This window comes from Miniopterus natalensis, chromosome 12 (assembly GCF_054644295.1).
Source record: "Miniopterus natalensis isolate mMinNat1 chromosome 12, mMinNat1.hap1, whole genome shotgun sequence".
Lineage (NCBI taxonomy): Eukaryota > Metazoa > Chordata > Mammalia > Chiroptera > Miniopteridae > Miniopterus > Miniopterus natalensis.
The window spans coordinates 65892101-65964189 of record NC_142092.1 but is presented as its reverse complement, the minus strand read 5'-3'; the positions used below and the strand labels follow the sequence as shown (position 1 = coordinate 65964189).

Sequence of the window (72089 nt, the reverse complement as noted above, 5' to 3'; positions counted from 1 at the left end):
CCTGTGAGATGCTTGTTCATGCCTTTTCTTCTTCTCCTGGTTTGTTAGTCCTTTTGGATTTTAATTCTTCCTCATATATTTTTGATACTTTTGTTAGATGTATGTATTTCAAAACTCTTTTCAGTTTATAACTTGTTTTTTCACTTTCTTTAGGGTGTTTTTTGAAGACTAAAAGTTTTTGATATTAATATATTCAAATATATTTTATCTTAGTCAATACTCGTGTCTTTAAGGAATTATTTGTCTTTCTTTTTCTCATTTTATATGCCAATATCTGTTAACATTACAGCTGACATTTATTTAAAGGCCTGAGATTGCAGTGGTAGGGCGACAGAGAAGGAAGAAGATAGTTTAAGAAAATGAAAGCAGACAAGAAGTGTGTTAGAGTATACCAATGTGTATTCATTACTCTCCAAATCCCAGTAGAAAATAATCGTTTGGTTATAGCTGGGTTCACATTTGTGCTTTAAACTCAGGTACCTGAGGTAGGCTTCACTGGTCTGCTAGCATGATTTTCCCTAAACTCTCATCAGCCTGTTTCTTGAATGATTTATCCTTTTTCTGGACTTTATATTAAAAATTTTCATATAATGACTATCAGTGAGAAAATCATCATGACCTTTGTGATGCATTGAGACATATTAAAAGGATGTTATATAAATATTTTATTTATATTAGACATTTTTCTGTTCTTGAACTTTAAAGTAGTTGGAATAATGCCATATATGTAAGCTTAACCTAAAGAAATTTATATGAAGGTGTTCTGTAATAAAACATTTTCAAAAATTATTTTTTCTATACCCTGATTTGAAATTTTAAAATATTTCACTAAATGCTATTCTGCTATTTATTCAATTTATCATCAACATTAGTATGATAGTTACCCTCTCCTGTCACTTATGTATATGCACTCTGTTCTCTTGCAGATTCGAATTCTGGAATCCCCCCTACCCTCCAGAGTGCATGTGCTCACATGCACTGTGCTCTTTCACAGCCACCCTTTTACATCTTGTTTCTGCTGTAGGGAAAGTGTATACACACAGAACTCGTGCTTCACTGATAAGGGTGTGATTGTTGCCATCACAAAATAACTTGGATTTGTGTAGTGCTTTATCAAATGTTTTTATATGCATTTTCTCAACTTCAATTTCTATCTGAAGCCTGTGTGATTTGCAGGGCAGATTATAGTCCCACTTTAGGCTGTGCTTACCTCAGGCTTGAAGATAAAAATCAGGGCTTTCCCAGTACATTAAGATGCTTCGTAAGTATTAGTTGGATGGATGAATAAATGGCTAGTTGTTCTCTCCATTATGCCCTTTGGGCTTACAACATAGCTTCAGATTGAGCTATGCCCCAGAAGAGGTCTTGATATATAGTAGAAACTATAACGTTTATTGAATACTACTTTTGCTGTTGGCTAGGACGGAACAGCTGGTCTGGATTAGTCTTCCTGAGTAGAAAACCTTGATATGAGACTATTCTTTCAGGCTTTGGGGAAGAGACCTGTGATCTTGAAATTCATGAAATGAGCCCCATGATTATCCCTTATTTTGCCTGAGGACAATTTCCTGGTCTGGAATCCAAGCAGAGCATGGTGGCCTAACTGTGCTGAGCTCAGAATTTAGGACAGTTAAAATGGCTAGAATCTTCTGGGCAAGACACTGAAGAAGAGGTAGTTGTATAGGAGGGGTTTCCAAATGTTTGTGTGTGGGTCCCTTGTGAATTCATGGCAGAGGATTGGGCTGTCAATGAATGAGAAAGACTTTAGTATAGCAGCTGCCCCAGGGTTGGGTATGATGAACAGAGATATTAGAGGTTGTACAGCTGGAGGATATTAAAGTTCTGGTCTGGTCCAGCCAGAATTGAGAGACTCCTGGCGTGTGGGTGAAACACTAGAAAGACCGTGAGGTAAAGCAGGGATTGGCAAACTGTCTTTCAAGTTTTATTGAAACACATCCACACCCATTCATTTGCATAGTGTCTGGCTGTTTTCACCCTACAGTGGCAAAGTTCAGAAGTTGCCGTGGAGAGTTAGGACCTATAAGCCTACAATATTCACTATTTGGCCCTTTAAGACAAATTTTTGTGACTTCATCCTAGAGTAAATCCTACTCTAGATCTTCCTTCCCATAACAAAGCCTATAATCAAATCTTGACTAAATCTCCAGGGGAGACAATTTGGAGGTTGAGTTCTGCCAAATGAAAGATTTGAGAAATAAAATTTTCCATAGATCTGCCTTAACATAAGTATTACTTGAGTTTTTACTTAAAATTAGAATGTTTCTGGGTAGTACCTCCTGCAGTGCTTTGGGACCTTCATAACAGTGACAGTGACCCTAGCCTGCACGCTAACACTTTGAACACCTTAGATTATAACCCCTGGATAATTCTATGTAAGAATAAGCCTCATTCCACTTAAAACAGAAAAAAAAAAACCACTACAGTTTTCTGTGATGGGAGAACTTTCTTGTATCTTCTATCCAATATAAATATTATACATTGAAAAATTTGCTAATCCTTGAAGGCTAAGACCAGAGCTAAAGTATTTTGCTGTTTAAGGGGCCAAAGTTCTTTTTGTTTCTGACTTTTTACACATGTGGACTAAATTTTTTAAATATTTTGAAATATAAATTGTTTGGGACATATAGACTAAATAGGATATAATAACTATATACTCACCACACACATTTTTAACATGCTATCATTTTGCCAAATTTGCTTCAGTGTTTTTTCTAAGAATTGTAGCTCAGATATGTACTGTGTGTATATTCCTCCCTGACCCTGTTCTGTTCTTCATTCCCAGTGTTAACCACTCTTGAATTTTTTGATTGTCACTACCTTCAGTGTTTTTATACTGAAAAGTGTGTGTATCCATAAATTATATGTAGCATTATTTTGTACATATTATTCTGCAATTAGCTTTTTGTTTTGAGTTTAGACATAATGAAATGTATCACTGTAGTTCATTAACTGCACAGTTTATGTCTCTATTGTCTTGTTGATGGACTTTCAGGCTTACAGTATTTTGTTAATGAACAGTGCTCCAGTGAACATTGTTACTTGACCTATTGCATGTATGTGTTGGGAGTTTCTCTAGACAGTGTAACCAGAAATAGTATTGTTTCTTGTAGGATACCCACCTGTTTGACTACTAGTTATTACTAAATTGTTCCCCAAGATGCTTTATTTGTTTGTAATTTCACCTGCCTCAGCTTTGTGCAGTTTCGTATGGATGCTCTAATGTATGAAGATCTTATTTTACTACAGAGGACTTAGAAGTTGCTTGGTTAGATTCTTGGTAAATTTGTTGTGTTTAAAAACCTTCTTATGGAAATATTCAAATATATACAAGTAGAGAGAACTCCTGTGAAGCATCAATTTTCAGTTATTATCAACATATAGTCAATATTATTTCACTCTCTTCCCCTTAACTAGATTTTAAAATTTTATTTATTTTTTAATCCTTACCCGAGGATAATTTTTCCATTGCTTTTCAGAGAGAGTGGAAGGAGGAGAGAGAGAGAGAAACATCAATGTGAGAGAGACACATCAATTGGTTGCCTCGCTCACACACCCCAACCAAGGCGAGGGATTGAGCTTGCAACCGAGGTACGCCTGCAATCAAGGTACGTGCTCTTGGCCGCAATTGAACCTGGGACCCTTCAGTCCATGGCTGATGCTCTAACCATTGAGCCAGATTGGCTAGGGCTTAACTAGATTATTGTAAAAAAAATCCCAGATTTTTGTATAATTTCATCTGTAAATAAATTAGTATGTATCTCTAAAAGATATGAATACCCTCCCCAAAAGAAACCCAGTATTACCCTCTAGAAACAATTCCATGTTATCAATTATTAGTGTTCAAATTTTCCCAGTTATCTGGTTTTTAGTTTTATTTACAATATTTAAAATATGATTACATTGTAAAAACAAATACTTTTAAAGAATAAATTTAATCTGTCTTATATAAAATGAACCTGTAGATTCTGATTTATCTTAGAATCATGTTTAAACAGGCAGTACCTAAAAAGTAATCTAGGTATAGTCTAACCCTTTTACTTTTTGATAAGTGAAGGAATTGAGGCTCAAAGAGGTCAACATTTGTTCAGAATTGGCCAGCTCAGTCATAGCAGAGCTGGAATTAGAATGCATATCTTCTGACCCTAAATCCATTGCTCTTATACTAATTACACTGTATTGTCTATCTCATATTTCTCTTAAGTCCATTACCTCTATCACTTTTCAAAATCTAGCATTTAAGTAAATCTAGCATTTTTCCAGTGGCTTTTCATAAATATCAGTGGTACTAATCTTGTGATTTACATCAGGGCATATTTTAAAAGGAGTTTGTGAAGGGGTTGAATTATAATATCAACACTTGTGCCAAAGATATTGAGCTGTTCTGAAAAGCTACTTGTCTTTTCTGACCTAGATACACAGTTTCCAACTGTGGCAGAGGATGCCAGAAAGAGTGGAATGAGTGTTGGCATGAGTCTGGAAATTAAATTATTATATTACTGAAGGATCTACTATATTTCTTAGTTTTTAGCACTGTTATATATGAAAAACTTTCTATATTGACGTAATACTTGGTGAATTTACTGCATTTTATTTGCTGTCAGAACTTATTTTGCCAAGGTGAAAACAAAATGACTTCTATTTGTTTAAAAATTGATGATTTTTAACAATACTACTTGTTTATAACTAGATCATAGGTTCTGAGGTTGTTTTGCAAACCTAAGTAAGAGAAATAATTGTGCCCAGTCTATCTCCGGATATGGTTTCTTTGCCATGCTCTGTTCTGTGGGATGGCAACAAAAAGTCTTGAGAACCAGAGACACCGCTTGAAGCTTGTTTACTAAGGTACCAGTTTACCCTTCAGTGTTAAGTGTGCTGCACTGGGCACAGAAGGACAGAGAATACTTGAATACTTAACTGTTTCTTGGCACATTACCCCATTTTCCTTTTGATCAGAATTGTCACAAGATCTGTAAATCCTAAAGATAGTCGGATGACCTCCGTCATAGTCTTTCAGTGAGAAGAAAATAAACACTATTGAAGCATTAGTTTAGGTGCTACTTCATGTCTGATTGTGATTTAAAGGACTAGGTCTCAAATTGAGCTTTTAAAAATCACTGTGCAAAATTAATTATACAATTTGGAGGTTGAGTTCTGCCAAATGAAAGATTTGAGAAATAAAGTTTTCCATAGATCTTCTTTGATTTACTTGTGGAAACAGTGAGGTGAATTGTAAAAAATACTAGAGACCCTACCCCAATTCTAGGGATAGCTCTGCCTGTGCGTGATCATGGACAAATCACTTAACATCCTTTGTTGTATTTGTGCTTTCCTATTTAAAGAGATTATAAAAATGTATACTATTTACTCTTTGTCACTACTTTTCAGGGCTGCTGTGAGCATCGAATGTGATGTTGTATGAGAAAAGCTGTTTGCATTTCTCCTTTGTGCCAGGCATTATTCTAGGTGTAAGAGTAAGCAAAGATACCCTATGCTAGCTCCTATGGAGAGAAATAGAACAGGGTCAGAGGTGTGCAGGAGGGGGTGTTGCTATTTTATATAGGGCAATCAGGGATGGGCTCCGGATTAGGTGACATTTGAGCAGACACCTGAAGAAGTAAGAGAAGGAATTATGTGGATATCTGGGGTAAACTAGCAAGTGTAAAGTCTTTGAGGTGGGAGTATGAGTGAATTCTTTGAGATATATCAAGGTTACCCAATGTGGTTGGAGCACAGTGAGATAGCAAAGAGATTAAGTGTGAGGGTTGAGTCCTGAGGTACTCCAGCATTTATTTAGAGGTCGTGGAGATAAAAAAGAAAGATGGCAGAGTAATTTATGAAGCAAGAGGACATCTAAGAGAGTGGTGTACTGGGCAGAAGCCAAGGGAAGTAAAGTGTTCAAATAGGGCACAGTTGACTGTGTCACCTATTGCCAGGAGGTCAACTAAGATGGGGACTGAGAATTGTTCACAGCAATAAATTCCATGAAAGTCCTAAAGGACCTTGACAAGAGTTGTTTCAGTGGTGCTTTGGGATGAGAGGCTGATTGGGGTAAATTTAAGAGAGTGGGAAGAAAGGAAATGGAAAACAAAAGTGTAAACTCAAAGAATTATGTACCCCCTAAAAGGAGAGAATCAGGCTGTAAGGAGGCAAGAGTCAAGGAAAGTTATTCAAGAGAGGAGAAGAGGTGATTGCTGGAGTGATATCCTTAAGTAGGCTTTGAGTTGAGAGATTTGAATTAGATAGGAATTGGGACAATTCATTCAGAATAAATGGAAGAAATGTAGAATATATGGGAAAAGATGCAGCAAGATTGGTGTTTTGGTTGAAATAGGAAGCAGATGATGAGTGGAATGTGAGGATATGGGAAGGATATACAGATGTTTGAATTGACAAGAGGAGGTGTGAAAAAATCATTAGGAAAGTGGGAAAGTGAATGAATATATATATATATTTTTCAGTGGGGCTCCTTGGACACAACTGGATGTTTAGTATCCCAGGGTACCAGATGCCAGGATCATCAACCATGTGACAACCAGAAAACTCCACCTCACATTTTCAAATTCCCCAGGGTTGCAGTACCACCACCACTGTTTGAAAACTATTAATTATTGGGTCATGAATTTAGGAAAAAGATCAATTAGCACAATTATGTGACACCCCCTCCCCCCCCAATTCTATTGTCTAGAGTTACTGGTGTGGGTTGGTTGGGGTTTTTCCAGGAGAGGATAACAAAGGAAACTGCTGATGTGAATGACGAATGATGAGTTGTAATTTCAGTTGGATAAGGACAGAAGTTGAAGGCATGAAAAGGGTGAGGGACCATGAAAGGTGGTAGGGTTAATAATAGGTTATGGGCCCTTGTGAGGAGCGGGTGTTTAAGGTAGGAAAGAAGATGAGAGCATTGGAGGAAAGGACTACAAGAAATGGAAAGGCCAGAATTTTAGAAGGGTCATCTGTGTGGTTACTGAAATTACTAAGAATAATACCAGGAGCAGAATAATACCACTCACATGCGTCAGTGAGCTAAGTAGTAAAGTCCTGAAGGAATGAGAGAGGGTTTGAGGGATTTAATCCAAGATGGGTAAAGTAAGTAAAATAAATACTGGAATTTGTGTTTATGGAGGAAAAGTCAGAAATTCCCTGTAAGTCACTGTGATGATGACTGTCATGGAAATATATGGGGAAAGGTGGTGATCTTTCCCATGAACCTTCTTAGATTCTACAGTTACAGCACTGTCTAAGGAAAGATAAATCTAGAATTGAATTCAGATTTTTATTGAACTTCTCCTGAGTGTGGGGCATTGCACTAGGTGCTGTGGAGGGAAAGGTTAAGTCATTTCATTAAGGAGCTTGTGATAAAAATAAGTAAAGCTGAGTAATAGAAATGTCATAAAAAAACTTGAAAAAGTGCTGAACGTTTCAGAAGGATGAAATTATATTAAGCTCAAGTATTAGGTAAAACTTTCATGAAGGGGTAGATTTGAGATGTACGCTTAATGACTAGCCTGTCCCATATGGAAAAGGTTGAACTTGAAGCTTAGCAGTAGCACATTGCAAAGGGGTTCCAGGGAAGAGTCATTATTCCCATTGCATCTGGAACTGCAGTGGTCAGAGAACTGCCAGGGAAAAAATTACATTGGTTTTGTATTATGGGGAATTTTGGTGCCACACTGAATATCTGAGTGGAATGCCAGTTGCTGAGGTAATGAATAGTCACTGAAAGTTTTTACCTAATATTCTCAAGGTAAAGTTTTCTCCAAGGATAACCTTAGGTGGGGATAGAATAGAATAGCAGAGGATAGATTTCTGTAAATGGTAAAGCATGGCAAAACTATTTACCCAGGAGTATACAAAACGTGCGAACATAAATATCTTTGTATCATAAACATCCTTAGTCAAATGAGGACTAAAATTCAGGATTTCCATTCTCGTGTTGTATTTCCTTTCCTGTTTTTTATTCAAGGAGCTTGCCTCATAAGTTTTCTTTATTTGGCTTTCAAAACAGCACAGTCTTAGTTTTCCTCCTACCTCTCAGGCTACTCCTGTGACTGTGGTTGTGCCTCTTCTGGCTTTTCCCATTCATTGGTATGCCTACTTCCTTGGTGATCTTGTGGCTTTATGTGCTGCCTATAAGCTGAAAAGTGCCTAATTTATATCCTAATCCCTTCTAAACTAGGTTCATATCTAGTTACCTACTTGGATATTAATATCTCAAATTTAATGTGGTCAAGTGGAATGCCTGATTCTAGTCCCAAAACCTGCTCCCCTTGCACCTTCCCTAACTCAGTTGCTCAGGTTGAAAACTTTGAAGTCACTCCTGCTGCCTCCAGTTCACTCACAGTGTACGTCCATTCTACTAGGATGTCCTGTCATCCTACCTTCAGAATATCTACAGAATCTGATCACTAAGCTTCCTAAGTGGTCTCTTTCCTTCCACTCTTGTCCTCTCTACTATGTATTTCAACATAGAAATCACAGTGACAATTAAAAATATGAGTCAAGTATTGTTACTTCTCCGCTTAAAACTCTCTAAAGGGCTCCCCATCTCACACATAGTAAAAGCCACAGCCCTTAAAGTGTCCTCCTGTATTAGGAGTTGACAAACTATGACCCATGGACTATATTTGGCCTACTGCTTGTTTTTGTATAACTTGTACGCTTAATGATTAAAAAGATCAAAAATTGGTTTTTAAATGATTAAAAAGATCTAAAGTTGATGTTTTGTGACATGAACATTATATGAAATTGACATTTCATTGCCTATAAATAAAGTTTTATTGGAACACAACCACACCCATTTATTTACATGTAGTCTATGGCTACATTTGCACTACAAAGGCAGTTCACTATTAAGAGACCTTATGGCTTGAAAGCCTAAAGTATTTGTTATCTGTTCCTTTAAAGAAAAAGTTTGCCAACCTCTGTCCTGTATGATCTGGTCTCTCAGTGCCACCCCTCTGTCCTCGAAGCTCTTCTCTCCTCCGTTCACCCTACTCCCGCCCTCCAACCACATTGGCCTCCTTATTGTTCCTCCACCTCACCAGGCACAGTCGTCTTGCCAGGCATGCTCATTCTATAGATACCTGCATGCCTAACTTCTTCCCCTCATTAAATCTCTGTTCAGGTGTTACTTTCTCAACAAGGACTGACCATATGTTTAAAATTGCATCCTCCCCTCTATACACAGTACTGGAGTACACTTGCACTGTCCCCTCCTCTCTCTTTTCCAAAGCACTTTATATCTTCTAACATATTGTTTAATGTACATATTCTTACATTTATTGGTTTTGGTTGGCCCCCCCCCGCACTCTGGACTTGAACCACAAGAGCAGGTAATTTAGTCTCTTGTTCACTGATATATCCTAAGTGCCTACAACAGTGGCTGGCATATTGTAGGTGCTCAATAAAGACTTGTCAAGATGCATCTAATTATTGTTTCTTTGAGCAAATGAGCCACTCAGCTGACTGATACAGTTCTGTCACACAGCTGTGATGTTAGGGATTGGGAAGGACTAATGTCTCTTTATTTCGTGAGATGTGTTTTCCCGTTAACCACTTTCTGTGATTGGATGACTTGATAATATCTTTTCCATTTTGCTCACTGACAGTAAGCATTCAGAAAGTATTCTGGTTCCACTTAGCCAGTTTGTACAGTGCATTTTATGTTAGGGTTGCAGCCATTGTGCCACCCGTGTTTAAGCTGTTAATTGAGAAAGGACCTTTTGCCCCAAGCCCAGTGTTGCAAGGCTTCTGATGATGTGGTGGGATTGCGCTTTTCCATCACTATATGTTTTGGGGTAGGGATGGATAGCTGGATTTTTGGTGTAGGTATGTGTAGTTTATAGGTTTTTCAGTTTAGTCTTCTCTATTTGCCTTTTTTTATTTCGAAAATAAAAGGAAATTTCCAGAGGAAAAGACTGAAATTCAATTCTTTTCAAATAAGTTTTGAACAGAAACTGAGTGCCACCATGTAGCGAAAGTTTAATTTATTTGAAGGATTTGGGGGGAGTACCGAATTTATATGTAGTATTTGCTCTTAGTGTGTCTGAATTGATTCATCTTTGTATCCCTTATACTGCCAAGCATAGTACCAGGCACAGAATAGGCAATTAATTAGTATTTACTCTTAATCTCACGTAATTTAAAGTGAGCCTCCTGTCGTATCAGTGAGGTGTCTTTTTCTAATTTTATCTTGTCCATCTTTAATATAGTGGAGATGTGATTGTTCTTTCATAATGGAGAAGTAGAGCCTGGATATTTTATTTTTATGTAACTTCTTTTGGTGCAGTTGCATATGTTAGCATTAACAAAATTTAAAGTTTTCTCTTGTTACTATTTTGAGAGTAAATACTTTCCTGAATTGTATATCATATTTTGCAAGACATTACATGGAATCTTTCAAGAAATTAAATATATTTAAATAACTTTTTGCCTTAATTTAAAATATTTTTTCTTACGGGTCATTGGGGAGAAAAAGGGACAACTGTAATATTTTAAACAAAAATAAAATTAAAAAATAAAAAATGAATAAAATATTTTTTCTTAATTGTATTCCTGAAAAATTCCCAAATATTTGATTAAGTTTCACAGTTTGAATACAGAGAGCATAGTCATTTTTCAGTTTTGAGATTTGCTACTAGGACAAGCGTCTAATGTTTATACATACAAAAACCTAGCTTTGCAGTCTGGGTAGCCTGATATCTAAAGCTTTTCACCTTTTAAGATCAGTTAAAAAAGAGATACAACACTACCAAAAGTGTGATCCATGAAAAAAAAGTTGGTAAGTTGGAACTCATTAAAATTTAAAACTTTCGTTCTACCAAAGATGAGAGACAGTTAAGAGGATGAAAAGACAAATCAGAAATAGGGAGAACATCTTTGCAAAACACATATCTGATAAAAGACTGGCATCCAGAATATTCAAACAACTCCTAAACAGCAAGAAAACAGACAACTCAATTAAAATGTGTAGAAGATGTGAACAGAGAAGATATGCAGATAGCAAATAGGCATATGAAAAGATGCTCCACATCATATGTCATCAGGGAATTTCAGATTAAAACAACAATGAGATACCATTGTACATCTATTAGAATGGCCCAAGCCCACAACTTTGACACCACCGTATGCTGGTGAGGATGTGGAGCAACAGGAACTCTCATTCATTGCTGTGGGAATGTAAAATGGTGCAGCCACTTTGGATGAAAGACAGTTTGGAAGTTTCTTACAAAACTAAACATAGTCTTACTGTATGATCCTGTGATCATGCCCAAATGGGTCGAAAACTTACATCCACACAAAACCTGCACGCTAATGGTAATAGCAGCTTTCTTCATAATTGCCAAAACTTGGAAGGAATCAAGATGTCCTTTAGTAGGTGAATGGATATACAAACTGGTCCATCCAGACAGTGGAATATTATATTCAGTAATAAAAAAAGTGACATGGAGGAATCTTAAATGCATATTGCGAACTGTAAAAAGCCAATCTGAAAAGACTACATACCATATGATTTCAACTGTATGACATTTGGAAGAGAGAGGGTCGAATAGGTGGAACACGGGATTTTTTAGGGCAGTGAAACTGTTCTGTATGATTCAGTAATGGTGGATGCATGTCATTATATGTTTGTCAAAACTCATAGAATGTACACCACAAGGCATGAACCCTAATGTAAACTATGGACTTTAGTTAATGTTATATTCACATTGGTTCATTAGTTATAACGAATGTATTATACTAATGCAAGACATTAATAGGGAAGGTATGTGTGGTGGGGAGAAGGGGAACATGGGATTCTCTCTACTTTCCGCTCACTTTTTTCTATATACCTCAAACTGTTCTTTAAAAATGTTTATTAATTAAAAATACTTGATTAAAAAAACAAGTCATACACATGTACACACATGCCTGTATATATACATCCAACCTGTTGTATAAAGTACTCTTACTTAACAGGTAGAGCTCAGCTAATATTTTTCAGCTGTTTTATTTCCGATGTATAAACAAAATATTTTATTTGATAGTTGATTTTCTTCTCCCCTAGAGCCATTTACTGAGTGTATACTATTTGGCAGATACTTTTAGGTATTTTTATAACCAATGTCATTTAGTTTGAAGTAGATACTATTTACTTCATTGCACAAGTGAGAAAGCTCCGGCTTGAAGTTGAGTGGCAAAACTGGTAAAGGCATACCTCAGATATTGCATATTCAGTTCCAGACCACTGCAATAAAGTTAGTCTCGCAATAAAGCAAGTCACAATCTTTTTGCTGGTGGAGGGTCTTGCCTTCAGTATTTTAAAAAGGCAACATCCGTGGAGAGCAATAAAGCAAAGTGCAGTGAAATGAGGTATGCCTGTACTTGAATCTAAGCATGTCTGACTCCAAAGCCTGTGTGTGCTGTTGTACGGCCTTTGTAATTACATAGCCATATTTTTTGAAATAACTAGTTTATCCTCTAACAAGTGTGAGTGCCTTTAGAGCAAAAATATTGGGAGATTAAAGATGGCAGTGGACTGAGTGGAAGCTACACTGACACTCTCCTGGGACCAAACTGGAATTACAACTAAAATATAGAAAAACCATCCTGAATAATCAACTGCAACTGAAAACCGGCTGGAGAGTGCCCTCGTAACCAAGGAGGACAAGTGGAGGCCGCACAGAGACTGGTAGGAAGTGCAGAGGCGGGAGAGGGCTGGCTGGGCTCCCACAGGCAGCAGCTGAAGGTCGGGAGGGAGATCTCAGTAGGGGGTGGTTCCCGCTGAGGACTCTGGGGCCTAAACCCCAGGCTGGGCTTCCCAGCCAAGAGCACCAGAACTGAGAAAGGTGCCCACATAACATCTCGCTGTGAAAAGCAGCAGAGTTTCTGTCAGCCAGGGAGAGGCAGCTGGAAATGCAGGCACCCTCTTAAAGAGCTAACACCCAATGTTTCGTTTCGCCTGCAGCCACTCACCTTGGGCTTCAGCAGAGGGAGGACAGAGTGGACTGTGTGAGGAGAATCTAGGGTTGTGGGCTCTGGAGAGTGAGATCAGAAGGCACTCATCTGGATTCCTATGCAGAGTCATTCCCCCAGACTGCAGAGGGCATTTCTCTCAGGCAGACAATTTGGTGCTTTTGCCTTATGGGGGAAGCAATTGCCCCACCCTGCTGGAAAACCTCTTGCTCTACCCAGAGGAGTTTCTACAGCCTGAGGTTCATTAAGAGAATCAGATTAATCAGCTTGCAGGCAGAGACAGACCTTAGAGTGCTTGGAATCTTTACCTGATCTTCTTCTGGACCCAGGCCTTGGAAAAGCAGACTTTAGTATGCATCTTGGTCCTGTCCAACCTTACCCAGCCCCAGCAGAGGAGACCTCAAGCCACGGGTTGTTGATAGCTCCAAACGGTACTCGGGGGCAGTCAAAAACTGCATCTGACATTGGCCTGCACCAGAGACCCTCCAAAAAGACTGAGAGTCCTAGCAGATCTACCTAATACATAGAAACCCAAACAGGCAGCCAAAATGGAGAGACAAAAAAACAAGTCCCAATGAAAGAATAAGAGAAGTCTCCAGAAAAAGAGCTAAATGAAATGGAGATAAACAATCTATCAGATATAGAGTTCAGAATACTAATTGTAAGGATGCTCAACAGCATGAAAAAAGATATGGAAACTATGAAGGAAATTAAGAATGACAGCAGAAGTAAAGAATACATTGGAAGGAATAAACAGCAGATTAGAGGAAGCTGAGGATTAGATCAGCGAATTAGAGGACAGGGTGGAAAAAAAATCAGTCAGAGATCCAAAAAGAAAAAACAATTAAAAAACAGGAGGATAGTTTAAGGGAGCTGTGGGACAACATGAAACGTAACAATGTTTGCATTATAGGAGTGCCAGAAGAGGTTGAAAGTAAGCAAGGGTTAGAGAACCTGTTTGATGAAATAATGGCAGAAAACTTCTCCAACCTGGTGAAGGGAAAAGTCACACAAGTTCAGGCGGCACAGAGAGTCCCAAACAAGAAGAATCCAAAGAGGCCCACACCCAGACACGTCATAATTAAAATGCCAAGAATTCAAGACAGAGACTATTAAAGGCAACTAGAGAAAAGCAATCTGTTACCTACAAAGGAGCTCCCATAAGGTTGTCAGTTGACTTCTCATCAGAAACTCTACAAGCCAGAAGGGAATGGCATGAAGTATTCAAGGTAATTCAAAACAAGGATCTGAAACTCTGTCCAGCAAGACTGTCATGCAAGATAGATGGTGAAATAAAGAGCTCCCCAGACCAAAAAAAAAAAAAAAGGGGGGGGGGGGCTAAAGGAGTTTATCACCACCAAACCAGCATTGCAGGAAATGTTAAAGGAATTGCTGTAATTAGAAGTAGAAATATAGAGAAAAAGAAATACAGGCATAAAGAATTAAAAACGTAGTAGATAAGTATCTATCAATAGTAACCCTAAATGTAAATGAATTAAATGCTCCAGTAAAAAGATATAGGGCGGCTGAATGTATAAGAAAACATGAACCAAATATAATGCTGTCTACAAGAGACACACCTCAAAACAAAAGACACAGGATGAGAGTGAAAGGATGGAAAAAAAGTTTTCCATGCAAATGGAAATGAAAAAAAAGCTGGGTAGCAATACTCATATCAGACAATAGACTTCAAAATGAAGACCATAATGAGAGACAAGAGAGGTCACTACATAATACTAAAGGTATGGATCCAATAAGAGGCTATAACCCTGATAAACATAATATACATCAAATGTAGGAGCACCTAAATTTATAAAAAAACTTCTAGAGGACTTTAAGGGAGAGATCGACAGCAAGACAGTCATACTAGGGGACTTTAATATCCCACTGATTTCACTGGATAGACATAAAATCAGCAAGGAAACAGTGACCCTAAATGACACACTAGATCATATGGATTTAAGTGATATTTACAGAACATTCCACCCCAAAGCTGCAGAATATACATTCTTCTCAAGTGCACATCAGTAGATGAGTGGATAATAAAGCCATGATACATTTACACCATGGAATACTATGCAGCTGCAAAAAAGGATCACTTATCCTTTGAGACAGCATGGAGGGAACTGGAGAGTATTATGCTTAGCGAAATAAGCCATTCAGAGAAAGACAAGTACCACATGATCTCACTCATATGTGGAATGTAATAAACAAAATAAACTGATGAACAAAATAGATCCAGAGACATAGAAGCATGGAACAGACTGAGGGATCTCAGAGGGAAGGTGAGGGTGGGGGAGTGGTTGGGGAGAGATTAATCAAAGAACTTATGTGTCTATAAGCATAACCCGTGGACACAGACATTGTTATGGAAGAGACCTGGAGTGGGATGGATGCGGGGTGGAAGGGATCAATGAGGGGAAAAGGGGGACATCTGTAATACTTTCAACAATAAAGATAAATTTTAAAAAATTATTGAAAGAGACTGTCTAGGTTTGAATCTTTGTTCTACTGTATACTTTTGCTTTGTGATTTTAATTTGGTTATAAACCTCTTGATGCTCTAGTTTCTTCTTGATGGGTTAGAGAGAGTCATTGAGATTGTAAGGATTAAATAAGGTAATGTATGAAAAGCTCTTAGAACAGTGCCTGGTACAGCAAATGAGTCCATAAATGTTAGCTATCAGTAGTGGAATAGATAAAGGGAACTGAGACCTAAGTAAATTAAGTGATTCTCCGAGTCATATAATTTTCCAAGGTCGCAATAGCTATTAAATGGCAAAGTTGAGTTTTTATTTGAAGGAAATAATTTTATCCATTTTTAAAAAGGGGAAACTTTAAAAATGTGTTTCAGTTTCTTCCTATCTGCTTAGAGTCTACTGTATATAATTTAACTCTTTTTCTCAATCTGATATAGTAGGGAAAAAGCATTGGGCTTTGATTTAGGTTCTGGATCAGGCCTTGTCCCCGATTAGTTGTGTCATCTTAATATTTTTTATTGTAGTTCATTTGTAAACTGAGGGGTAGGTGGAATTGGGCCAGATGATTTCATAGTTCCTTTTATAGCACCAACAACATATGATTCTGAGATACACTGCTTTTATCATGAATTCTCGCGCTATGCTATAACACCCTGAGGTTCCCAGAGCTGCTTGATGGTTGTAGGGTGGTTAATCTCTGCTAAATGACTGAAGAGTGCTGTACTTTTATATTGGCCATCCATAACCTGTCTACTATATCAGTGTTTTCTTAGCACTCTTCCTGCTTTTTCTGCTTTCAACCTCCTTTCTTAATATGATTGATTGGTTTGTTGCCTTTACCTTTTTACAGAGTAGAGCATATGGACTTTGTTTTCGGTTCTCAACTGAACACATAGCAATCTTTTTTGGCTGCTGGGTTCACAGCTAAGTATTGAATCCCCTAGAATGGAGTAGGGTTGGGAATGGGAAATGCCAAAATCTCTAAATTGTGTAATATGATCTTTCTGCAGAAGGTATAACTTTATCAACAAAAGAATCTTTGAGATGTCTTTTACCATGGGATCAAGTTTTAGTTTCTTTGCTGTATAAAAGGACCCTGTGATTTGCAGTATGTGTGCCTTTCCTCTTTATCTTGAAGTGATGTATATAAATAATCAAAATAAGTTTTGCTTATTAGTTCGGTTGAATAATCTTTTTGTTTGTTTGTTTTAGTCAAGCTTCCCTAGCTTATTTCTGGTGGGTTTTGTAAACCAGAGTCAGGGAAGTTGGTTATAGGATATGAATAGTTTTGCATGTAGGTCACAGCTGATTATCCTTTGATTATAATTGTAGATCTGTTTTTTCATTTGCAGTATTTGGGAGAGTTAAATGTCACACCTGTAATTTTCCTGATCCCCCAAAATTAAAAAAGGATTTTCTTTAAGGGAGTAACTGGACTGTATTAGGAAACTGTTACAAACATAAGAATAAGGGGGATTCTTTATTTAAAGGAAATTTAAAGAAAAGATACTGAAATGAAGATGAAGCTATTTCTTTGTGAGTTTATGTATTGTGTGGTACATAAATGACTCCTGATATCCACATAGTTAAAGCTTGTGTTCTATTTTGACAGTCACTCTAAAGTTTTTTTTAAATAGCTGGCTTATAATATATAAGCATTTCATCAATGCTCAGAAGAGTTTATTTTTACCCTATCTGGAATAAAATCTCATAAATGTGAAACAAAGAGGTGTTGAGGCCTTTGGGCAGAAATATACATTGGGATCCTGGCCAGAGTCATCCATGGGTAATGAAGTCAGGATCTAGCGGATATTCAGGAGTCTCATATAACAGCGCATAATAGGTTGAGGGGGAAGTAGGATCTCTCAGGAGTAAGGGGAACAGAGCCAAAAAAGCATTCTGAATTTTTGTCCTAAAAATGATTAAAGAAAAAACATTGTGCTAACATATACTGTCTGTCTGGTGGCAGTATCAGATTAAAAAGCCTCACAGTTACACTCGATGGTTTTGGTATATTTTCAGGTGTCTTACCTACTTTTTGGATAGGTCTGACTAATGCCAGTTTCCAATAGAAAAATCTCAAGGGTTAATTGCAACATTGTTGCCAACAATAGTTGTATTACTTTTTTTAGGTGGTGGTACTGTTTGTTAATGTTTTTATCTCATTGAGAGCAAGTCAGCCAGCTGCCAGCCACATTATGGCAACCAGGAGGGGATTGCTTTCCTGGCCATATCACTTAGACTCTCTTGGATCCAGGCCTTCGAAAGATGTTTTAGCTTTTTGTTTGAAATGAGTTAGTTTTCCTCATTTGTAAAGATTGTTTCTTTTAAGTCGATAACATGTTTATAGGCCCCACACTCAGATATGAAACTAATTATAAATAAGCATTTTTGAAAAGTTATTTTTATTTTCTCTTGGCAGGTGTAATCCAGAGAGCAGTCTTCAAATATCTTTGCCATATTGACTCTGAGCCGTCAGGGGACTCAGGCTTATGAGGAGGTACTGTCCCACAAAACAGTGTCTAGTGAAGACGACAAGAAAGAGGGGAAAGGATCGGAAAAAGAAGTTAAAACAGGATAGAAAACCATGGTAGGTTATTACTTATATTTCTTAATTAAGTTACAAAAGATTCCAGTAGTTTAAGGTTGGAAGTGTTAACAGGGGGAGGGCAAGTGAAAAACAATGGTGGTAATTTTTGGCCCTTGTGCATCAGATAAAGAAGGCCCTCTACTATTTAGGCAAAGAAATGAGTTCAGATTTATTATGAGCCCTTTAAACCACAAGATGGAGCCCCATGAGCCTGCATTTAAATTATTAAATACAAAGGAGGGAATGCTCATAAATAATATTTTCTAATAAAACTGGCATTAGCAAACTGATACAAATGGCTAATGTGACCTTGAAGTTGTGTAATTTTCTTATGTTTTCTACCTGAAGTTCAGTTTTTTCCCATGGAAATTAAAAACTCTGAACGAATCTTTAGTGATAAGAATGGTGTAGGAGTTTATAAAATGTGTATTTAACTTGAAAAGCCACCTTTTCCCACATGCTTTTAAAATAATAGGGTCAAGTGTTAATTAAGTGTATTGGGGACGCTGAACTGAATATCAAGGAACTCTTGTTTTTTGTGGAAGGTTCATAGTTTTGAATTTGAGATGTTAGATGGGGTCATAACCTCTCGTGCCTAGTTTTTTAATTGGTAAAATGTGCTGAATTCCCCCCCCCCAGTATTTTGTTTCAGGAGGATGTTTTGTGATTCCCCCCCCTCCCCTTAGTGTATAACTGAGAAAAGGTTTAAAAAAGATAAGTGGGGGGGAAAAGCACAAAAATATTAAACATCAGTGTGTTTGAAATACGTTGTTTAGTAAATCTGATGGTGTTTAAGTGTTAATTTGATTTTTAAAAAGTTTGTTCTAGGAATTATAACTTAGTTGAATTGCTCTTTAGAGAAGGAATTCTAATATTTTAGTTTTGGATGGTGGGAAGAATGTTGACTTGGGATTTTCTCTGTCACTAGGTTTATGGGAAGATATAAAAAAATGACATTGACTTGTTTTTCCTACCATGTGAATTATTCGACACTTCAGCTCATTTATCTATTATGGTCTTGATATTCTTACAGTTTAAAGAAATGCTTTATATATATATATTATTGGTGATAGTTGATGAAAATTTCTAGTTTATTTATTTTAAATTTAGCTTAGATTTTCTGGTGTAAAAATTTTGTGTTTTTATATAATTTAGTTGGTTGGTAGGTGGTTTTTAATTTCTCCTATTGTTACATCTCAGATTTGAATGAGAGCTTTCTGTTTCTGCAGTTTTTCCATTTAATTTTTTAATGCTTTAAAAAATCTATTTGGAGCTTATTTGAGTATATAAGATCACCCTCCAACTTTTTTTTAAAATACTGTTTATTTAATTCTTCCTTTCATCATTGGCAGTCTGGGTTATTTGTGAGAGAGGGTTTATTTGTAACACCAAGGGCTTGTGTTACGTAGTAATCTAATTTTATTATGGTTAGGCCAGTGTGCAGGACTGAGTAATTTTAAGTAATTTAGTAACTCACCATAAAACTAAATGACAGAGAAAATCCCAAATTAACATTTTTTTCCTACCATCCAGAACTAAAATATATTAGTAGAATTTCTTTTCCAAAGAGCAACTTAACTAAGTTATAATCCCTAGAACAACCTAGCATCTCTAATTCATCCTATGGCTTTTGTTTTGTTGTTACTTATTTCGAGATATATGAGTAAATCTCATAAAGTGATTAAAAAGTTTGTGATTGGCTGGTGTGGCTCAGTGGTTGAGTGTCAACCGTGCACCAAGAGGTCTCCAGTTTGATTCCCATCAGGACACATGCCTGCGTCTCGGGCTCAATCCCCAGCAGGGGGCAGCAGAAGACAGCCAGTCCACGTTGATGTTTCTCTCTCATGGATGTTTCTCTCTCCCTTCCCCTCTCTCTAAAATCAATTTTTTAAAAAAGTATTTAAAAAAAAAAAAAAGTTTGTCTGTCTGTAGCCAAAGCCTCTAATTGTAAAACTGGTTGTGGACTTTGAGTAAGAAAGAAATCTAGATAAAGGTGATTTTTATCTAGAAAAAAAGAAAGCTTTTGTGATTGCGTTTAGTCCTTTTTATAATAAGTCAGGGTTTCAGAGGATTACTGATCTTTTTAATTATAGTTTGCTTTAGTTTATAGGGAGCAGTTATACTGTGGTATTAACATACTAGTGTTCAAATTAATACATTTGTAAAATATTGATATTCAAACAAAAAACAGAATACTGATAAAAAGTATGGATATTTTATTTTGTGGTTAAGACTTTAAAACAAATATTTACCATCTACTGGTACATAATTTCATAAGTAAAGACACTGTAGCCACCCTTTAAAAAAATAGAGTACTTTTGGCTTTATGAAAACTCAGCAAGTTATCCTTGTTCACTTTGCTTTTTACTGGTACAGGTGTCTTCATGGTATTTGTAAATTTGGAAATATTCAAAGGTTTTTGATGTGTGACTCATGAGTGTGAAGGATCTTACTCTATTATATTTTCATGAAATTCATTCTGTTCCTAGGCTTTAATCTGCATCACTGATTTCTGGGCCAGCATGTCATTTTAATTACTGCTTTTTAAATTTTTGATATTTTGTTTTAGCATAACGGTGCCACCCATCCATCTTTGTAGAATATTTCTTGCTTTGGTTTTTTTCCCCCCTCAAGTGAGCTATAAAATTATTTTTGAGTATTAAGTAAATCTATCTTGAGGATATTTTGATTGAGAATGTAATACACTTATTGCCCGGCCCGGTGTGGCTCAGCGGTTGAGCGTCGGACCTAGGATCCAGACGACCGGGGTTCGATTCCTGGTCAGGGCACATGCTCGGGTTGTGGGCTGCAGCCGATCAATGACTCTCATCATTGATGTTTCCATCTCTCTCCCTCTCCCCTCCTCTCTCTGAAATCAATAAAGATATAGTAAAAAAAAAAAAAAAAAGAGAATGTAATACACTTATAAATTAGTTTGGGAAGTTGATACTTCTGCAGTATACGGCGGGGCAAAAGTAGGTTTATAGTTGTGAGTACTCGAAACAGAATTCTTGTATTATTTATTAATTATTGGATTATTTTCCATACAAACAACTGTAAACCTACTTTAGCCCCACCCTGTATGTATTTTTCTTGTTCTGGAATTTGGAATATCCCCTACTAATCTTTTTCAGAATTAAAGCCTTGCACCAAAGTTTTAAATGCCAAACACATAACGGTGTATTTTGTATTATTACTGGATTATGAAATCTCAATTTTTCAAGGTGCAAAAATCTCCAGCAGTTTGGAAAGGAGAGACTGGTATCATGAGTCACCATCATGCATTTCCAGGTACTCTCTCGAAGCTAGGAAGTGTCTGTTTCTTACAGGTGATGTGTGATATGGGTCACTTTTTCTGAAGTGATATTCAAAACACATGGATTCAGTTAAAAGGTAGCATATACATCATACCAAGTGGGACCTGGGTGAACCCTACCAGACTTAAAGGAAAGATCTCTAGTTCTTTGGTGTATTCAGTGGAATGGGGTTTTCCTTCTTATTCCTGAGCCATTTTTTACTGTCTTAATGTTGACTATTTCACAATGGTTTGACAATGCTGTGACTTGGCTTAAATATATTTGTCATCCTTTTCAGGTCACATGTTTTTTATTGAGGTAATTGTTTTCTTTCTCCTCTGACAGAGATCTATTAGATCTTTTGCCAATGATGATCGCCATGTTATGGTGAAACATTCAACAATCTATCCATCTCCGGAGGAACTTGAAGCTGTTCAGAATATGGTGTCTACTGTTGAATGTGCTCTTAAACATGTCTCAGATTGGCTGGATGAAACAAATAAAGGCACAAAAACAGAGGGCGAGACTGAAGTGAAAAAGGATGAGACCACAGATGCCTATTCCAAGTGAGTGTGGCCTGACCTTTGTGGCTCTTTACTGTAGCTCCCAGAAATGTCCAGGGTCCCATTCCACTGGGTTATGTTTGGTGTATGGTGTCGTTTGGTTTTTCTCATTTATATTATTGTAAACAAGGAAGTAAATGTTTTGGAATTTTTCTGAGTTAAATTAGAAAGAAAAGTAAGAAAGGAGGAGTGATTAGACCAGAAAAAGAGAGACCTGTGCAGGATGCCTTTTGAGAGTGCACCAAGTCCTTTAAAAGCTGCTCTTTTTGGAGGTTATGATATGTCATCTTCTTCGTGTTTTGGTTCAGCCTCCTAAATTCAGACATGAATAGTAATGTTTTTGGTTTCTGGGGAAATCATAAAATGTCATTTTTGTCAGGTATTTTAAAATCCTAGTATAGAAGAAAAAGTGCAGGAAAATATATTTAAATGTGTTTTTAACTGTATCTACCATGTTGATTCCCAGTGTTTTCCATATAATAAATGCTCATTGGGTATTTGTAGAATATAAGGCCTACTGGGAGCTAGACCCTTCAACAGTTATAGCAGAGTGTTCTCAGTACTGTAATAATAGTAAGAGATTGCTGAGATGAAGCTGATGATAACGAGTCAGATCATGACATTTTTTATGCCATGCTAAAAGCTTAGAGTTACTGTTTTGAGCAATGTCATTATGATTGGAATAAGTGTATGATTGACTTTGAAAGATGAAGCTCATTTAACTACTGTAGTATTAGGATTAAGAATATTACCTCAGCTAAAACTTATAAATTGAGTATAGACATTATAGAATTTTTTTCCAGCTTTAATTCTGAATCAATGTGATGAGTAGATAACAGTGGGAAAGTATTGATAAATTGATTTCTTCACGGAAAGACAGTGTAACCTTTTCATTTTCAGATCAAAGGTAATCAGTGTCAGTTTTCAATTGAATATAATTCCTTGACTTTGTTAAAGGTTTACAAGTAATATATACATTGTATCTAGTCGTAGTCTTGTCAACTTCAAGGTTCTTGGCAGCAATTCAGTTTTTCTCACATATGATGACTTTAAAAAAAGACATTCAAATTTGGGGGTTCATGTTAATAAGTAATATTTATCTAATAATCTATTTCTGTATATCCCAGTCCTTGTGCAAGTTAAATCGTCATACACTCCATAGTTACATGGTACTTTGGATTGTGTTTATGCCCTTTTAAACTTTTTAAAATTGTAAAATATGTAACAAAATTGATCATTTTTACCATTTTTAAGTGGTTTCCTTTTTTAGTGGAGTTCATGCTTTCTTAATACATCTTCAGTTTGTTCTCATGGCTGGGTAGACTTTTGGAAAGTGCTCCAGTAGACTTTCGCTTAACTGGATCAGGTCACTGTGTTTTAAAAGCTTTTAAAAGATAGTATGCTCCACATATTCATTTGGATTTTTAAATGTGCATGCTCTTGATTGTAAGTAAAGTCTTTCCATTTTATGGACTAGTCACAGGTTGAGCACTTGTATGGGAGTCTTCCCACATGGTAGAACTCAAGTTGTGCAGAATGATTGTGTCCTTATTTTGTATAAACCAGAGGCAGGCACATCTCCTAAGAAGAAAGCTGTGTTGGATAATAGATGCGTATTGCTCTCCTGATATGTGCTGACTATCACTACAGAGGGCACAAGATGGGTGAGGGCTAGCTGATGGTTATTAAGAAACTTCTGTTGTTAGGCACTGTTAGGCAGCTTTTATTTTATGTTTTTAAAAACTGACTCATTAGTCAAATTGCATGAGGTCCCACTATTTGTATTATTAGGAATATTAAGATTCTGTTCCTAATTTTAAGTAATTCCCTACATTTGCGTTGCTTGCTTTACAGCACCTTCTATATGCAGGTTCATTATTCAACTTCAGGACTGAATTAGAACTTAGTTTCTCTGCTCAGTCATGCTGTCTTCTGCATGAGAAGACGAAGTATATCATAATTATGATATAGAATTTAATAAATGAGCTAATAATGGCTAGTTAATAATAGCTACCATTTATTGCATGCCAGTTACTGTACCAGATTATTTCCCACATTATTGTACAGTAAATTTACTAGTTTCTGTTATTATTATCACCCTCCTCGGCCACCATTTTACTTATGAAATTTTCATGGCTTTAGATTTGCTTACCAAAGAAAAGTGACTCGGAATTGTTGACAAACTTTAACTTGCTTAAGGTCACTGAATGAGTGTGTGGTGAGGCCAGGATTCATATTTAAGTCTGCCAGACTCCAGATCCAGTTTTCTTAGCATCTTTGCTTCAATTTCCTGTGACTCAGTGTGAAAGTACAGAGCAGGGAGAGATTACATGCTGGTTCTGGGGATCAGACAAACTTGATGAAGGAGAAAGCATTTGCAGTAAGTTTAGAGGATGGGTAGAGTTTTGGTGCAGGCAGTGAAAGTGGAAGAAAAAGTAAATCTCAACAAAGATCTAGGTATGAGAAAGTATAGCAGTTATTGAAGGATTAATAATTATTTATCACACTAGTAATATATGGCAGGCTCATTACTTACATTATGTTAAGTGATATTCTCAGTACCATTCTGAGAGGAAGGTATTATTTCTTTTTTGCAAATAAGAAAGTAGGCTCAAAAAGTCAAATAATTTGTAGTTTGCCCAATGTTACACAGTAAGTAGCAGAGCCAGGATTCGAACCAGGAAGTCATACTGTCTTTTAAATTACCTCTCAATATGCTAAATGCTGTTCGGTGGGACACCAGGACAGTAACAGGTAGATTGCCATCTGTGCAGTGCTTTTGGAAGATTATTCTGGTTGCAGGATACTGTATACAGTAGATTGGAGACAGCAGAGGTTAGTCGATCAGGCCAATGAAAGGAGGTTATTGAGGTAGTATAGTGGAGAGGTAATAAGGGCCTGAAAAGAAACTAGTTTGAAGGCAATAGTTTGAGGGTGATTATGGAGGGGAGTTCACAAAATATTATTCGATTTGGGAGAATGAATATGAGAGGACAGGCAGACAAGAAAAAAAAATCAAAGATGACTGACTCTTCTTTTTGTTTGTTTGTTTAAATGCCCACTCAAGGATATGTTATTTGTTTTTTTTAATTGATTTTAGAGAGAGAGAGAGAGAGAGAACATTGATCGGTTGCCTCCCTTATTCACCCTGACCAGGGGTTGGAACCCGCAACCTAGGTATGTGTCCTGACTGGGGATTGAACCTGCAACCTTTTGGTGTGCAGGACAACGCTCCAACCAAGCCGTCATCCAGGGCTCAACTCTGTTCTTAATGTTAAATAATTCCCTACACATGGGTTGCGTGCTTTAACATACTTTTAATTTTTTCCTATCCTTTGCCACCCTTAAAGTTTTTTATTGATTTATTATTTATGAATCTGTAAGGTGTGCCAGGTACTGATCCCAGTCACTGGATTATTTATAATTTACCATCTTGTTTCCATTTTCACAATTTGTTTCTCTCCTTTCTCCTTTCTCCTTTCTCTAGTTTATTCACCACTCTGCTGATTCTTTGCCTCCAGCTAGAATGACCTTTTTTCTGTCTAACCAAATCAAGACTGGGCTGAAGTCAGACTTTGAGGTTGCTTTGTTGACCTTTCTAATTTTGACCTCTAATTCTCTTCTGTACTTGGGATACAGTCATAATAATGAAAAGAACCCGAGTGTTGTGGTCATACCAACTTGAGTTTGAATCCAGGCTTTGCCATTTTACTCTCACTGGGAACTTGAACAATTAATTATCTTTTCTGAGATTCTCATTTTTTGTCTTTCAAGTGCAGGCATGAGTTTTAAATGAGAATTGTGGCATGCAGTTTATTCTCAGATTTTACTTTCTCTTCCCCCTTTAAGCAGGTTACTGCTTTTGTACTTACACAGTGGAAGCCTCAGGAGGAGCAGGAGTGATTGGATCTCCTTTAGTATGTTTTCCATACTCAAACATTTGCGTACTTATTGAATGACTGCTTAGCTTATATTTTCACATGTGATTAAGGAAAATGAACCACTAGGAAACTTAAAATCAAGGATAGTTGTTAACATTATTTTTTGCATCACTCATGACTCGTTCTTTGAGTATTTGTTCCTTTAGCTACTGCTGGGTTAGAAATTCGTACCCTGCAAATTATCTTTGATCTGTTCTTTCCTCAGCTCTTTACTTTTATCACATTGTTCTGCTTACCCCATAAACTTTTGTGGATTTCTAGAATCATATAACTAATGGAAGCCAAGTAATGATTAAGTTTTAGTCAAGAAATAGATTGTAAAAGTAATCATTCAGACTTTTATTTTTAGGGATCAAGGTGGTCGGACATTGTGTGGTGTAATGAGAATTGGCCTGGTTGCAAAAGGCTTGCTGATTAAAGATGATATGGATTTGGAGCTGGTTTTAATGTGCAAAGACAAACCCACAGAGACCCTGTTAAATACAGTCAAAGATAATCTTCCTATTCAGATTCAGGTGAGTACAGTTTAATTGCACCTCTAGGAGAATTTGTAAAAAGGTGACAAAGTAGGTAGTGACTTTAAATTCAGTAACAAGACATTGGTAATAGTAAAGGGTACAGACAAAAGGAATGCTGCTCCTCTGGATCAGTGACTCATCCATCACATTTAAAGCAAATTTCTGGTGATTAGTACTCTGGATACGTTTACCAATGGCTATTAAGGTACAGTCTTAAATTTTTCAGGTGTGTCTTGCTGACAGTCTCCCTGTTTTCCAAACTAGGTCTCTCCACGTTGTAAAACTCTTGGAAGGGTTGGTATAATGCAGAAAAGAATTGAAAGATCAAAAAGAGCATAGACAACTGGAGATTTGCGTAGATGATAACTTTTAATATCAGACCCTCAGTTAATTTAACAGTCACTCATTCATTCTGTTAATGCAAAGTCACTGTTAATTCCTTGTTTCCCATCCTTTTTCACATGGTGAGGCATTTAGAAAATTTTAATGTTAGAGTGATTCCTGGAAGATGCTGCTGAAGGCTGAAAGCTCAGGGCTGAAGGCAACCCTGGGACCACTCTGCTAGCCTACTCCCAGGACCAGTTGCATCACTAATTGGGAAGCTGTGATCATCTTTCTGTTTCAGATGTGTTATGCTGGTATCATTAGATTGTAGCTTTTTGATGATTTCATAGCAGTCTTTATACTCATGTCACATAAATAGGTACCAGTTCACAGGCCCACACCTTTGAATTGTTGAATGTTCTCTTTGTTGATTTTTTTCTGTTTTTCTTCTAAAAATGTTTCTCTCTCTCTTTTTTTTAAATAGGAATTTTACACTTGTTTTTAATTAGCTTTGTTAGTGGATCATTTTCTTTCATTTTTCACCAACTGGTCGTCAAAGCCATCTTTCTGGTTTTTTAATCCAGCATTCTTGACAATCAAATTGTGTTACTTGTTGACACATCCCCCTATATTAATTTTTGGAGTATCTATTTTGTTTTATCATTCTGTCTTAGATCTTAACTTACAGTTTTTTAAGTGACTGGACAAACATTTGGATTTTCCATTTTTTATTCGGATGAAATATTTCTGGTCTTTCTTAGGGTTAAATTTATTTCTTTAAACATTTTTTTAAAGCCCTTTGTGAGCATTTGGAGAGGGGAAGTGTTAAGCAGCATGGAGTACAATAAAGTTTTAAGAAGCGGAAAGCTCAGTAATGGGTTTCTGGCTATTTGTTATTAGACTGTTAATAAAATTCCTTGTTTCCATTATTTTTATTGCTTTAAAATTTAATCTGTATTTCTACTTTTAGTATAGTGAACATTGTACTCTTAAATCTATAATAAAGTAATAGACAAATGGTTGGCTATATGTATTAGAGGCTTTTTCAACCATCTCACCCCCATTTCTGTTTTCTTTAGTGAGTCCTGTTTCTTAGGAGAGTAGTCATATTACTCATGTGTTAGGGCGGAAAAAGGATTGAGAACCAGTGCTGTAATAAATCAGAGTTCTTATTCTGAAAGTCTATCACATTTCTCCGGTATTGAAGATATACCAAGCTTCAGTCTGCATTAATAGAGCTTTCTCTGTGCAGACCACAACTGTGTGAACTCGGCATTTTTTTTCCTCTCCTGAGTGAGGGTCTTTCTTTCTGGGCATCATAGTTTTAAAATGCTCTTGTTGAGCTAGCAAGTATTCAAGGGCGGGACGCAGGAGAGAGTGCAGACTATATAAACTAGTTCAAATTTAAAGGGACTGGGGCTTTTTAGGCAAGAGAAGACTAAACAAGACATAAATAGCTTTAGGTCTTTGAAGGGCTTCTTGAAGAAGATAAAAGAGGCCTGAACTCTTAAGACCAATAATGGAAGTGATGCAAAATGTTTCAGTTTAATACAGCCAATGAAATTATCCAACAGTGACAGCAGGTGCCCTGTGTGATGGTTAGATCATTGCTATAGGTACGTGGGTGAAATGAGGACGTAATTGTATATCCATCTCATTGGATTGTATACATGTACACACACACGCCCAAATATATACATATAAGCGCACACATTATTTCTAATATTCCAGAAAATTATTTTACAGGTGATTCTGCTTTTACTTCCTGCTTCCCCCTTGTTTTCTTGGTGTCTGTGTGGAAAACCAGTCTCTGATATGATCTGCTTTTCTTACAAGTTTAAAAATCTTTATTCTTTTTCTTTTTGAGCTCTTACTATAGCACAACTTTCAGTTCCTTAATTAATTGAGGTTGTACCAGACTTTTTCTGTACATATTTTTTTCTAGGGTGATTTTATTTTATTTATTTAAAAAAATATATATCCTTATTGATTTCAGAGAGAGGAAGGGAGAGGGAGAGAGAGAGAGAGAAACATCAATGATGAGAGAATCGTCATTGAAAGGCTGCCTCCTGCTCACTGCCAGCTGGGGACCGAGCCCACAACCGGGCATGTGCCCTGACCGGGAATTGAACCACAATCTCCTGGCCCCTGGGTCGATGCTCAGCTGCTGAGCCACGCCCGGCTGGGCTCTAGGGTAATTTTAGAATTTCTTGAGCAAGGAGGGAGAAGTCACTTACAACTTGTCTGGTCCAAAACGAACCCGTATGTCTCTTACTTTGGGTGTATCTTACGGAGATCTGCATGCGTGACTGAGAAATAGCATTTGACTCATTCTCTGGTGGACATCTTTAGTGCTCTTATAGTGGCAAAATGAATGTGAGCAGTTTTCTCTGTATTCTAGTTCTGGTTTTTCCAGTTACTCTGTGGCCTTTTCCTTCCTGGGTTTCCTCTATTCAAAATTGGATAATGAATTTCTATTTCCTGTCTTTTTTTGAAATGTTTAATGGTAAAATGCTATTTTTATGTAAATGGCTCTGAGTTCTTTTAATGTACATTGATGAGCAAAGACCCAGTAGTGTTTCCATTCAGCTATTTATGTCAGGTAATAGATACTAAATTTCACCTCCAAGAAAGGCCCTATGTAATTTCTTAAACTATATATAATGTATAATGATATATTAAATTCAACTTATGTGATTCTAATTGGTGATTATTTTGTGGAAGGCTCTTAAATTGCATATAGTTGTATGTTGAATGGAGCGATGTACATTTGTTTCCCTGTGGTTGTCAGATGACTTGTCCCATAATGATGGGTCTCACTGGAGTGATCTCTGAGACCTGTTGTTAGAGAAGGGAAGTTACTTGTTTATACTAATTTTTCTGCTTGTGAGTGTGCAGAGATTCTTTTTTATTCATCCTTACTTGATTCTCTTTAGAAATCTATATAATCTTATATAAAAACCTACATAATCTCAAATTTGTAAGTCCTTGGTAAGTAGGAGTTCCTTTTTAGGCTGTCCTATCAAAAAAGGTATTGGTTTAGAGAGCATTCCCAGCAATTTATTTTTCTACAGTAGTTCTCTGTAATAATTTAAAGAACAGTAATTTACTCTTTATTACATAATGATGCTGTCAGTATTTTACTTTCAAATATTATAAAGAATGAGTTTAAATACTGTTTATAATTGTATAGAGTTGACATTGTGGTTGCTTTTTGAGGGATGGAGAAAGGATTTGCTGATAAGTTGGGAGGAGAGAGAAATGTTATCCCTAAACTAAAGAACAACTTTATTTACTCTCTTGGCACAGTATTACTAGTAGTTAATAACACTTGAAAATTAAGGGGCAGTTATTCATTTTTTAAAATTTTAAATGAATTAATTGGATGTTTTTGACATCTTGGTGACTTTCAGAAACTCACAGAAGAGAAATATGAAGTGGAACAATGTGTAGATGAGGCATCTATTATAATTCGGAATACAAAAGAGCCCACACTAACTTTGAAGGTGATACTTACTTCCCCTCTAATTAGGGATGAATTGGAGAAGAAGGATGCAGGTACATACACATATATATATTTGTTTTGTTTTGTTTGTGAAGGACCTCTCTTGAATGCTGTGTTAACTATGCTTTATAGATTTGAGACGTGACTGTTTTCATTTGTTTTATGCTAATCATAGTATTTTAAATAGTTTTGTTTCTACATAAGTCACTATATTTTGCAAAAGTGTATGTATTTGAAATATAAAATATGTTAATTCAGACCTGTGCTTATCATGTTGGTCACAACTCTGATTTTTGTACTGTTGGGTGTTCTGTTTTATTTCGTCTGGTACCGCACTGTTACTCCTGTCACTCAACCTGTTCTACATAGCTTGGCTATTAGGTCTGACATGATTAAATGTGGACCAAACAGTATTTTCAAATTTATTTAGTTAGTGTTCAAATTACTCATTTGTACATTGCTCTTGACTTCTCATAACTATATATAGCCTTATAAGATTTATGTTTTACCTAATTGCCCATGTGTAAATATGTTTTATAATGTAAGAGATGTAAATTAGGAGATTGAATTTTTAAAATAAATAATCTTTAGTAAGATTGTTTTCTAGGAGGTTTGTGATCCTGTTAACATTTTGAATATGATGTCTGTGTGAATCATGCCTTAAACTAACTTTCTTCTGAAGTTAAAAAGAATGGCAATGTCATCCCTGTAAAAGTAGAGTGAGAAACCTGTTCAGTTTTGAGAAGTAATGATGGAGCTGAGCTTCTTTTTCTGATGTTCTTATCCTGTCAAGTTAGCTTGTTTCTGCCTCTCAGTTCTGTCCCTAGAAACTTGCCCTGTGATATTTCTCCTATGTCAGACCTTTGACTGAGCGGCCTCTCTCTGTTACAACAATTTAGAGGCAGTGCAGCCTGTCTGGGCCAGTGGAGACTCCTTATTGCTACTTTCCACCACTAGACATTTAACAAGTCCATTGCTTACTCCCCTACCTGAAATGCCAGTGCAGTAAGAAATATTGGTCAGTTTCTTAATTTATTTCAAGTTGACAATAAATGTAGAAAAAGACATTTACCACTGATGTTAGAACTTTGAGTTTTGGAAGACATGTGATAGACTCCTTTTAAAAAGCTTTTGGGGTAACTAAAATCAGCTATACCAAACCTAACAATATAAACTAGATACATTTATGAGTTATAGTTTAAAATTAAAGTGCATCCAATCTATAATTGGGTTTATGCATGTACTGTTTTTTGCTGTATATAGTATCTCTAACACCTCTGAAGAACCAATCTTAAATGGCTTAATTTCTTTAACAGCTTTTCAGTTCACCATTAACTGTAGAACTATAAAATGATTTCTGAAGTACCAAGATAATTCTGTTAATTCTGGTAAGCTGTGTTCTACTTGACCCCCTAGTGTAAAACTAACCATTTCTAAGTAGAGTTATAATTATAGGTATTATTAAAATTATTTGAGTATAGCGAGATGAGAAAAAGACCCAAGATGCCAAAGACTATATTAATTGTATGTTTGCTTGTAGCTGTAGGCATCCCTTTCATTACTTCTTTGAAAGTATTAAGAGGACCTCAGACTTCTTTTTTCCCATGGTTTTGTGTACTTACACGGGATTTTGTCATAGTTTTCAGTGATATCCTTAAGCTTAGCCTGTTGTTTTTATTCCTTTAATTTCTGTTAAGAGAAACTGAAAACAGATTCTTAGTGTGTTGCATCCTTACTAGAAGACTAGTTATAGGGTGGACTTGTGGTGAATAGGAGAGTCACTGTTCAAGATGTTTGGGTTACTAAAGGATCCTGAGACCTTTTAAGGGCTAGATCTCGTCAGCTGGTGTTAGCAGTATTGTGTGGGATCAGGTAAGGTGAAAGAGTCAGCTTGGCTCTAACATTCATACATGTAACTTCTTCCTCTTTTGAATGGCAGACAGATTTGCTTTGCTGTTGTCCTCAACCTCCCAGCCCTTTTCACTCACTTGTTATCTCTTCTAATTTGCTCATTTTGTCTAACCTGGGCTTTGTCAAAGACAGTGTTTTTTTTTCCCATATGTGCTAGAAGTTTTGTGTATTCCTGGGCAAATTTGAGGATTCAGCATAACTGAGTATTTGAGATCTGGGCTGCACAATTCTGTAGGACTTGATTCCTCACACTAGCCAGATCCTCCGCCCTGATGCAGCTCCTCCCAGCTGCAGGGGGTAAAAAGCACAAGATCATTAGGGTTCCAGGAATTCCTAAGACAGAGATATGCCTTTAAAAAAAATCTCCACTCGTTTTCTTTCTCAAAGTTAGAAAAATACAGCGTAATTTCTTTTCAAAGAGTATTTTTCTGTAGAATCTCAACTTCTCCCCTCCCCACAAAACAAACAGATTATTCACGATATATATACATCTCACATCTTTCTCTTCTCTTTACCTGGTACATATTTGGATAAAATCTTAAAAAGGGGGAAAAAGTGTGGATGAGAGCAGAGAGAACTGGAGGGCTGGGAGAGGTGAGGGCATCACACTTAGTCTCCTCAGGGCCATCTCTGCAGAAGTGGACCTATCTCCCCATTCCAGGTCACTGTTTCCATTTCCAATGGCCAGAGTATGTAGTGAATCTCTTTGGTGGTGTTTAGTATTTAATTGAGGGCAAGTATCTTTTTCTCTACCCCTATCCTTTTGCCCTAGCACCTGGAATGGTAGGTAATTTTTAAAAAATCTGTTAGATGAATTTTTGTAGCCAGCATATTGTTTGATTAAATAGGACTGTCTAGTATGTAAGAAGCATTAACAATGGACATGTGAGAATTCAAGCTCTCTTAGGGTACAAAATAACTTACTGTCTTATAAGCAGTGTTTCATATATGACTTATTTTATCCCTCACAACAGCCCTCTGAAATAAATAATTGCCATTTCATAAATGAGGAAAGTATCACACTGTGCCCAGCTCCTATAAGTCCAGTGTGCTGTCCACGCTCCGGTTACTGTTGAGAATGAGTGTAGGAGCGTCTTAGCTGATTTGCTTATACTGAGCATCACACATTATCAGCTTCTTTTGGTGCTTGCGATTTTAAACCAGAAGTGTGTTTGCTGTGAGGGTTATAGATAAATCAGCTATTTATTCTCTTTACAATGCAGTTTGAAACCAGGTGGACAGGGAAACTACAGAGAGTCATGTTGCTTAGGTTAAGACAAACCTCTGTCCTCTGTATTGGGGAGATCTTCAGGGGCTCACAGAGAGGCTGCCCAAGAGTCCCTATTCACATATTGGTGCGAGTACGAACTTCCAACACTCTTGACAGAAGTTCACTGGCACGAGTCCTGCTAGGTGAAGGCATTTGATTCTCACAATCCAGAAATCACAACCAGGATTATAGGGATGCTGCAGGCTTTCCTTTCCCGCCTTCCCCAGTGCAGACCTTGAGCCATTATCTTTCCAGTGGCCGACTGTACTGAGGCCTTGAAAAAAAGTCACGCCAAGTGATGTCTCTACTGGAAATTAGGAAGACATCTGACCTACCTTAGTGCTACATTTACCTGTGCACATTATGGTGGCCTGGTGTTTTGCATGGACACTGGTTTGAAGCATAATGTCTGCTCTCCGCAAAGCCTCAAGGAATTGAGAGAAGGGGCTGCTAGCATGTCTTCAGGCTAACTAGAAAATCCTGTCAGCATATACTCAGTAGCTCAGCTTTATCCATATTGTCAAGGAGGCCTTCATGATAACCCAGCTCAATTATTTTACTTTTGAAAAGCCCAGGTTCCAGACATACAACTCCTGTTTAACAAGTCATGTTCTGGCTTTTCTCTGCCCTGTGTCCAGGCTAGTGTTTTTGTTAATGGGAAGAGAGTTAGCTTGCATGTAATGAATTGAGAGAAACTGACCAACATTTCCTGTAGTACGGTGTGTTTCTGGTCACTGATCTAACCTCTAACCAAATAAAGTTAGGCATACTAGACTTCTTTTCCAGTGCTTCCATTGTTCAGAATGCTTTATGTACCTTCATGCCCTGAAGCCAGGTTACTGAGCAATGAATTTTTAAAAGCTGTTTTCCTTTGCTTTTGACATTTTTGTCACTTCCCAAGCCTGTCCCCGTACTGTTGGGTGTTTTTTTAAGCCCCATACTATTTTTTAATCTGTTTTACTGGTCACTGTAGGAAAAAACGAAGTGTCTCATCATTCCATTGTTTCTAATTTAAAGATTCCAAGATGCCTTTTATCAGAAAAGCTTTGCTTCCCCACAAAATTGAAACACTTCCATTGAAGTTTCATACAAAAATGTTAAACTTGAAGTTCTGCTATGAGAAGTAGCAGTGTTTTTCCAGTAGCATTTCTGTGATTGCCACTTAATATTAAATAATTCATTTTTCTTAATGAAAATATGTAAAACTGTATATTATTACTATATAAAGGAAGTAATAGGGAAGCAGGGTTTACAGGTAGTACTGTAGTACCGTATGAATTCACATGGTTTTAAAATAAGAAACTTTGAGGAAGATAAAATAAGACATTGTTGCATTTCCTCTACTGTGTCCCACCTCATGAATATTGAAACATTTTGGATCTTTTGACATTTTGACTATCAGAGCAGGAAGAAACATAGCCATTCTGATGGTGATGTGAACGGGAATCCTGTGCAAGTCTTCTGTTCACTGCCTGCCCCTCCATCTTGTCTTAGTGGAAGCTACTGCCTCCAAATGTTGACTGTCTGTAGCAAGCTGCTGCCTCTATTGTTTTTTTAATAAGAGTTTGTGGTTATAATCTGATTTGGGGGATGAAAGAATTCATCTTAATATTTTTGCCATTGTCCCCCTTTAAAAATACCTGTGTTGCAGTGAGCATGAGATGTTATTTACAAGTTTTTACCATTGGACAAAAGTACCAGAAAGTTCAAAAAGAGTTTTGGTTTGCCTTGTTTTTTCCTATCCACGCCTCGTCTGCCTCCCTCCTCTCTTCCATTGCTCCCCCCCCCCCAAATCTTTTCCAACACTCCTACTTGATAAGATGATAGAATAAAACTAAGCTTGCCTTATTCTTAACTTAAAGATTGAGATTTTAAAAAATAAGTACAGCCCATACCTTTTTGGGGGGGATTACATTACTTAGCAGTCAGTCAACCTTTGTCATGTCTAACTTTTAAGAGATTCTAATTCATTTATTGTAGTTTGCTTGATCTTGTATGTGAGCTTTACCCAGATGTTTGCATTGACTACAGTTAAACATTTCAACATAACATTAAAATGAGTTAGTTGTATGTTTTCTGTCATAATAAAGACAAAATTGAGCAAGTCCAGGAACTAGATTCCCTGTGAAGTGAAAACCCATAATATATTTGTTTATGATTATAAATGACTCCACATTAACCCTTCTTTTTGATGCTGCCCATTTTTTGAGTAAAAGGGGTAATGAGATGAGGCCCTGTGTTGTGAATTTGTTGGCAGAGGTTAATGTGAAACAATGCAAATATCTGGTGTAGAGCTCACTGGGTCAGAAAATAAGTGTGTAGCACTTCAGCCTTCAGAGTGTTGCAGCCTGTGGAGAACCCCGGTTCTTCCTCTGATAGATTTATTTTCTATTGGGCTTATGCCTTCAGTTTTAGTTAATGGCAAGCTACCAATTTGAATATATAGTAAATTTGTCATGATGGATCTTGTAAATGAGGAAAGCAAAAATTATCAGTTATCTGTCTCTTATTTAAAAAATTTACATTGTATCAATTGGCCCACACAGCATACTACCAAGTCTGATTATCATGATTATGCTAGGAAAACGTATTGGTGGACTTTCCTACCTCTAAGGGTTCTTAAAAGAGAATGTGAATCTGACTTAATTGGATTAGACAAAATTTCTCCCCAAGAAACATTTGTATATGTTGTTTGTGTTTAAATAATGTACCAAGTCCCCAAAAAGTTGAAAAACCTACTTTTTGTAGTAGGTTAGAGGGAATGTATTTGGCTCTCTAAACTTGGATTTAGTATCATGTGATATTTTCTCTAATATGGATATTTTTCATTAATCACATGTTTGAATTCTTAATTTTGCTGCTTTGGTCCATCTAATCCAACTTTAAAATGTTAAGGCAAGTCAAATAGCTGTAATTAGATAGTATTCTTTGCTGTCTTTAAAAAATATATATATATAATACAAAACTTGAAATACATTTCAATATATTTCACTTTTGTAGTTTTGATAATTTTGAGTTAGAAAAGAAATAATGAGGGAACTCCAAGGTGACACTTGAACAGTTCTCATCGATGGGGTAAAGTTTCTATTAATGGTTATCTTGTTGGATGAGTTTATTTAGTTGTAAAAAAATAAAATTGCCACATGCAGTGCATTCTTAGTATATCTCAAATTGATTACATAAAAGAGCCCCAGTTTTCCTTAAGAATTGATTAGTGATTAAAATTCCTTCTATAAAGAATAGTTGTTATTGCTGTTGGTCCCAGATTTGCACTGTTTGCACCCTGCCAAAGGAAAAAGTGCTATGTACCTATTTTGTGCCCTTTGATGTTATACATGCTTAATAAGATCCCAGACTGTATGTAGCAGTGATCATTGATTTGTTTACTGAATGAATGAATGCCTTTGTGCTCCTGTTGTACTTGTGCACAGAATGGCTCTGATGACTTTTTACTTAAGTAATCATAGTGCATGTAACTTTTTTAAAAAGCAACAACCAAATCATGAAATCTTCTGGGAGTCTTATTAGTTCACTCAAATGCTGCTCTTTTAAAAATTTTTATTGTTTGGTAATTTGACAGGAACTCCTTGGTCAAATTGTATGTGTCTTTCTCTATCCCATTTTCCCATTAGAAAAGGTTGCGATGAAAGATCCTCCGGACTTATTGGACAGGCAGAAATGCCTGAACGCCTTGGCGTCTCTTCGACATGCCAAATGGTTTCAGGTTGGCTCTTTGTTATTATCTTACTGTTAGTATAGCCTTGTATAGGCTTCATTTGGAATACTTGCCACTTAATGGTTTCTGTGTAAAGTATAAAATGGGGGTACTCTACCTCATAGGGTCATTGTAAGAGTAAATAAGTTAACTTAGGTAAAGTGTCTAGCATAGCTTCTATTATAGTTGATGTTTAATGATAATATAGTCCTTTTCAGCTTAGTACTCTGAATTTCAAATGATGCCTTAGAAAATACAAACATGGGTGAGAAAATTAAAATTTAAGATAGTGGTCCAGAGTGGGGTTGCTGTGAGGCTATAAAAGCAATTTTAATAAGATGCTTCCTTTAAAATGTGCCTTTCTGAATTATAATTTTACTATTTTAATACCTTGATTTTTTAAATATGTTTGACAAATGATGAATGAATGACTAATTAGTATTCACTTTAAAGAGCCTATCCATGATCAGTGTGTTTAAATGAAGAATGGATTTCAGCAGGGATATTGGAATCATTTTATTTGTTTTAGGCAAGGGCAAATGGATTAAAATCATGTGTCATTGTCCTTCGCATTCTGCGTGATTTGTGCAACAGAGTTCCCACATGGGCACCATTAAAAGGATGGGTAAGTACTTAAGTACAGTTAAAAGCAAACTCTGAAGCTATAGTCAGAGGAAATCCTGCAGAAATTACCTTATTACTTTGAAATAGCTATATTCTGAGTTAGCTAAGGTATTGCATTGCCTATTTTTATTCTGGAAAAAATTTATGCATCTTTTCATATGAATACTTTTTTATGCATATAACTTGTCTCTAACCTTATCATAATTCATGTTACAGAAATAAATTTAGTAATTAAAGTCAGATAAACAGCACACTTAACCTGATTATGGACATAGTGTATGTTGCAGAACTTACTTAATTTGGAAATTATTATGCTTGACCTACTCAAGACCACAATTAAGAACATTATAAAACAAAGCTATAAAGGGTCATTTTAAATTAGCGGTTATTGCTTTCATATAGTATCATCAATTATAATTTATTAAATATGGAGTTTTGGTTCTTTGTTTATTCTAATTGTAGGCCCTGGGGCAGGCTGTCTGAAATGAAGTCTTATTGTTGTTTGAGTGCTTCCTAGGTTATGTGGGAGATAGGTGGGTTGGGCTTGAATATCGATTAGTGATTAGCTATTACTACCTTATACGAAGGCTTATTATATTTTTGTTAAATCAGTTAGATGTGTACAATTTCCTGAGTGATCTTTTCACTGAAAATAAAGTTTTTGTAACAAAATGTCATCTGAATACATTATCTTAGAATGGTTGATTTAAGAACACTAGCTGGAGTAAAAGTTGATAATCAAAGGGGAAAAGTTAATTGGGCTGCGAATGATAAATTGACTTTCATCTTTTTGGCCTTCATTGTAGACAGAAATGTCAGCTCACATTTAACTGGAATCCTTTTAACACTTGATGCATGTACTAATTTGTAATTTAATATCTTCTAGCCACTAGAGCTTATATGTGAAAAGTCTATAGGTACTTGTAATAGACCTTTGGGCGCTGGGGAGGCCTTGAGACGAGTAATGGAGTGTTTGGCATCTGGAATACTACTTCCTGGTAAGGGTTTCAAACTCCCAAGGCAGAAGAATCAGAAAAATCTCATTTTGGTTTACTTTCCTAAATATTTGTTAAATTTGTCCTCTGCACAGGAAAGTGATGTGTAGGAGTTGTTTTACTTGGAATTTTAGCAACTAGGATATGTGTGTATTGGAAAATACTATAAAACTATCTTTCAATAAATGTAATTTATATTTTATATATACTAACATAAACGGTACTAATAAGATATTGTGTCTGCTATGAATTTGCTTTACCTAGAGCTCTGAACTTGAAAATGCAGATGTTTGGTTAAGATGTATGAAGTTCACTCTGTTTGCACTCTGGTGTTTAATTTGAAAAAATTAAATTTGGTCTTATTTTTCACATGTAATCCCTTTAAAGGTTTGGGATGATTTATCATGCTGTGTCTAAATTCTCAGAGTAAGACCCAATTTTGACCTTAGATATATAAGTGACTTCCAGTAAGGCGAGGACATTTAGGTGCTAACATACTGAAAACGAGAGTATCCTTTTTACTCCATTTAATTAAACAGATGTCATTTCTCAGTTTTTCCCCTCAGTTCTTCCTTCCTTTTCTCTCTTTGTGTTAGTTTATTGAATTCTAAACTCCGTTCTAAACAGTACTTGTGGCTTTCTTTTGCCTTTGCCAAAGGGGGTCCTGGTCTTCATGATCCTTGTGAGCGAGACCCAACAGATGCTCTGAGCTATTTGACCATCCAGCAAAAAGAAGATATTACCCACAGTGCCCAGGTAGAAGATGGGGCATGTCACTGTGTTCTATTAGAGGGATATCATCACGTTATTTTTTGAATTGTTCTATTTAAACACACTTTTTTTTGCCTGTTGTTAAAGGGACTTTTTCCATCATAACATTAGCATTTAATGAATAGTCTTTTTAGCTAAGATGTTTTAAGGGCTTTATAAATGGCTGTTGAAGTTTGAATGAATATAATCTTTTGTTCTTCAGCATGCACTAAGACTGTCAGCCTTTGGCCAGATTTATAAAGTGCTGGAGATGGACCCCCTTCCATCTAGTAAGCCTTTCCAGAAATACTCTTGGTCAGTTACTGATAAAGAAGGTGAGTGTGAACATTTTTATTGGTGTTAGACATGGGCAGTGGTAGAGATGGTCATGGGATGCATCTCTTGTTAGAGTTGAGGGAACTTAATTGTTAATTCGCTGTTAACTGGATTTACAGTGGTGATCATTTCACAATATAGACAAATACCGAAACATTGTGTTGTACACCTGAACCTAATATAATGTCTGTCAGTTATACCCTAATTTAAAAAAATTGTTAATCTAAGCCATGTATAAGGACGTTTATTGCTTTTTTACCTGACTTTCTGCTTTTCTGTCTCATCAATGACATCAGCTTGCTATTATTAGTGATGAACTCAGTTGATTATATTGGCCAGATTCTGTTACTGCATAGATGAAGGGACCATACTTTCTGAACCCCTGGTCTAACAGAAGAGATAAGCCATAAACTAGGCGATGTATCACTGTGCTTGGAAGTGTTTCGTAACCAAGAAAGAGAAGACAAAATATAAAGGAAAAGTATATTGGAAAATTCAGGAGTACCTTCCATTTGTACTAGCCTGTTTGAACTCAGAGTTTCAGCAGAAAGAGCACAGGCTTTGGGGTCAGTATGACCTGGGTTCCAGTCATAAAACATTCTCTCCACCGCCGTTTATCTCCTGTTACACTAAAAGGCGGGCTGTTTAACGCCAGTCATTTTTCACCTGGGACCTGACCTACTTCCACAGTTGATATTATTCTTGTAATTTTTATATGACAAAAATAGTGCACTAGGCCAATATATTTATTTAGACAACAGAGTTCCACTGGGTCTAAAGACTTTTCAGGGAGTTCACAAGATCAAAACTGTTTCATAATAACACTAAGGCTTTTGTTGTTGTTTTGTTTTTGTCTTTTCCACTTTCATGAGTGTAGAGTTTTCCAGAGGCTGCATATGCCATGTGATGGCATCATCAACTTTGATGGCTAATGGAATGTTTTTTGTATATTCTTTCATTAAAATTTTTTTGGTTTAATTTCTGATGTGCTCAGTATTGATAGATATTACCATATAATCACCACTCTGGTTAAGAAACATTGTCAGCTTCTCAGAAGCCATATGTTTATCACTCCACATCACCTCCCTGCTGAGAACTTTTTGATAATCATTTCATTGATTTTCTTTATGGCTTTCCCACCTGCCTATGTTTCCCTAAACAATTTAATTTGATATTGCCTACCAACTTTATAGAAAAGGAATTGTACTGAGTTTAATAATTTGGGACTGACTGCTTTCTGTCCAGCATTGTTTGGGATATATTTATGTTGCTGCATATAGCTACAGTTTGTTCATTTTAATGGCTATATATATGGTATCCATGATGAATATACTACAACTTATCCATTCTACCGTGGAAGGACATTTGGGTTCTCTTCACCTTTTGGCAACCACCACAATGTTGCTATGAGCATTTATACTCCCACCAGCAGTGTGTGAAAGTTCCTGTTGCTCTATATCCTCAGTGACATCTGGTGTTAGAAGACAGTTTTTCTGACAAGAGATACTACTTCTCATTTGACTTCTAGGTCATTACTTTCTTTTAGTTCTTCTAGCCCACTGCCCTCTCCTCAGCTGTCTTTGTTGTTCCCCATCTTCCTGACTTCTGAATATTAAAGTGTCCCAGGGTGCAGACTTCAGATCATTCCTCTTTATACAGACTCTTTAGGAAGTCTCAGTTTCTTGTCTTGAAATACCTTCTGTTTACTGAAGATTGCCAAATTTATATTTCCACTCCAGACTACCAGCCCTTGACCTCAGACCCAGTTATCCAGATGCCTCCTCAGTTCTCCACATGGATGTCTGACAGCCATCTCCAACTTAAGATTTCTAAAATGCAAATTTCTGTTTTTATGCTACCTCTTCTCTGTTCTTTCCATAGTCATCACTGTCCCAGCCATTGGAAACTCTATCCTATGTGCTCAGGCAAAAACCTTCACCTTTGAGGCCTCTCTTTCTTCCCTCCATATCCAAATCATCAATAAACCTGTCAGTTTTACATTCAAAGTATGTCCAGAACTCAGCTATTTCTTTAACGTCTTCCCTGCGGCCATCCTGTCCTAAGCTGCCATCGTCTCTCACCTGGGTTATTATAGTAACTTTTCTGACTGATCTTTCTGCTTCTGACCTTGCCCTGGTTGTCTGTTCTCCACAAGCAGTAGTTCTTTTTTTCCTTAACTTTTTATCTTAAAATGTAGACTCACAGGAAGTTGCCTAGTTAGCACAGAGAGTTCCCATGTACCCTTCAGTGAGTTTCTCTTACTATATTGTTGTACTGTACAATATAAAAATCAAGAACTTGACATTGATACCGTGTATGTATGTTTTATGCCATTTAACTACATGTGCAAGTTTGTGTAACCTTATTTTCCCAATCAAGATGCAGAACTATTCCATCAGCACTCAGATCTTCCACATGCTGCCCCTTTATAGTCACAGCCTCTCTCTCTTCTTAACCATCCCTAAACCCTGGAAACCACTGACTTATCTCCATCTCTGTACTGTCATTTCAAGGAGTTATACAGTATGTGATCTTTTGAGATCTCCTCTCCCATCCCCCAGTGTAATGTCCTTGTGGCCCATCCAAGCCGTTGCATGTTTCAGTAGTTTTATTGCTGAGTAGTATTCCATGGCATGGATGAGCCATTGTAGGGAATTTTGTTTGTTTCCAGTTTGGGCTATCACAAATAAAGCTGGTATGAACAGTCTGCCATAGGTTTTTGTAAGCATTTTACAAAAACATATATTTGTGTGTTAGATTGGCCAGCAGTTTTTCTTTGTTGTAATGTTCTGTCAAGTTTTGCCTCTAAGTTTATGTTGGCTTCATAAAGTGAGTCGGAAAGTGTCTCTTTTTTTTTTTTTTAATTTCAGTGACTTGCTTTTTTTTTTTAATATGTTTTTATTGATTTCAAAGAGAGGAAAGGAGAGAGAGAGAAAGAGAGAGAGAGAGAAACATCAGTGATGAGAGAGGGTCACCGATCAACTGCCTCCTGCATGCCCTCTGCTGGGGATCAAGCCCCCAACCCAGGCATGTGCCCTGATGAGGAATCGAACCTCGATCTCCTGGAACCTAGGCTGATGCTCAACCACTGAGCTATGCCAGCTGGGCTCTGTTCCTTTTTTGTTCCTTGTAGGAATTTGTGTTAAGATTGATGTTATTTCTTCTTTGAATGTTTGCAAGAGTTTATCAGTGAAGCCATTTGAGCACATGGTTTTCTTTGTGGGAAGGTTTTAAATTATGGATCTAATTTACTTAATAGACATAAGACTGTCATCCTCTTGTGAGAATTTTTATTAAATTGTGTTTTTCTAGGAATTTATCCATTTCATCTCAATTTAAACATAGTTTTATAAACTTACCTTCCTTGGGTTTAATTCAGTTATTTTAACTTTTTGAGATAGATGAGTATATTATTGATTTATCTAGCCCCTTGTTTTATTTTATATACTAATAAGACTGTAAGTTTTCCTTTAAGCCCAGATTTATGTGTATTACACTCTTTTCATATTAGTATCTTTATTGTCACTTAGTTAAAATTATCTTTTATTTTCCATTATCAGTTTTTTGACACATGAGCTATTTAGATGTTGTTATTGCTTAATTTCCAGACAGGTGAGGATGTTTTAACTACTGCTTTATTTTTGAATTTCCACTTATTCTATTATAATCTGAGAACATGCTTTGTTTGATTTCTAACCTCTGATATTTTTTGAGACTTGTTTTATGTCCCAGTACTTAGTTTGTGTAAATGATTCTGTCTGAAAATTGTGTACATTTTGTAGTTGGTGGTCTGAATGTTGTTTGTATGTCAGGTTACATTTGTACATTGTGTTGTTCGAATCTTGTATGCCTACCTGTACTGTAGTCTTTGTTGTCTTAATTACTGGGAGAGTGTGTCAGTTTCCCTCCATTGCTGATTGTCTGGTATCTGTTACATTATATTTTTATTTCTATAATTTTTTCTCTTTTATAGTTTCACATTTTCTTCTAGAAATTCTTCTTGTTTTTTTACTTTTTATTATTTTTAGCATTCTAATTATTTTTTAATAAAGTTTGTTTTTGAAAGCTCCATCATCTGGGTCTCTTGTTTCTGTTTCTGTTGTCTGCTCTTTCCCCTGATTTTTGAACATAATATCTTGTCTTCTTATGTACCTTGTTATTACGAATGCTGGAGACATAAAATGAAACAATTGTAGAGAATCTAAAGGCTAGAGTAATAATATCTTCCCCAAGGCAGATGCATACTTGCTTCCTGGAGATGGCTAGTGGAATTGGCAATCCTGGGTCATTTTAATGCACTCAGGGGTGATTTGAAGCTGGGCTTCAGTCCTCATGAGTTCCACAGTGTGGGGGATTAACAGGCCTTCCCTTCTTGGTGGTCCTCACACTTCAGATTTTGCTCCCTAAGACCTGGGTGCCTGTTCAGTTCTTCCTGGCTGTTTTTGGACTTGGAAGATGCCCCTAGAGGAAGTGTGGCCCCCAGTTCAGGGCTTTCTTTGTCTCCCAGTTCTAACTCCATAGTCTTTACTGCCCAGGAACATATTTTATTCTACATTTTGTCCAGCTTTTATAATTAACTCACATCAGGAAGGCTTTTCCAACTTACTTTCTCATACTGGAAGTGGAACTTCGATATTATGTAGAAGTTCCTCTGGTGAATCAGTGGCAGCTTGGGTTGAGAACTACTGCCTCTCTTCCTCTGCTGCCATCCCCTCTGGTCAGGCCACCCCAACCACTCAGGCCTTTCTGTCTATGACCTTTGTACTCAGCTGTTTTCTTTGCCTGGGGCTGGTTCCCTAATAGTGAATAACTCACTATTAAGTCTCCATCAAAAGGTTGCCTTATCAGCTATATCTTTTTGACCTTTCTGAGCAGCACTACAAATAAAACGGCAACACCTCTTCCCCTATAAGCCTCTTCTTTTTCATTGTGTTCAAAACCATAGGACTTGTAATTGTTTCCACTGCCTTGCATAAGCTCTTTGAGACATTGCTTTTTTATCTATGTGCAGCATCTAAAATTATCCTGCACATAGAAAATTCTCAATATTTGTTGCTGATTGAATACATGAATGAAATTATAATGAGGATGATAAAAGTACAGGCTTCCAAGGGTGATGATTAAATAAGTTAAGGTATTAAGAACAGTGCCAGGCATATAAACACTGTCATATTATTTTTAAAAACTGTTGTTTCTCAAATGATCACTTCTTATTTCTAGATATTGTAGAGGTTGAAAATGACTTTCATTTTATAAAACAAGCCCACCCCCACCCCATTACTATTATGATTAGCCCCATAAAATAGCCCAGATTTTACAGCAGTTTTACAGTGGCTGGGATGGGGGGATGAAACTTAATCCATGGAGCTCTCTGTGGCTGGGGGATTTAGAGAAGAAATCTGTGCATTTAAGCATTTGTGATGTCCATACAATCAGGGAGCAGCTTTTAATGTAACTTAATGGGTGGTTGAATGATTGAGTAGACTTTGTTCCCTTTGAACTTTTCTCTCTTAAAGGCAGCATTCCAGGAGACTGGCACGTTCGGTTTTATGTGATGTAGATGAAATACAATGCTAAGCAGATTGTGCAGAGAACATCAAGATTTATTGACCTGAGTGGTAAGCATTGACTCAAGCAAGTGCTGAAGTCAAAGTTTGCCTCAAGGGACAACAAATCTTGATGATCAGAGAATATGTAGTGAATGTCGGTATTCTTACAAGATTTCATTAGATGTATCTGGAAATCTTGTGGCATGAATCTCTTGAGCATAACTTTCCTTTAGGAAAAAACCAACAACCAGTTTTTAAGTTGAAGACACAGGGTTTTTGAAAATACTTGGACAGGCTGATGAGCTTTTCTCTGATTGGTTTTAACTTGGACCGCAAAGCCTTATGCCTGAAAGCATTATGAACTAGCTACTTTAACCTAGAAATTGCATACTGTCAGTTCAGTTAGTTATGGTTCACACCCATTATGTTGTTTCTAAGTCTTGTGATAGTTTAAAGATACAAGACAAGGACAAAATACCTTTGCCCTTCATAGAGCACTAAGGAAACATGAAGTAGCCAATGACACACCACCACATGTGACACTTTGTTTCTGATACCATGGAAACTTTTTAGAAAGTTGAGATGAGAGAAAAGCTGAGGAAAACGTCTTGGAAAAGAACTGTAAATAATATCTTATGTAGGATTTGAATAGGCAGACAGAAGAATATTGTGTAGTGTGAGAAATAATCAGATTTCCAAAAGCCTAAAACTTAACATGTGAACTTTAAAAATTTATACAGGTAATAAATATTAAATTATAGAAATATTTGAAAAGACATAAGTAAAAATAAATCCTAGTACCAGAGAGCACTACTTTTAACATTTTGAGATATATATATATGTATATATACACATATATATACATATATATATATATATCCAGACCTTTTCTGTTCATGCGTCTATAGGTGTGAATATATGCATAGGTGTTTGTATTTGTATGTATGAATGAGTGGGAAAATATTTATAAAAAGGGATAATATTGTTTCATAAAGATTTACTTTTAAAGTTTTTGCTATTACAATGTTATAAATGTAATAATTTAATTGTTCAATGGAAGAGTACTGTGGTCCTTGTGATTCTTAAGGTTTTCCTTCCTGAACATAGTAGATACATTTGGTAGAGGAAGTAGAATCATTGTTTTGACTGATCATGAATCTCTTGTAATTCTTTAGGTGCTGGGTTTTCAGCTCTGAAGAGGCCATTTGAAGATGGATTAGGGGATGATAAAGATCCCAATAAGAAGATGAAACGGAATTTAAGGAAAAGTATGTAAAATCTTTATTCTTATAGATATTAACTAGAAAGGATTTATATTCTCAGGAAAATAAAAATTATAAAGTGAAGAATTTGATGGATTTGAATTGGGGTTTTTAGGATAGATCTTCACTGAGAAATTGGTGGTTGAGTAACTTTTTTGTTTCCAAGCTTCATTGCTTTGGACAGTGATTTCTAATCTTTTTCATTACATGGGACACATAAACTAATTACTAAAATTCTGCAGCACAACCAAAAGATTTATTATATTTTTGCCAATCTGACCCCCCTCCCCCCCAAAAAAGGTATAATTTTGATTTATTCGCACCGGACGGCTATTGTTGAACTGTTGGCGGTCACTTTTTTATTTGACAACGTAAGGGAAAAGAGGTCCGTGCCCTGACTAAATAGTCAGGTACTGTATTGCATGTTTTAAAAATTCTTGCGGCATACCGGTTGAAAACCCCTGGCTTAGTATATATTGATATTGCCTAACTGAAGTTAATGTATAAATATAGTAATGCACATTACTTTTACAGTGCTGTTAGCATAATAATTTAAGAAGTTAATTTTATAATTATTTATGAAGTTAATTTTTATATGTGTTTTTAAGGTCTTGCTTTTAAAAAATCTGGTGAATTTCTAGCAGCCACTGGGACCTGCAAATGCATAGATTAAAGTGAAATGATTTAATGTCTGATCTCTTCTTTCTTTAACAGTTCTGGATAGTAAAGCAATAGACCTTATGAATGCACTAATGAGGCTAAATCAGATCAGGCCTGGGCTTCAGTATAAGCTCTTATCTCAGTCTGGCCCCGTCCATGCCCCAGTCTTCACAATGTCTGTCGATGTGGATGGTACAACATACGAAGCCTCAGGACCATCCAAGAAAACAGCAAAACTTCATGTGGCAGTGAAGGTACTGTATGTGTTTTACTTACCAGTGTTTTGCTATTTTATGTTGTAAATAAGGTGCTTATTTTCCTGTCATATATTAACAGAATTTTCTTTAGATTTTAACAGTATAAAGAGTTTTGTCAGCTCTGGGTCACAAAATTATTTTTCCGTTGTAAAAGATGTGTACGTTATAAAAAATGTGGAAAACACAGAAGAAAAGTAAAGAAATAAAAATGTCAGTTGCCTATCTCTGAGGCAGATGATTAATATTTTTATATATGTTGTTTCTTTTTTAAGTTAAGCTTATAGGGTACATGTAATTTTGTTCTCTGATTTTCTTCATTTAACATGTCATGAGTGTTTTTGCATATAGTAAAAGCTTCATAAATAATATTGAATGGTTGTATGAGTAACATGATATGGTTGTAATGTTATTTGTTTAAACATTTCCGTATCATTGGGTATTTTGCTGTTTGCACATTTTTTCTGTCATAAATAAATGTGATCCTTATCTTTGTGCATGGTGCCTTTTCTGTATTTCAGAGTATTTCCATAGGAAATAAGGTCCAGGATTGAACCAGTCAGTCATTCATGTAGGTTTGTAGACCATTCCTAAGTATTGGAATCTTAGTCTCTAAGAGTACATTTGACCTCTTGCAGACAAACAGGAAAATGTGAAAGGTCATGTAGACTGAAGATCAGTTTTCACTTAAGAAAAGGTCTGCTATATAACAGTATGGCATAAGTATGTTGTCATGTTCATCCCATTTTGCAAGTATTATTAATGTAGCTGAAGACGTTATCCTAGAACTAAGGATACAGCAGTGAACAAAGTCTCTGCCCTCCTGGATTCTAGTATGATAGGATGGGGAGACAGACAGCAAATACACAAATGAGTAAGTTACATGTCGTGAAATAAGAACAATGCAGAGAAATGATAACTAAGCTTTAAAAATATAAAACAATATTATTCGTCTTCTGTCTTGTGAAAGGGATGATGAAATAGTGTGAGTTTGCGAGGCAGAGAAAGAAAGCCAGGAATGAGGGGAGGGTGAATCCAGGAATAAGGCTGAAAGCACAGTGTGATAATTTGCTATGAGGGATGCTGAGAATGTCACAGATGCAGGCCCAGGCTCTCTGGTGTCTGACACAGAAGGCACCTGAAATACTGACCTGTCTGTGATACAAGAGCAGACACAGTGTTTGGTATAAAGATGAGGTGGGCATTCTCCTTGGGTAGGTCTTCGTAAAAAGGAATAGTAATGATATCTGTTCAAGGCACCTGTGATGCAGAGATACGGTTTGTGGGTTGTTCTTGTAATAACCTGTAATACAAGCTAGCGGCCTCATAGCAAGTTGCAGTTCAGTAAAATTTGGGCAAGTTAGTAGAGTGGCAAATTTTGCAATATGAGAAGATTTAGATCTATTTGTTCTCATAATAACCATTAACATTTTGGTATGTATTTTTCCAAATCTTCCCTCCCCCTTTTACCTGCAGTTTCAAAATCCAAAAAGCACTGATAATAAAAAATTCTTTCCTAAGTTTGATGGACACTCACTTAATGGGAAAACCTGACTTGAGTTGATGGGTGGCTATTTTTAATCTTTATTATTCTATTTTGTGTGAATGTTTTCCATGTTACTTTGCCCAAACGTGGGGTAGCACCTGAGATACCACTGGAGATTTGGAAAATACATGGTAAATATGTTGTAGTAGCTTTCTAAACTCTGAAAAGTTATAAATTCTCAAAACAACCTAGACCCAAGGGTCTCAGGTAAGGAATGATGGAACCTACAAAATATATACTTAAAATAGGATCATGCTTTCTTTGTTCATCTAAAAATATATTGAGTTTTTTATAGTTACCACAAAGATTGTTCTCATGTTTACTGATGGCCTAATATTTCATTATCATCATTCCACCACATTGTCACTAATCCTTTTAGATGTAGATGCTTCCTGTTGATTGCTTTGTATCTTTTTGAACTAGTATGATTATCCTTTAAGATGTATTCTATAGGTAGAGTTACTAGGTCAAGAAGGAAGCCCATGTGAATGATCCATTAATTCATTAAATAGGTATTGTGATTTCTATTGATGTCAGGCATATATTGCCAAAGTGCCATCCATAAGGTTATACCAGTTACAAGTACTGTATGAGTTTGAGAGAGTTTTATATCCTACATATGTTTGTGAAAGTAGGTCCCACTTGATAAAATGCCTTGCATTTCTTACTCAGCTTGGTAGGGTCTGTACCTGTTAAGACAAATCACGTCATAGCATCAAGACAAAAGAAGAAGAGATCAGTTTCTGCCACAAGAGCCTGGCTGCTCAGCAGCAGACAACCTACAGCAACTAATCTTCCCTTTCCACTTCCAATTTTTTCTCCTGAGAGGCCCTCACAGAGAGCACCTTTAGGGACAAAATCAGCCGTATTTCATGGAAAGAATCTTAACTCATTGTGGGGAAAAGATCAGTTAGAAGGGGGCACAAGACTTTGGAGAGGTTCTTGGAGCCATCAGATCTCTGTCAGGCACAAACCATGAATGTGACTTGGAGTGCAGAGCCATGGGGTAGAATGTGTTTTTATGTGTTTTCTTTCCACTCTTGGCCCCTAGTCTTTCAGGGGGTCATCTTTCTCAGTCTCAACCCCTTTTCATGAGAAAAAAGGCATGGCTACCCTGGATTTCCCAGTCACCCAGTTTCCAGGAATCATCTTGGGAATTTCAGTTCATCTGATGTATTTAGTAGGTTGGATTTGTTTGCTAGACATTTGAAACTCACCTTCTTTGGTATAGCAATTTTTTGGCCTTAATTTTCATTCTGAACAAACTTTCGTTCTGAGGTCTGAGAACTCCTCACTTTTTTTTTTTTTTTTACTTTTTTACTTTTATAGCATATACTAGTTAATCTTTGCATTAAGCAGTCATAGAAAATGACTTAATTTGAATTTTTTTCAGTTGCACTGCATTGCAAGTACACTGTATCCCTTGATATTATCTATCAGTTATATAAGCTATTTATAAATGTATTGAAATATCTTACTATAATAACAAGTGAATAAGTGAACTTGATATGTGAGAAAAGGGCAGAGAGAAGTGGTATGAAGTAATTTACATGAGGCTATTTTAACTTAAATTGGGAGAAACTACATGTCTCTAGTTTTTATTGGAATAAACAAATCAGATTTATTTGTGACTCTTGGCTTCTGACTTGCAGCTTGTTAGCTAGTGTTAATTCCAGACCAGTGACTGTTCTCTCAGAGATGCGATTTCTCAGGTAGAGTGTTCGCTGGAGGCAGTGGAGCAGGTGCTTTCTGTAGGAACACTGATGACCATGTAATGAGCGATAGGAGTGCTCAGTGTAACGAGCTGCCCGGCTGCTTTTAGAACTCGGGCTGCTTTCAAAAAGGGCCCCTTCGCTTTATTCCCAGTGAATTACAAGGGATTTACTTGTGATGTGAAGTGTTCAGCAGAATGCCAGCTTTTCCATATGAAGCGGGTGAATGAATTTTCTCTGCTACAGAGTTCTCAGTCTCTATTTTTGTTTAGAGAATACTATTTTATTTATATTGGTAGTCTTTCATAGAGGATGACATCAGGTGACACCTTCTATGACGGACTACCAACATAAATAAAACAGTATTCTGTTTGTAAAGGCTGGGCTGCTGGTTGGCCATTTGTGTTATTATCAGAATAGTTAATTTTTGGTCTTTTACAAACCAACTTTATTGAAGTATAATTTATAGACAGTATAATTAATCATTTGTTGATACGTGGTTTTGGCAAATGTTTATAATCATGTAACCACCACCTTGGTCAAAATACGTTTCTCTCACTCATAAAGTTCTCTCATGTCCCTTTGTACTGAATCTCCTTCCCAGGTCCCCAACCACTGGCATCCTCTAAAAAGTTTTCAGAATAGTTTTCTGAGAGACACCTGTTAGGTGTCTTTACAACTGGGATTGAAAAGAAATATGATGTGCTTTTACATTCCAGCAATTTAAAACATTAGTCAAAGCTAAAATAAATACAGGGCTCTTTAGGAACCTATCTCTATCTTTTCCGATATAAACCTTTAAATTAGTAACTGACAATGCAATATCAACATGTTTAAAAGAGGCTTATAACAATGCTGGTGAACATATTCTCTTGTAAACTGAAAAGCAGTATAATCTGGAAGGAGGTTTTTAAAAGGCATGCCTGCATGTGTTTGTGTGTGTGTGTGTGTGTGTACACACACACACACACACAGTTCTGAAAACCTTATTTTAAAAGAGATGAGAAATGCCAGGTATTGAATGGAACTATAAGAAGAATGAACACTGGAGGAAGCCAAGCCTTGTGAGGAAGGGATGGAAATACAAACCTAAAATGTTCCTGGTTCACTCTGTAGAGAGAATAAACCTAGAGATTGAATCTTTTCTTTCAGGTCTCAGTTATGGTTTCAGTTAAAAGCAGAGAGGTCAGTAGTAGAAAGCTTCAGATGTTATTTTGTAATTCACCAGAAAATTGGTTCCAAGGTAAAGAAAACTTCTTGATTGCCTTTCTGTGCTATTTTCTCCTAGTGGGTTGAATCATAGAATTTAGAGGTCGACTAATCAGTCTTCCTGTCTTGCAAATTGGAAAATTGAGGACCAGCAGAGAAATATAGGATTAGACCCTCATGTCTTTTCCTTTCTAGTCCAATGTTCTTTTTACAATGGTCTATTTTACTTTTCCCCTCACCTCATTGGTTAAACTTGGCTATGCTGTTTATTTTCTCAATCTCTTATGCCAAATTAAATGAACCAGGAGCAACCTTGGGTTTGCATTTCTGACATATTTTATTTAACCCTAATTACCCTGAGGAGGCTTTCCCATTTTTATGGTGTTACCTGGTAGGTAAAACCAAGGATTTGCAGATGTAGTACCGTCTTGCTTTTCTTATAAGGTAGTTCTTGGATTCAAATGTTGTGGGTTTGAAACTGTTGTTCTCAGTATTTCACCTGTTCTCTGTGGTGTCTGTTGTTTGAATAGAACTGAATCTTAATGTAATTTGTACAGGTATTGCAGGCAATGGGATACCCAACAGGCTTTGATGCAGATATTGAATGTATGAGTTCCGATGAAAAATCAGATAATGAAAGCAAAAATGAAACAGTGTCTTCAAACTCAAGCAATAATACTGGAAATTCTACAACTGAAACCTCCAGTACCTTAGAGGTATACTTGTATATTTTTTCCTTAGAAAATAATATTCATTGTAGAAAATTTGAGAGATAATAGAAAAATATAAATAAAATCAAAAGTATATACAAACGTATATGTCCCAGAGGCAGCCATTTTAATATTTTGGTTTATTTCCATCCAGCCCCCTTTTTTTTTTTTTTAATTTTTATTCATCCAGCCTTTTTTTCTGTAAGTATTTTTATGAGGACATTTTATGAAATTTTACATCTTGTGTATGTCGTCCGCCCCGCCCCCCCCCCCCCCCCCCCCACTTAATTCTAAAAATATCCGTAAAAAGCCCTTGCCGGTTTGGCTCAGTTGGTTGGAGCATCATCCCATGCAATGAAAGGTTGCTGGTTGGATTCCTGGTCCAGGGCACATGCCTTGGTTGTGGGTTCAATCCCCTGTGGGGGCGAGTACAGGAAACAACTGATCAATGTCTGTCTGTCTCTGTTTCTCTCTCCTCTCTTTCCCTCTCGCTCTTTCTGCCTCTCCCCTTTCCCCTCTCTGAAAAAAAAAAATCAGTAAAAACATATCCTCAGGTGAAAATTTTAAAAAACACACAAATAAAAATATCTGTGCACTCACTGCACAGCATATTTAACTAGCATTTCCCTTTTGCTGCATTTCACAAGTATATTAACACTAACTTTAGAGCAAAGAAACAGAAGATCTAGTGGAAGAAATTTAGGATTATTTGAAGTTTGCGCTAATCTGGGGGCAGTGGGTCATCACTGAGTTGGACTGGCTCTGAGAAAGGCATGTAGCTTGACCTCGCATATTCCTCAGACTCTGGGGAAGTCCTGGCCTGTGAGCTTATTACCACAGACAACAAAACGGGACAGAATCCATGCAGTGTATTCACAGCTTATTTGGGAATTCGTGGAGCCTTGTTCATTGCATTCTACATATGGAAAATTCGCTTTCAAGTGACAGCAAGAGCTTACATTAACATTTTAAAAAAGTTGTCATTTGTAAGAATGAGTATTTATTAAGGACTAAGCTCTTTTCAGTACCTGCTTACTGCCAGTTGCTGAAGAAATTGTGTCCAGAGCCTCAAGATGCCCTCAGGCCAGAAGGGCAAAAGATGTGTTTATAACTAATTATTCTGTAATGTGATAAGCTCTGTGATTCAGAATGAATATAATCATGTAAAATCTCCAAGAAGGAAGGGATTGTGAAACTTAGACACGTGTGAAATCTGAGGGAGTAAAATGTGAGCTAGGTTTTAGAGGATGAGTAGTTTTTAGGGAAGAGATGGAAAGAAGGCATTCTAGATCAGACTAGTGGGTATAAAGGACTTGTGAAAGAAAATGTTTGGAAATGCCAGGTGGGCCAGTGTGGAGGGGCCTAATGGGGACTGAGGCTTGTGGAAATCACGCCTGATTCTCTGTGCAACGTGGAGGGTAGAAGATGTGGTACCTGGCTCTGAGAGGACCAGTCAGTCATTCACAGGTGGTAGTCACAGGCAGGGCAAGATGCTTTGCTGGCAGTGTTGGAAATACTAAGAAAAGAAAGATCTCATTGATTAGGAAGCTCAGACCCTTAAGTTCAAAGGGAATTAGGAAGGGAGAGGGCAGCGTGGCTGTGCTAATAGCAGCCACGAGTATATGGAACTTTGGTGTGACTGCACGACTGCTTTTGTTTCTCTGTGATGTGATGTGGGAGAGGGTGAGACAGAGCCCCCTCCATCACTAAAGTAGGAGTAACTGATGAGAATGCAAATATTTTATGTCTTGACTCATTTTTATAAAAGTGATTTCAGATTTGGAAAGCAGAGATTACCATCGACTAGTTTTAAGAATTACTACTTTTTAAAGCTGGAGACTGGAAATTTGCCTTGAAATTTTAAAAATGTGTATTATAAGAGCTCTTTAAGAGGTGTTATTTATTATAAAAGACCCAGAGATGTTTATTAAATTTGTCTTTAAAACTAGTTTCACTTCTACAGCATCAACCACTTATCAAATCAGCATAGAGCTCTCATTAAGAGACTCTTGCTGTCCGTTAGGTTTATATACGTAATAATTCTTTGGAGCATTCACTTCTTTGTTCAGCATTTCTTGAGCAATTACTGTGGTGGAATTAAAGACATGATCTCTAACCTCAAAAAGTCCTTAATCTTTGGGTCTTCCTCAAAATCACAGTTGTGTTATTTACGGTTTTCTTTTTGCTGCTAACTTCTCCATTTGAGCCTTGACACTCTTACATGAATTACTTTTCTTCCCTCCACTCTTGTCCTTCTTCAAGTCAGTCCTTTCTACCACTCCTCGAGCAATTTTCTACAACACAAATTGAATTATGAACTTTCCCAGATGAAAGTCTTTTCATTGGCTTCCACTGTCCATGACACGAAGCCCCTGTGCCTGGTACACAGTCCTTATGATCTGGCTTCATCAGGGGTGTTTGCAGTGAGGTCCTGCCTTAGTCTCCTCACCCCTTCATTCAGCCCAGCTGAACCTCCTGCCATTTCTTCTGTCCAGAATGCCTGTCTCCTTTGTTTCCTCCTCAGGATGGTGTGGCACTTCCCTTTTATGGGTGGATTCACATTGTTAATTCCAGAACTATCCTGATGGCCCTAGAAAGTGATTCCTTCTATTGTGTTTCCATAACTTAAGTCTGTTCTATAACAGACACTGTTTTACAGTGATTATATCAGTCCCTCCCACTACACTCTAGCTCCTTGAGGACAGGGAGTAACTACCTTTATTATTATTTTTACATTTCAGTATCCATAGTCTGTAGCCCACTGATTTTTAGTTTTAGGTGCCCTCAAAACTCTTTAGAGAGACTGAGAGGTATGAGTGGGCCTTTTCTTTCCACCTCCTAAATTGAGTTTTTTCGTAATCCTAACGATGAAAAAACAGTGAACACTCAGGTATCATTTGAATCTCAACTGTTTTATCTATTTTGTTAGTCATTTAGATTATTAGTCTTAGATCACAAACACCACAGATCAGACCCTAGAGTGCCATGTAATGGCAAAGCTACATTACTCTAGAATACTCATCTGCTGGGACAACCCTGCTTCAAAGGCAGGCTGGCCAGATGACTGACTGCGAGGTTTATTGCTTGTAGAATTTCCATACCTTTAAAGATACTTTGTCATTTGTATATGGAGGTGATCATGCGTTAGCTTTTTTTTTTTTTTTTCAGGGCACAAAGTTTTCTTTAATTATTTTTTTGGGGGAAGGGATACCACACTTCTACCCAATTAAGAGAAACATTTTTATCAGTATAGAGGTCTTTTTTTTTTTTTTTTTTTTAACACTTATCATGCCATGAATTCATAGGGAATGGGTTCCAGCAGCTCAGGCTCCTTTCCATTGGTTCTCACAAAGTGTGCTTCTCTGGGTGGAGCAGGCTGACGCTTCAGTTGAACCCAGGTACCTTTCTCTTTGGCTTTCTTCTTTTTCTGATCATTTTCCTTCACACGTTTCAGGAAGCTATCTCGGCTCTTAGAGTGCTTAATATGCTCGATGCGTACATTAATTCTCTTGGCAAGAATCTTGCCCTTGACTTGTTTGTTCACAACAATGCCCACTGCATGCTGGGTGACATTGTAGACTCTTCCAGTTTTGCCATGGTAACATTTGTGGGGCATTCCTTTTTGAACAGTGCCCATTCCCTTGATGCCTACAATATCACCTTTCTTGTAGATGCGCATGTATGTGGCCAAAGGAACAATTCCATGTTTTCTAAAAGGTCTAGAGAACATATAGCGGGTGCCTCTCCTCTTTCCCTTTGTGTTGGTCATTTTGGCTAATTACTGGCAGATGGCGGTTCCGGCCAAAAGGACCTGAATGCTTTAAAAGACAATTGAGAGTCTCTTTTTCAACAGAGACATAGTATAATTGTATAATACGAAATTTAATACTTTGAAATCTCTCTTGATTGAACCTCCTTTTAGGTAAGAACTCAGGGCCCTATCCTCACAGCAAGTGGCAAAAATCCTGTAATGGAGCTCAATGAAAAAAGAAGAGGTCTTAAGTATGAACTCATCTCGGAGACTGGTGGAAGCCATGACAAGCGCTTTGTGATGGAGGTGTGTATCTAGATACCAGCCAACCGTATTTCCCCTCAGAGACAGGACAGCCTGAGCTCATACGTAAAGAAGTTTTTGACAGAGTCGATTCTTATGGCGCTGTTTGACTTTTGGTGTTTTCTGTGTTATGATCCATTGTTAAACTACATAGAGGAATCGCAGGGGTAACCGCAGTGTTGTTCCTGATTTTAGGTAGAAGTAGACGGACAGAAATTCAGAGGTGCAGGTCCAAATAAGAAAGTGGCAAAGGCGAGTGCAGCGTTAGCTGCCCTGGAGAAGCTGTTTTCTGGACCCAATGCAGCAAATAATAAGAAAAAGAAGATTATCCCTCAGGTATGAGTTGAGCATTAACCCTTTGTAATCCCTTTGAAAAATGTTACCAGAATTAAGTTTCCTTTTCTGTTTTTGTGCCACTTTAGCTTTTTCTAAAATTGTTTTTCTTGGATTTAGCAACGTTTACTCTGGGTTAGGTCATTAATAGTATAAATGTGTCTGATTTCCTGTTCTGTGGTTGTTCTAGGCGAATTATATATTAAAAAGAGATTGTTGGCATCATTTGGGGGCTTCAGGTCCCTCTTGATGAGGTAGAGTGTTGAGAAATTTGGACTTGAATGAGGTGTTAGCATTTGCCTGGTTTAGGGAAGCTGCTAAGAGGACTTGGGCTTACTTTCATCAGTCTGTAGATGCTCTTCCATTTCCTGTCCAGTTTTGAACTTTTGCAGTATTTTGGGTTTTCTGTTGGGGGTGGCACAGTAGAACTTGACCCTGTGTTGCTTCTTCTGTGATTGGGAATGTCAGTGCTGCTAAAGTTACTTGGAAAAGTTGGCCTCCTGATTCTGTGTTTTTGGATAACAGATTATTCTAACCATTTTTTAAATGCATTCAAAAATATTTTCTAGACATATGCCACATGCATGGTTGTGAGGGGAAGAGATACAGAAATAAATACAAGACACATTCTCTCCTTCATGGAGAGTACTTGTGTAATAATGTCTCACTATATTATTGTGTGATAGAAAAAAAGCAGTTAAAATATTTAGATTGATAGAAGGAAGCTTAGATTATTTAAGATTTTGTGTTAGACAGTTTCTTTTATTTATGCTAACTCTATTGTAGGAGGGTAGAATTGATCTTATTTTATCGATGAGGAAACAAGGCCCCCCCAAATTAAGGAACTGCATGTGGTAACATAGCTAGCTGATTGATGGCAGAGGTTCCCTTTAAAACCAGGGCCTTCTCCTTCCAAAGACATGGGCATTCTACTATTGCATGTTATATCCATCTTAGAAACTTGCTTTGTGTTCAACTTCTTTTATTTACTATAATAAACTGCTTAAATTTTAGGATTCAAAATATAAGTAAAAGTAACTTTTACTGAGATTAAATAAAAATAAAGTTTAAATTACAGAGGAAGACGTGTAGAAAGCATAAGCGTAGAAAGAAATTTCTTTTCCTAAATCTTCTAGAATATGTTCTAAATTAGGAGAAAAATCATTGTTACCTTGTTTATTTTGGTGTATTTTCCTATGAGTTACATCTTGTAATTGGCCAGTTCATTTTTGTGTTTAAAAAGCCTATGTGCAAAGGCTTATTAGGTAGTTAAGTTTGGTTCTAGTGGGAATGAGCTTGATTTGTGTGAGGTCACTCTGTTACTGCCAGATTGTTGCTTCCTGACTACTTTTGAATAAGCTGTGTTTAAAACAATGTCTGCTTTGAGGTTTACTCATTTTTAGAAAATTTCCATACTAGTAGCTATAAAACTCCTGTGTTCGATATGCTTGACAGCCAAGAAGCAGTCTGTTTTGGATGTGTGGGTTGATTTTTTTCAGCCAGAAAGAAAAATGGCGGTTCTCTGTGCATAATATATTCAACCTTGAAACTGCCTTCTGCCCATTCCCACTAGCAGGAGAGGCTGACCTAGGAGGAGCAGAGGGTGATGGTATTTCCATGTGAGATAAACATGTGTGCACTCTGAGATACTGTTGACTTGATTGTACAGTGAGCTTTGAGGCTCTGCCTCCTTCCCTGTATGTTGTTTTATAGTAGGGAATATTAGTAGTTTCTAGCTTGAGTTTTTGTTGCATCTTTTCATTAAAAAGTAAGTATAATATTTAATTTAAAACTAGATATCCTTTGCTTTTCTTAGAATTTTAGTTTTGGAAAGGGATGTTTAGCAGCTCTGTGTGCTGTTACTCTTTGATTCATTGGACTTTTCGGAGTTTTATATCTGTATTCCACATTGCTTTTTCTGTGCTGAAGTAGGCAAGCAAAGCAGGTATCATTAGCCTCCTTTCATAGTAACTGGGGAGACTCCCCTAGAGAGAGGTTGTGGGACTGCACCAGACTCCGTGGCCTTTTAGAGCAACAGGGGACTTCAGAGTTGGTATTTATTTATTCACTTAATGATACCCCCCTGCAGAAGAAACAGGCTCAAGGAAATCACATGACTTTCCTGAGGTCTTGATAACTTAGAGCAGAAACTGGCATCCGCATCTTTTGTCTCCCGGGCTGAGTCCTCTTTTACAGAAACCCCATTCAGGTTCCCTGCTTGTTCAGTTGGCTTTGTTGTTGCAGTATTTTTTGTCTGTAGCCAGAGAAGTCAATGGATTTTGATCAAGTGTCTATAATTAGTCAGGCCTCAATTGACTTTGGATATAATTTGATACTGAAATTTGTATGTAGGAAATGCACTCTTTTTGGGTAACCCTCAAGTGAAAGGAAGTTATTTGCATACTTTATGTGCTCAGCATATTCTCCAGAACAACTCTGTAAGGTAGCTGTCATTTTTATTCTGCAGGTGATAAAGTGAAGGTTTAAGGTCATAGATGACGCGCTGTCTCATCTATAGGCTCAAGTTTCCCATTAGAGGTTGTACATTACAGAGACGATAGGATGATAGTTCTTATTTCTCTCAGTAATGAAAATGTGTTATATTTTCAACAGGCAAAGGGTATTGTGAATACAGCTGTGTCTGCAGCAGTCCAGGCTGTTCGGGGCAGAGGAAGAGGAACTCTAACAAGGGGAGCTTTTGTTGGGGCTGCAGCTGCTCCTGGCTACATAGCTCCAGGTACAGTACAATCCGTAAGAGATCTGCCTCCTTTTCTGCGCCAAAGTTTAAGGAACAGTGTCTCCTTTATTTTCCAGGGCTATACACAATCTCTGGAAACATAACACGGGTATAGGATGGGTGGGCACAAAAATTGAAAGGAAGAGAATCTACAGAACGTCTTGGGTTTTCTCACGGAATCCACTGAGTGACTAGAGGCTTTCTGGAGGGAAGTGACAGATGAGCAGTGTTGCACGTGGTTAAAGGGACGTGTTTTGACAATGAGGAAGCTAAAGACTGTTCCACAGATTGAGGAGCAGAATGTATTCAGTGGGGACACAGAATCACTGTTACAGGCTGAGGTGATTTGCTGAAGGAGGACATGATGCTATGCGAGGATATAACAGAGAAACCTCATCTAGCCTGCTGGCTCCCTGAAGGCTTCCCTGAAGAAGTAACACTTGAACTGAGCTTTGAAGTGCAAGTAGGAGCTAACTTGGGGAAGAGTGGGGGGTGGAAGAGAGTTTCACACAGAGGGAAGAGCCTGTACAGAGACCTTGTGGTGCTGGTGGTAGGGAGCTTGGCTCATTTGAAGACTTCGAAGGCCAGAATGCAATGTGGAGATTCCCTGGGGTGAGGATAGGGGAGTGAGTCCAGCTAAAGCTGGGTGCTCAGGCCCAGTCCTGGAGGCCATGGCTTAGAATTTGGTCTTAGAATCCTAAGGGATGTCACGAAGGATTCTAAGGAGAGAAGTGACGAGATCAGACTTTGTTTTTCAAGATCAGTCTATAGTGTGAAGAATAGATTGTAGGAACAGAAGTGGGCATGACAAATTAAGGTTTTCGTAAACTAGTAGCCCAGGCAAGAAGCAATGAGGGTGTCTCCAGTGGATGACAGGAAGTGAATAGATTGAAGGTTTCCTCAGAAGCAAAACTGATGGATTTAATATGGAGAATGAAAAAGAGAGAAGTTTCCAGGGTACCTCCTAGGATGTTTAGCTGGAGGGATTAGACTGGGTGATTGTGCCTTTTAAGGAGACAGAGGGCACTGAAAGATGAGTGTTAGGGTGGGGGGGGGGTAGATATAGCTCAGTACAGTCTGTGTCCAAAATTAGGACGTTCTTCTGTGCATCTCACTATTTACTGAAATTTAATAATTTTTTTGCCTTATTTAATGCATTGTTTAAAGGAAGCAGCTTTCACTTAACAAGAATAGGCAAGTTATTGAGATGAGCTTTCTTGCCTTTGATTACATCTTCTATTGGGGCTTCACCTGCTTGTGTCTGTGGTTGCTTAGTCTTGAACGTTTACCTCCTGCAGCTGTTGTCTAGCGACAGTAAATGTGAAGGGAAGCATTCATGTCTGCTGTTGCCAGGCGCATCTGCCCTGTAGCAGCTTCTCTCTTATGTCATCACATTGACGTCATCACACTGACCTCTGTGAAAGGCCTGTCTCCTGAAGCTTTTAAAAATGAAGTTCTTTTACAGCCTAGAGAAGATTCAGATGAGACCGGTTTAGATTATGAATAGACTATATGCCATTTGTGGAGTACTGTATATGCTGTGCAGCAGGGGCTGTAGTTAAGTATTTTTACAAATATTTAATTACATTTTTCTGCCAACTAAATTACTACAGAACACTGTGAGGTTCAGAGGGGTTAAAGAACAGGTACTTTTCAAAGTCACCTTGCTAGTGAGAGGTGAAGTCAGGATTAGAGCCCCAATGGCCTGCTCAGTGACCAGCTAAATAATTTAGCTTCCTCTCTCTCTAAGGTGGTTTTGGTAAAACCCTTGAAACTATAGCCTTAGCCAACCAGCCTTTTCCTGGATTTGATCCACAACTCACTTTTTTAAGCATAAATTCCTCTTTTGGCCTCTGATACTGTTCCTACTGCTTATTTCAGGTACATTGTGTTCTCTTAAAATAACTAGTGAGCATCAAACACTAAGAGTAAAATTGAGACTAAGTTATACTACCCCCAGTTTTGTATGACTAAAGTATAGACTTAAAAAGTGAAAAAATTTCATCTTTCAGGAAATGTTTCAATTAGTCCCTAAAAGCAGTTTACTTGTTCAGTGTACATTTGAGTGTTTTGTTTCAAACAAGAAATTTGGAACTGGGCATTCAAAGATGACCGAGACCTAGCATCTGTCTTAGTGAATGCCTGGGGTCAGATGGGGTAGGAACAGACACTTGAGTAAACACCATGCAGTGTGATGCAAGCTGTAACATGAGTGGGCAACGGAGTAACCAGAAAGCCTGGGAGACTTCACAGAGGAGGTGATAGTTGGTCCTGATCTAAATGATGAGTTACAGTTGGTTAGAGAAGGAGGAAAAAAAATTCTGAGCAGGAGAAGTGATACAAAGGGGTTGTAATGTAAAAGAGCTTGCTTTGTTGTGGGTACAATGTGAAGGGTCCATGTACATTTCGTGCCCTTGTTCTATTTTAGAAACCTATTTTTCCTAGAAATTTACCCAAGTGATTTAGTATTTATATTTTTTAAAGTTGTTTTACTGAAAGATTAAAGGTTCCTAATCCCTACAACACTATAAAGTAGCTTGGAAGGTTTCCCATTTTACAGATGAAAAAATGGCAAGTCAGAGATAACATGTCTAAGGACATATGAGAAACTTGTGCCAGAACTAACTGACTCAAAATCTTCTGTGTTCTTTGTATTTGTTTCTATTGGCAATATGAGCCTTTTTTCATAGGTAGCAGATGCTAATGTCAATTTTACTGTTTCCTAAGAGACCTTGTCCTGGGGCCAGGAATTCAGGTAGCAACAAGACATGCCCACAGCCTGACCCATGTGCCCTCTTAAATGGCAGTTGAGGCTCCAGCCTGCTCTGTCACTGCTTTCTGGAAAGAGACTTGAAAAGTTCTGTTTTCCAGCTCTGAGAAATTGGTCATTAGAGTGGTTCTGAGTATTCCTTTGTTCAACAAACTATATTTAGCTCGTGGTTACTATCTGCTAGACATTCTTCTAGGTTCAGGTGTTGCAGAGTGTCTCTGCCTCTCCAGGAACACAGACAAGGAGTCGATAATTATAATACAGTATGGTAAGCACAGTGAGACTGAGACACGATGCTCTTGTAGGTCAGGGGAGCCTTGTAGGCCATGCAGAAATCTTCTCCTCTCAGCACGCCTGAAGGGATTGGTAGACTAGAGCCAACCTGGAATGGTTCTCATTCATCCAGTATCTGGAAGAAGTCCTCGGGGCCCACAGTGCCAGGCCCGGTGGTACTTGTGAATCGGGCCAGTGCCAGCTGCCCTTTGTCCTGGACTGATCTGCTCTCTTCTTCTTTGCACTAGGCTATGGAACACCCTATGGTTACAGCACAGCTGCCCCTGCCTATGGTATGTACACTGTCTTACTGGGTTCTCCTATTAACAACTGTATCACAGCAATCCCAAGCACAGTTTGTATCTAGGGTTTCTTTAAATGAATTGCAGGATCTCAGACCTATTCATTCCAGTGACCCAACTTAAATTCCCTTTGAAAATGCCACAACCTTGTGGTTCTGGGTTTGGTTGGAGTTGCTCTTCTCTCGCTTTGCCTGACTGAAGGACTGCTTGTTCTAATTGCCTGTTTCTGACCATACTGAAATTAAGTATTTTAAGTAGTTCTTACAGCCAACTTATACTCCATTCAAAGGCTACTGAAGGGCCATATGCAGTTTCTAGCTTGGCTGCCTGCCAGTTATGTAGCTACACTTAAGTTTCTGGTTGGAAACTGAACTGCGGGTGATTTATGTTAGGGATAGGAAATGCTCACTTCAAATTCGTAGCCATACCCTTTTCCAGAAATTTTGCTTTAGAGGTGGCGTAAACAGTCCTAGAGAGGTGATGGGGCATCACCAGCAGTGTTCCTTACGTGCTTGCTGCAGAACATCTGTGCACCAGTAAGAAAATCACAGGAGCGTCCTTCTCCCTCTGCAAATAAAACATAAAAGCAAATGCAGAAGTGAACCTCATGGCCCTTTGGATAACTTTTGAATGTGGTTTATGTGGCAATGGAGGCAATAGGTTTGGAGTCAGTGATATGCTCTCTTAGACATTTTCCTAATTTAGGTGCTACATGTTCTAGAATCAGCCATCTGCAGGATGTTTGTCATTGAGAGAAGAAGGGAGCGAACGTGTGTACTCATGAGAGAGCGTGTGTGTGCATGTGTGTGTGTGTCAGTGTGGCCTGGCTGGGCACGAATGTACACAGACGGGGAAGACCCTGGATGTATGGCTGCCTGGGCTTTAGTCCTCTCCATGAACCTCAAGGCCTTTCATTATGCTTTCTCTCTTCATGCATCAACTTTTCCATTTTTGTTTGGATGGAAATCATGGGTCCTTAAGACACTGCTAAATTGAAGCTTCATCTGGTTTCATTACTGTGGAAATGAGTAGAAAGTGAACAGTTTGACCTCTTTCCCCATTAAGATAGACAATTTATATCCTGGAAAGATGTGGAGAAGCTGCAAGGGTCACATATGTGGGGTGAGTTTTCTCCAAGGCAAAGTGCAGAGTCTGAAGTTGAATCCTTTACCTGAAGGTCCCCTCTGGCACACTGGTGGGGTCAAGGCTTCCCCAGATTCCTTTCTTCTCAGATCTTGATGAGCAGGAAGTGGGGGTTCATTCAAGGGTGTGCTTTCACCCAGAATTGCCTCTGAAGTCAAACTGTCCAGCTCCTTTTTGATTCTGGATGTCCTGACTACCGCCTCCTTCCTGTGAGTCAGGCCTGCTCAGTATATCGGACACATTTTACTCGCTAGCCTCCCTGTGGCTTGTCTGTGTGAGCACCAGAGCATCTGCCTCCTGGCAGGTCTCCCGCCTTTGTCTTTCTTGTAGACATAGTCAGTCTCATGGTCTTTTTAAGGTTTGCTAGACCTCTGTTTTTCCTTTTAAAGCACTTTTATATCTAGGCTCTAGGCTGCATTCACGTTTTCCCTCAATCTTTTTTTATCTCGTTCCTCCCTTTCCTCTAACACTGTACTTTCACCTTGCGGCTCTGAGCCCCCCTGCAGAAGGCTCCTCCCCTCCATGTGCCATATAACTGACTTCCAAAGCTGGTGAAATCTGATGCCCCCATTTTTCACATAAAAGATTTGGTTTTAAATGTTACTGTGATGCCAACCTACTAAAACGATGCTTTATTTTGGCTGTAAGGTAAATATGTCTTTTGGCCTTTGTAAAGCTGTTGCATGTGGGGTAATTTCCCTCTGATCATCTGGTGCTCTTGAATACCTGCTGTTGCTGCTTTGTGATTTCTCCATAGGTTAAAGATTAGAATAGAAATAGGAGCAGATTCAAAATCATGCTTGAGTATGCAGAAGTTTGCGAGGCCACAAGAACTCATTAATTACAAAATTAAGAAAGTAATTATTAATCTTTCCAGATTTGCCATGCCAATATTGGCAATAGCCATTAATAAGCTAAACACCTGGTCATGCCTCCACTTGGAGCTGTCTTTCTGGGGAGCTCAGGCCTGCACGGAGCTATGTGCTTTGAATCTTGACAATCCCTGTTTCTCCTGTAAAACTTGATTTGCCAAATGGAGAGCGAATGTGCATTTCTAGAGTCACTTTAGCATATGAATCAGCAGCACTGCTTTTGATCTTTAGCAATCATGGCAGCTCACTCATATGAAGTTGCTTTTAGCCATCTTAATTTGGAGTGGAGAATATTATCAAAATATTAAGAGCAATTTAAAAATTAGAGGTCTGTGAGAAATTTGTGGGCCTCTTCCAAAATGGTACATGTTGACTGACTAATCTGGAAAAGGTTAATGATAATTATTGTAAGATTTTTTTTACCTGGAATTTTTATTGGATTATCGAACTTATTTGGAGTCCTCTCCGTTTCTTCTCTCTGTAGGTTTACCCAAGAGAATGGTTCTGTTACCCGTTATGAAATTCCCAACATATCCTGTTCCCCACTACTCATTCTTTTAGCAAATGACAGAAGCTAATTCCTATTGAACAACAGTACAGTACAACACAGAATGTTAGAGACAAACCTTTTTATCCCGCTTTCTTTGAACACATACTTGATCAAAATTATTTGTAAAGAACATCTTTCCTACTTTTTGATTTTAACAAATGCAAATTTAGTTCTCTAAAACTTGAAAACAAACAAAAAAAGAAACTAGTTCTGTGAAACGGTACCTCATTTCCGGAAAATAACTTATACCAGCCCTTCTGTTGTAGGGAAATAAGTCTAGCAGTTCAAAGTTTAAGAGGAGTATCAGATTATGTAAAATTAAATTTGTGAAGGATGTATAGAGTCTCAAACACTGATCACAAATAAACTGCTTTGTTGTACCCCAGAGTACTGCCTGGTTCCTGACGCAGCCGCTGGTTGTAGCTGACTGACATGTATCTGCCCCAGGGCACTTAAGTCGGGCTGTAGTTATTTTTTTTTTAATACAATAGAGACTTTTCATTTAACTTTAACTTTGTAAATATTGAAGTGTGTAATTAAAGCCAATAAAATATGGGTTCGAATATTGTTTTAGCTTATTATTTTTTATATGTTTTGGTATAAAATTACAAGGAGTTGAAAACTAATAATAACTTAACCCTAGAAACCCATCCATTTGTAAGCAAACTGCTAAAGTAAAGCCAAGGCTGTTGTGAGTCCAAGCCAGTCTCCTTCCTTCGTGCCCTGCTGTACAAGGGCTTCCCCTGATCCGGGGGGTTCTGTTACCCGAGCATTGCTTATCAAAACGATGGCACCACCCAGAGATGGGAAAGGAGGAATGTGATTATTTTAGTTTCCGAATTCCCAAGTTTTAAAAAATAAATTAATCGATCAGTCACCCTCTCGTTCTTGTGGCCTTCTTCTCTGTAAGACACTGTGTTCACTCCCTCGCTTTTTTCATGCAGACAGAACATAGCAAGTTTTCTGGGATTCACTGAAGGGTCTTCCTTTCCTCTTCAATTACATCAGAATCTAAAGCAGCAACAGGGTCCCCATAAAAACTTGCTCTTCGATTGTCCCAGTTCTTGTTGAGTGCTGCTGTGAAAAGTGACAGGTTTCAGCCATGGGTCAGCATTTATTTTTCAGACACCTGGTTCAGCTGGTGACAAATGATGAGTCGGTACCATCGTGCTGTTCTGTAAAGGGTGCAGACCTGAGTCTTCCACTTGCATTCTCACCTTGTTTGGAAAGCCTATGATGTTACTAGAAGGTAATGGTTTCATTAAGGGACTCACCCCCATGAAGGCAACAGTGTGGTCCCATGTCGAGATTTATAAGTTGCTGTGTCTTGAATTAGCTTTCTTCTTCCCTCTAAAATTCTGTTTTTGGGAGCGGAACAGTGCCCTTCAGTGAGAATGGGCCTCACAGAACATGGCAGATTGATGTGCCAGATTCTTTGGGACCACTAAATGAGTGTGAAACGGCAATATAAAGCAAATGTTAGTGCCACTTCTCAGATGTCTATTTATTATCACACAGTGATTTGTTCGTTACTTCTGCTCCTTGACCTTGTTAGTGGTGGGTGATTCTTTAATAAAACCTCATCACTTGCTAGAAGTAGCTGTGAATTTACCATTCTCATCCTGTGTATTAGTGGTTAGACCTAAACAGGAGGGCCCATTTCTGCTGGGAGTTTTCATGTTTCATTGATTTGTTTTGCTGACCTATGGATGAAACAGAGCCATCACTGAGAAGAAAAAGCATGGCTGGTAGTGTCCAGATTTTATTAATAAAATATTTACAATAGTCCTCTTTGTTTTTGAAATACTATTAATTGGCAGCTGCAGCTGTATTGTCATTTGAAATTGGTCGTCAAATTTGCATTCCAAGTTGGAATCTCTCTGGAGATTTCTCTTTAGAAAATTCTTTTGAAGTAGCTGACTCAGCTTCATAGCTCAACCCCTGTACAATGGTGAAAAGGGAGCTGTGCTGTTTTCCAACATGATGGCAGTCATTTCAAATGGTTTCTACCAAGTCCTTTTTATTTTTTAATTTTGTTGTTTGTTGGAAGTTACTAACCATGTTGTAAACCTGCCCAGTTGCTGCAAACTTTTACATTTCTCTGCTTTACTTAAAATAATTGAGCTGTCAGTCCTTTGTTAGAAGTGGTAACCATTGCAAGTTCAACTGTTTAAATTTTGTAACGAATTAAGTGTCCCCCCTACCCCCCCTTTACCCTACCCCCCCTCCATTTTGTAATGAAAATTCCACTTACAGCTGAAAGAGCAGAGAAATATAAATGAAGCTCTTGGCTTCACCAAATTCTGTGAAATTAACATAAAGTTTTGCTTCTCTGCTCTTTTCTCCACTGTAGGTGGTTTTTTCATTGACAGCCCCTATTGCCAGCCTCTGAGCGTCGCACCATTTATTATTCACTTGGGCCCTCAAGATTTCTTCTCTGACTTCTAGAACCATCAGGTTGTCTGGCTTGAAATGGCAATTTCTATGTCTTGGTCTTAAAAGCAATGTGACCCCTGAGGCTTTCCAGCTTTCAGATACACAACTCTGACACCTTCTTTTGGAAAGCAATGACTGAATATTTTAAAGAAGAGCAATACTTTACTCAAAGCCACGGTGTCTGTTCTAAAACTTTTCCTTCGGAAACCTAGCAATATATGTACTCAACCCCTCCTAGTGTATAGTCTCTTGTCAGGGAGTTTACAGACCAATGTAGAACTTAGAATTAGTGTATGAGCTGTGCTGTATCTTCTGACAGTTTTTACACTTTTTTAGCACATAATTGGATAGTTGCATTCCTGACTGTGTCAGTTAGTGCTATTATAGTTTCTCAGAGATAGGGGTCCTCCTTGAAGCCATACTCTTTGCATGGGGGCTGGTGCCCCGCCAGGGTTGTGACCTGCAGCCTGTGTTCCTTCAGGCTCAGGAGCACCCCATCTCCTGTGCAAGGTAATGGTACAGGCAGTTTCCCACATACCTCCCACTGACTCAATGCCATGCACGGTGCTGTGCAGTGTGGAGTCCTGAGGTCGTCTGTAGTCCTCTCAAACTGTTAACCCGGGGACAAAACGTGACAGACTGTCCTGGTATTAACCTTTTTTAAAAATGTGGGTGAATGTCTGAAAATCATGAATCAGTCAGTCACCATTATTAAGTGAAGAGCTGGGAATACCTCGTTAATGTATTTTTAAAACTGGTGTTGGACCCTCTGTGTATTTCAGGTTAATACTTTTAAGCAGTTTTCAGCACGTTTATCTCACTTTATTCTCGTTCTCCTCGGACCTCCGTAGCCATATCACTTGTATAAAATAGGCTGAGATATAGTGACTGTAAGCTGTGCTCTCAGTATACAAAGGTAAGCTCTTTTACTTTCTGATTAAAGAGAAAAGTAATTAAAGTCGATGAACACAACATGCATGCATATATGACAATCATATATGATGTACTTGATCCCTTAGGTCTTATGCCATCACATTACCTTTAAAAATTTGTATGATCTAAATGTAAAATAATTTTTTTCAACATTTGTTTTAATCCCCTTGTTTGATTACTTTCTATTCAAGAGACATTTCACTTTTGCTGAGTTAAGTGTGTGTGTGTGTAGAAACTTAGGATATAGCATATATGTGAATTTCACTCATGTACCTGTTTGAAAGAATTCGGTGGTAGAAAGAGTTCGCCTAGGAAGGTTTAACAGGGCACTCTTTGGGCCAGAGTGCTGGGATTTCATAAGCAGCGAGGTTGGTAACAGTGCTGGCAGGGTGCATTTCTATGTAGCCTGTTACACAGGCGAGATCGAAGTGCCAATTTCTCAAGGAGAGAAACTTCTCTGAGAAATGAAAATCTCTGATCTATGTTGTATGCCCTAATACAACAGCAGCAAGAAGCCATAAAAAAAAGAAAAAAGAAAAAAAAAAAAGCAATAGAAAATGAAAAAAAAACACCCAAATATTAAGGTAACTATGGGAAACTATAAAATTTACTGAGTTAAGCTGTTTGCAGAACCAACTTTGGTAGTACTCAAAATGGTAAATGTGCAGTCTACAGAGACCAAATAGACATACAGCAACTCACTTGTCTTTCTAGGTTAGGCAGCTAGATGATTTATTTCCCACCTCATTCAACCATCATGGAGTTTAAGATGTGAGGGTTAGGCCAAATATTTTAATAAGGATTTGCCTAGTTTAGCCCGTTCCATAAATGCATTTCACATGTGTCAGATGTTCTGTGCTAAGGCTGTATTTATATATATAGATTAAAATGAATTTTATGTTTTATATTTGTCTCTGAGGAGCAGTTTTCTTTTTATTACTAACTTGAAGATTTGCTGGAACAACTTTCTTTTCCATACTGAATCTGTATGTACATTGAATGTGGCTTCCGCATCTATAGAAGTTGTATGAGGTCTAGCTGACTAGTACCAAGCACACTCCAGTCCTGATCAAACAGCCAGGTGCCTATTATGTGCCAGGTCCTTTTCTGGGTATCAGCAAAACAGAGGCCTACCCACTGGATCGCTTTAAGCCTGAGAGTCTCATTGGTGGAATTGGGTCTATTATAGATATCCTAGATTGGGAGGCAAATAGTGCGTTGGCAGTGTCAAAAGATTATTAACTTATTTAATAGTTTATTTATAAATTAATAAGGCCGTCTGACATCACTAAAATGGGCATTCTTTGAAAATTCACTCATTTTAAATATTTCCCTGCCAGTCTGACAGCTCGAAACCAACTCTGGTTTATGTTCATGGACCTCTGTTCAAGTAAGTGAACTGAATGAAATGAATAACAGATACCCCAGTCCTTTTAAAGCAGTTTTTATAATAATAGCAAAGAAGAAACTGGTTAATTCAGATACTGACCAAATTTATTTTTTCTGTATCAAATGAGGGGAATTTTACCCTTCTAATTTTACCCTTCATTATTACTGCCCTATTTCTTAGATCTTATTTATAACTGCAGTGAATGTAGATTTTAAGTAGTGAGGTAGGGAAATGAACTAAGGAGACTTCCCCCATCCCATCCCCAGCAGTTAGAATTCTAGCAATCTAGAGCCCTAAAAACCAGGGCCATTAAGAACTGTTAGAACTGAAAACAGCCTGCTCTGTGGATGGTCTTCCTATAACTGCTGTTGAGCTCAAGCCTGTGCCTCCTTGCTGGGGTCGGGGGTGGGGCTGTGGTGGTCAGAACAAAAAAGGTTCTGTTTTATTCAGACTGGTACTGATGCCATGCCACCCAGTGACCATGGATTTCTCAGTGTCACCAGGAGGCCTGGAAGGGAGATGGATGGTAAATGAATGACAACCACAGAGCCAAGAAACTATCTCCCGCGGAGGTGAGTTTCCGTGCCCATGTGTGTGTCTCTAGCGGTTATGTACAGAGCATAGAGCTAGGACTTCTTATATAAGGATGAGTCCCTTCCTTTCCAATAGCATCTTCCAGAAAGACAGTTTTAAGTCAAGAATTCGAGTTGAGCTAGTTGTAAGAATAGATATCCTTTCTCACATTATCATTTTAGGTAGGAGCTAACAGCTTCCATTGATGCTTCGAAGCAGTGATCTTTGGAGATTTTTTAAATAGCACCATAATGCAAATTAGGTTATGTAAGCTCTATAGCACAGCTAGAAATAGGGAATAGAAACCATGTGGGAATCTGGACCAAAGAATTTCTCCCCCTCCAGCGAATTGCCATGGGCTTGGGAATCAGTTGAGTTAATACACTAAAGTGCTTTGAGTAGTACCTGGTACATAGTCAGTACTCAGGAACTGTTGACTGTTCTTCCTAAGGTTGGCTGAGGTCACAAAGTATGTGAGGGGGGGCACAGCTATGCTGGCAGGTAGCTGAGAAGCAGGTGTGCGGCCTACTTGGGGGAACTGCATTGGTTCCTTAGTGCTGACAGGTTTGGGTGCGCCCAGGCTTTGGGAGGGGCCTGTCCTAGCATCTGGGGGTTAGACACGAAACACAAAGCACCCATTTAGTGAGAGTGGGGGAGGTCTGCAGATCTGCGCTGGATGAAAGGCTCACTTTTGTGCTGTGGTGGTGAAATCACTGGCAAGTCTGCTGCCAGGGGCTCATAAATACTTGCTGTGGGATTTAAGTGTGCTTAGAAGGCTAAGCTTAGAATACCAGCCTGCTAGTTCCAAGTTTCCTACCAGCGCATCAGTAAGAAAAGATTGTGGTGATTACCGCCAGCCCCAGAATCCAACATTCAGAGTCACCACTGCCTGGCAGATAGAATGCAAGTTACTACAGAAAAGAAAAGAGAGAGGAGTCCGGGTGGCATGCGTAGACGACTTTCAACTCAGATGCTTCTCTGAATAGCATTCCTGCAGCTCCTGCCTTCCAGTTTATTTCAACACTTTGG

General features: G+C 37.7%; 1 protein-coding gene and 1 pseudogene across 4 annotated transcripts; one reads left to right on the top strand and one right to left on the bottom strand.

Moving 5' to 3' along the window:
* Positions 1-17876: 17876 nt before the first annotated feature.
* Positions 17877-71633, top strand: STRBP (spermatid perinuclear RNA binding protein). Of its 4 annotated transcripts, XR_015715422.1 has the most exons (18): positions 17877-18044; positions 21686-21906; positions 26194-26359; positions 30100-30244; positions 37005-37096; positions 37617-37712; positions 38598-38709; positions 39365-39462; positions 39680-39791; positions 46517-46609; positions 47318-47517; positions 52542-52700; positions 56617-56751; positions 56944-57084; positions 59695-59818; positions 63110-63154; positions 68947-70487; positions 70938-71633. XR_015715422.1 is itself a non-coding variant. In XM_016210952.2 (17 exons), exons 1-17 carry the CDS (start codon positions 18042-18044, stop codon positions 68949-68951), a joined length of 1947 nt encoding a protein of 648 aa, XP_016066438.1. In that variant the 5' UTR covers positions 17877-18041; the 3' UTR covers positions 68952-70931. The 4 variants fall into 4 exon arrangements, 3 of the variants coding, with proteins under 3 accessions (XP_016066438.1, XP_087679025.1, XP_016066437.1); XM_016210952.2 differs by lacking the exon at positions 70938-71633 and having other exon boundaries at positions 68947-70931; XM_087822899.1 differs by lacking the exon at positions 70938-71633 and having other exon boundaries at positions 68082-70930.
* On the bottom strand, positions 55828-56498 carry LOC107535474 (large ribosomal subunit protein eL21 pseudogene; annotated as a pseudogene).
* Positions 71634-72089: the final 456 nt, after the last annotated feature.

Bases quoted from the DNA above. Each gene is read 5' to 3' on its own strand.
- STRBP (XM_087822899.1), top strand. The intron at 47,518-52,541 runs GTACTGTATGTG...TAATTTGTACAG, and splicing joins AACTTCATGTGGCAGTGAAG to GTATTGCAGGCAATGGGATA. The intron at 56,752-56,943 runs GTGTGTATCTAG...TCCTGATTTTAG, and splicing joins ACAAGCGCTTTGTGATGGAG to GTAGAAGTAGACGGACAGAA.